This window comes from Micropterus dolomieu, linkage group LG19 (assembly GCF_021292245.1).
Source record: "Micropterus dolomieu isolate WLL.071019.BEF.003 ecotype Adirondacks linkage group LG19, ASM2129224v1, whole genome shotgun sequence".
NCBI lineage: Eukaryota > Metazoa > Chordata > Actinopteri > Centrarchiformes > Centrarchidae > Micropterus > Micropterus dolomieu.
The window spans coordinates 8,215,267-8,287,355 of NC_060168.1; the positions used below are offsets into that span (position 1 = coordinate 8,215,267).

Sequence of the window (72,089 nt, forward strand, 5' to 3'; positions counted from 1 at the left end):
GTTATAACTCACCCTGGTGCGTGTTGGTATACATGTGCCCTCACAGAAGCTGATGTAGGACGTCACAGCCTCTGTAAACTCATCCAGGTTGTTGGTAGCATTCTTGAAAACATCCCAGTCAGTGCAGTCCAAACATGCCTGGAGGTCCTCAACAGCTTCACTAGTCCACTTCTTTGATGTCCTCACTACAGGTTTACAGAGCTGTAGTTTTTGCCTGTAAGCGGGAATCAGATGGACCATCACGTGATCAGAGTGACCCAGTGGAGCGCGTGTGACGGCGTGATAGGCATTGCTAACTGTGGTGTAGCAGTGATCCAAAGTGTTCCCCTCTCTGGTTGGGCACTTTATAAACTTTCTGTATTTGGGGAGTTCTTGGCTGAGATTTCCCCTGTTAAAGTCACCGATAACAATAAAAAGGGAGTCCGGGTTTGTTTGCTCCACACACAGTATCTGGTCAGCCGGCATGCGCTGTGCGTTGTGCACGTTTTTGTGTGGCGACATGTAAACACTGACCAGAGTGAATGAAGGGCAACTCACGGGGGGAGTAAAACGGTTTACAGTTTATGATAAAATATTAGAGATTAGGAGAACAGTGCTGCTGAATCACTGTCACGTCGTTGTGTAGTCTGGTCAACACGAGTCTCATTTTACATTTAGATTCACTCATTTGGCAGACGCTATTATCAAGAACAACATACAATCATTAACAGAGCATAAAATACAGCACGAGATCTACAACAGACAATAGATATTAATAAAAGTAGCATTAAATACTAGTAAGCGCTAATGGCACACATCGCATCTATGTAGTAAATACCTAGGGAAAGGAGTTAGAGTTAACAAAAAGTGCAATCAATACAAGATAATTGTAGGGGATAGAAGAAGAAGATCAGTGGAAGTGCATGTTAGATGTTAGGAGTTAGAGGTGTTATAAAAGGAAGTATCAAGTCCAAGCTGGGCCAGCATGGCTCCTCTCCTGGCTCTCTTTCCCCTCCTCTGAGCAATCACCTCACCCGCCGACACACCTGGTCCAGTTGTTTGGGCCGGGTGCATCGTGGTCTGCTGCTCTTTAATCTAAAAACCCCGTCTTCATCTTCCAATGACTGTATTTATGTCAGAGGTAACACGTGTTTTGGCAATAAAGCCGGGAATAAACAAATAAAAAAAAATGTGTACAGAAGTTTGAAGGAGCTATCGGCTGCTGCTTGTACAAGCGCTGACTTGTTCCCATACACAATCATTTCAAAAGAGATGACTGTAAAACAATGAATTTATTTAAAACAAACACACCCAGTAGCAGAATTTGAAATCTATTCAGTCCAGTGAAATTTGAAAAATCAGGATTTATAATTTATCTCATGTGTTTATCTATTCATGTGTTCGGAGAGCCAACTGGAAGTCAGCTCAGCCAGTCTCAACGAATGGAGCGCCATGTTGAAACGCGTTACCCAGTTATCTTAATACATACAGTACATGGGTGTTGTACATGTTGACTTTTTTTGCACAACTAGTGTTGTTGTTAGCTCCACCTTTGCTTTACTGCTGTGGCAGGATATTTTTCCGTTAGTCTGCTCCTCCATACACATCAATTGACTTGCTCAACATTTTCAGAAGCAGATATGGTGACATTACACTCAAAATATGAATATTTTATTTACATGTGGAATTGAGGTCACCTTAGAAGGAGTGCAGCAGCACCTCGGGGGAAGGTCCTGTAAGTCAAGTGAGGCTTTAGTAAACGAAGGGGGACATAATGGTTAATGTTAGTTCTGCAGGGAGGGCAGCTGTGCGTCAGCTGGTGTAATTTTACCATGTAAGTCTGAGTGTGTGCTGTGGATGAAGCCGATGCAATTGGACAAAGGATTTTTTTAGGATGACCTATCACTTTAAGAGTGTCAGAGCCCCTTGATGGGCTCCTCATCTTTTTTCTCTCACAACATCTTTCTTCTGCCATGCATGGCTTGTTGCCGAGGTAACAGGCCAGAGAATGGTTTAGCATTTCCAGCATCGCCTGGTGAATCGACTCGTGCTGACATGCAGCTGACAACAACATGCTGCATGACTGGCTCAGGTATTTTCTCCCCCAAATGTCAGCAGAGTCAACAGCCACCTGGTGCTACACTGTAATGTCAGGATTATATCAAAGGTGACGTACTTGATATTATGTTTAGTTGCTTCAAGTGATGACACATATAGCCAACTGAGGCATATGTGTCGACATTACTTTGAGTTGTAAAGCAGAAAATCAACCCTGGTGATAAAAATGTCCTTTGTACGGTGATACAGTCACTTCTGGTTCAAAATCTAAGTGGAGTGAGTTACTGTGTTTCTCCAGCAGAGGACACTGTGTTAGTGTGCATGCCTGTGTGTAAATATGTGTGTTTGCATGGTTATGTGTTAGTGTGCATGCGTGTGAGTCATATCACCCCACATGTCTGTTAAGCATTTTATTCTATTGTATTTGATTCTATTCTGCAGTCTCCATCCAGAAAGCAACTATGACTTATTGACTATATTTAGATGCACCTATTCATGTTGTAGGAAAATAATTCAATCAGTTTGTTTAAATGCACAGTAGTAGCAGAAGCACAATTTTCTGGTCAGGTCATTATTGAGCTGCTACAACACTGACTGAAAGCAGTCATATCATGCCTGTCTGAATCTGCATTTGTATTACTCCCCTGGTATTTTGCTGTTTACAGGTAATCTGTCTGTTGGAAGCTAGGGGCTGTAAAAACAAACAAAGTGTTAATCAGCATATCTGTTACCAATAAAAGAACAGATTGGACTCACTCAGCCCTCCATTAATCATACTGATGAATTACTTTGCATATTGGATATATTTGGATTGCACTATTCAGACTTAGACTTTAATGACAGTATGTCAGTATAAATGTGTGATTTAACAGGCTTTCAAGATCTTTAAAATATTTACAATTAGCTTTCAACTTGTAATTATTTGCTCACCTTCCTCTACATGGACCTTGTCAATATGCGTCGTCACTCATTGTGCCCAAGTGGGACGCACTCAGGCCTGTGCAGGAGACTGAGTATGATGCAACATCTTGCAATAAACAATGTGCTGTAAGAGCATGTAACACAGAGGCTAGCAGGCAAGTAAAACCCCACGTTTAGAGAAACACCCAACATTCAGACACATGCAAGCACAGTTTAATACATTTTTGATTTTGTCCTCAGAGACCCTAGTTCCTCAGCTAGCTGTTTCCTACCTGCATGCTTTGTTGGACTTGATGATGGGCCTGAGGGTCACCGATATTAAGATGACCTGCCTCATCGATCACCTGTCACATGTATGGATTAGAAAAGAGATCAATGGGACAACCTTCTAGTCTGAAGTATGGCAAAGGGAGGCAGCTACTGCATGATAATGGCCTGATCCCGAGGTCCAGTGGTCTGTTTTGATTTGTGTGTGTGTGTGTGTGCGTGTGTGTGTGAGTACGGTGAGTACTCCCTTTCTTTGCTGCTGCCTAAATCAGGGTATGTGCTGGGTCATCAGTCACCAGGTCTCCTTAATGTTCTTTTGTCTGACGTTCCGCCACAGTTACCTGATATACACATAGACCGTATGTTGATACAGGACAAACATACACTTTTAATGTCTATGTTATTGACAGGTTGCTTAATCTGGCTTCAAACACAATCTTTAATTTTTTTTTTCATGTTGGGCCCCACTAATCCCTGTGACACAAATCATTTTGAAATATGCACCATCGGAGAACAATGTAAACTGACATTAATGTATGTATGTATTTTCACACAGGTCCCACCTACAAATTACATCAGTAAATTACCCAAACTAAGTGACATGCAGTCAACATGGGATACTGGGAGTTTTCTTGAATCCACGGATAAAAGATATCCCGATGTTGCTTAAACATGACAAACTACTTTATCTGTAAGATTTCATGTGCATGTTTTCAGCCAAATTAAGCTCTGTATCACAGTAATTCAGAGAAACCAAACACCATAGGCTGACATTTGCCAAAGAATATGAATTTCTTGGATGTAGGAATGTATAGATAATAAAGACTACATCTATCAAATGTTTGTGCCATTCTTTCTTTTCTTCACTGGTTTGCTGTGTATTGGTTAAATTGATTGAAAATACAAATAAATATACACATTATTTCAATCCCACTTGTTTTGATCCCTGATTTAATTTAAGTTGCTTCATTAAGAAGAATTATTAAACACAGAAAAAGTAGGACTTACATTTTCCACCACAAAGACACGCCCATTTGTCAACAGTATATGGTGCTAAAAGAACAGCTCCCAAAGGTTGATACAGAAGAAGTGGCGCAATTCAAAAGCATAGCAGTAATATTGAAACCATTGTGAAATATAATGATGTTTCTTATTTTGATTCAATTTATTTGTGAGTTTGTGATGTGAGGGTTACACGCTGTGTACAGCGTAACTACAATAAATTATTGTATATAACTATTTCTACCACAATACACTGTCCGAGCAACAGCAAAGTGTCGAGAGGGCCATCCTTTCTCTCTGTCTCATACACACACACACACACACACACACACACACACACACACAGGTATGCAAAACAAAGAAAAAAACTTTTATCAAATCCAATTTATGTTTAGAGCGATTTTTAGATTTTGTGATACCGTACAGGAGAACAATATTAGCTATTTCTTTACATTTCAGCTACTGGTACAGCAGTGTTGAGAGTGATCATAGATATGTAAAACAAGTTTACCAAGAATAAAGAATTAAAAAATGAATCAGTTAATTAATTCTTCATTTGAAGTCAGTCATGCAATAAGAGAGATCACCTTGCCTTAAGGTGCTGCTAAACTCATTAATTAATCATTAATTAGTATTTCAGTGGAGAGTGTTATTGTCCTGTGGTCCAATAGCTATGTTAAAGGCTCTTCTATTCCAGTTAATATACAGGTCGAGATAAAATACCTGTGTTTTAGTTTATAAACCTGAAAATTAAAAGAAAATCAAGGCTGTGGTGAGTATTTACACACATGTAAAAGCATATGTCTTACCCAGAATGGTTGAACCCACACTCCATTTCCTGCCACTTCCATCACATAAATGCAACTAAGCCTCACTGTAAATTGCCTGTGAGCAGAAAACAACATTCAGTAACGTCCTCACATGCAAAGGTCTGCAGGAAGGCGCCTCAGTGCATACCAAACTATCTTTAGGACCCAGTGTGTCTCCTCCTGAGCCTTTGTAGTTTTTGTGTGGATATGAGGGAGGCTGAGATGTGCTTCTTTCTTATCACGATTCGCATCGAGCTTTTTACCAGCTGTGAGGGGGGGGGTGCTGGACAGGGTAATTTGAAGATAGAACCAGCTCCCATAATTGTTTGTTTGTATTTTTATTTTGTTTTTTAAAATATTCATTTAAATTCTTACCATCTCCTCCTTATCATTTTTTTTCATTTTCATTTTTGGGATACTATGAAAGCCAATGCATTTCGGATGCATTCCTGCTGCTGGCTGGGACTATGATTTATGAGCTTTGTTCCCATGACAGACTTGCACTCATTCAGTCTCATCAAAACAGGAGAGAGCTGTGATTTGTCTTTAACTTTCTTGCATCTTCGACGATTCCAGCTGCAGCAGGTACTTTCTGCACTTGAGGTGAGTCTGTGTTTTTTCTCCCCCCGCCTCAAACACAAAGGAAACGTTTATACTATGATTATTTATTATCTGAGGAGATGCTGGAAAGCGTGGGAGAGGACCTTGATCTCTCTTCCACATTTTCTTTAATATTATTGGTTATTTTCTGATTTTTTTAATCGTCTAAATTGGGGATACAGGTTCAAATGGGTGCACTGACAATATTTTTGGTAACAGTAATGTTCAGTGAGTGGAGGCGTGGGACGTGTCAGTGAATACTAATTGCTATCACTTGCTGTCTCTGCTGCTTCTTCTTCCCCAACATCTTTTTTATTTTTTGCGTGCTAAAGGGAATCCCCAGAAATAGGTGATGGATATAATGATTGTATAGGTCACATTTAAATCCACTGGCATGTCAATCCGGTTAAACCCTCCATTCATTACAGCGGCTGCCCTGCTGCGTGTAGGTGTTGAAGCAGCCATGTGGAGCAGAGAGAGCGCTTCTCCACTTCTCATCTGCCTGCTGGCGCTCACAGCTCTCTGGAAAACCAGGTGAGTCTTTTTGGGAGACGCCTTGAAGCGACGATACGAGCTGCAGGCCGAGGATCACTCACTGTGTCTCTGGGGACGGACCGGAGGTCTCTATTTATCACGTTTTCTTCATGCATGGACTCATTTTCAGCGGGCACACAACACACTCCCTCAGGGGGAGAGGCAGTTTACCGATTTCAGTATTCTCGGTCTGACAGTAAAAGTAATCCCGAGGGCATGTGGGTAATTATCGAGCTAGGAAGTCCTGCCTTGTTAAAAAATGTAGCCAATTGCAGTTGAAAGTATATATTTCTGAAGTTGGCCTAAACAATTCTGGTTTCCAAAGTCATTTAATATCACAAATAGCTTGAATTTTATTATTTCATCTATGAAAGAAGACAAAATGAAAAAGAAACATAGGACTCTGTAACAGACTAATTGTTGTTTTAATAGCCTATTTCTATTTTTTTTTCAAGGACAAAACAAGTATGAATAAATTGTCTTTTTTAAATCTCTATGAGTGTAGTTAGGTTTACACTGATATGTCTGAAAATGTGTCTTTTGCACCTTCATTTTCACTGAAGCCAGGCAGCCACTATAGACGCTGTTTTATCAGAGGACATCTCACATTATCACATGAGGTGTAAAGTTGTCTTTTGATACTGGGAGTGACAGTTTAGGTCATGTGAGTGCTCACCACAGAGGACAGTTGGCAAAAGAAAGAAGCAGCTAATGTCAGAGGCATGGGAGGCAATTTAGCCACTGAATCTCTCGTGAGGCTCCATTATGTCTCCTGCAATGTACAGATTCTAAAAAACCTATCTAGGACTGCCAAATTCTCCATTATCTAGTGGTGTTCGCTAAAGGCCTTTTTCACGGAAGACAGTTTGACATGTCACAGCAGTAAAAGCACAGGTGTAAATAATATGTTATGGCTGAATTGTGCTTAGCTGCTTCATTTTCTGGGTCCTGGTATTTTGGACCTAAATGCTGGCTCACTGTCACAAACTGGAACACTTGAATAGGACAGAGCCATCATTAATGTTATTAGTAACACTTGTGCTTTTTATAATTTGACGAGTCAAAATGTCTGCTGTGAAACAAAAGGAAGAACAGGAAAACCTCCTGTAAGCCTTGCCAAACCACACGATATGTGTGATATGTTTTTATAAAAACAGATACAAACACAGTATGTTGATATTCTTGAATCAGCTGAATTGGTTGCATTGGTTAAAATTTTTTTTTTTAGATGTAACTGTCAGCAATTGTGGCTTTGCAGCCATTTCGCCACTGTTTTGTCAACTCTTCTGTAGTTTTTTTCACCAAGCGATCATTAAAAATTCCTGATATTTCCATCCAGGAGTTCTGTACGCACAACATAATTAAAACATACAATGCATACAATTGATGTCAGAGTCTATAATGTTTATGTATGAGCTAAAATGTATTCAGAAATGTACAGTGTCAACAGCTATTTATTTTTTTACGTTAGTTACTAATTAACTACCAAGCTAGCCTTGAAAACTAGCAGGCTAATGTCAACACGAAACAATACACTTTAGTGATAAGATGTGGATTATGGTTAAGTTATATGTAGGTTTAATGATAAATGTGAATTTATCAATCCCTCCACGCAAGGTTTCCTACATATGCTCACGCAGGTTATGTGATGTTTTAATCGAACAGCTGTGCTCTTATTGATGCAATGCTATAACTGAGCTTAAAAATATGTTAGCTGTTCTGTACTGCAGCTATACTTGACAACATACTTAAAAATAAGAAATATAGTATTATTCTATTCTGTTCTTCTATTAGCTTATAACTCCAGTAAGTAGGCTACATTAATCCAACACATTTCATCCATTCATCCATTCATCCATTCATCCATCATCAACTTATCCTGCGTACAGCGTCGCGGGGATCCAACACATTTACTGATGGTAATTAAAGGAATGTGGTCCAAACAGATAATACCCAGATGTGAAAATTGATTAATATTGTATACATTCCCTTCCCCTTTTTAAAGTAATATGTAACCTGAGGCTGTTACACCAGAGCTGTCCACAGTGGTGATTATGTCGAACTTTAATGAGGGAACCTTATCTGAATTGATTTACCATGAATCTCTAGCTCTGATTACATTTGCATATTTAGTTGTGTTTTGGCTCCATGATCAGATGGCTCACAAATGTTCTGCCTTGAACTGGGTCATCCATGTGGAGGAGAAACAGTGTGTATGTGTATGTGTGTGTGTGCATATATGAAGTCACCCAGATAAGAGACTTCATACTTCAAGTCAAGTCATATGAGTCTAAGCACATTTTTAAAATGTAATTAGATTCCCGTTAGTTGAAGGGTCCCTCAGCTGGTCATTTTCTTATTGTGTGTCCGTCGACTAGGCCAGTGAATGCCGATGCCACATCTGATGCCTTTAAAACCAATATCACCCTGTTCACACGGATCCTGGACAGCCTGCTGGATGGATATGACAACCGTCTACGACCTGGTCTTGGGGGTAAGGATATGATCTACTATCATTGGATGTTCAGAACTTTATCATTTAATATCTGTGCATTTGAGTGTTTTGTGCCCCCATTTATTATGGTTGATGGCTCATTTGGAATGAGGACACTTCCTTTAACATCAGCTTTTGTAGTACGGAAAACCTTTGGCAGCAGTCCCCTCAAGAATAAACTGACAGACACACTCTGTGCACAAAACATTTAGGTTATATAACACTCACTCCTCTTCCTGGAAAGTAACAGCAGCCAAACTGGCCACACTTAACCCCACAGAGGTCTATATTCTTGCTTAAGTTTTTCCAGAAAATGCGTGCTGAATCTGTCGGATATTGTAGGGAATAAACTGTGGGTGCAGAACTACACTGCAGTTTATGACTTATGTTGTTTCAGTGTCCGTAAGGTTGTGCGGCATGGTTGTAATGTTACTTTAACTGTAGGGATATGGTTGAAGTGATGTAGTAACATGAAATAAACATGAAGTAAAATGTGACAGAATTTTTATATTGTATTTTTATCTTTATTTCATCCATCGGCCCAGTCTTTCTTGGATTACTATAGAGTAAAATGTGCCAGGATGGTTAGTGTTCTACCACTACACTACAGAAAAATCTTCCTGTTGGAAAATTTCCACCAAAAAATAGAATTACAAAATATAATAATACCGTGTAAAATATAAAATATATATAATTTAGCTATTAAAAAGTGATTTTCCCGAGGTTCTGAACAGTCAGATCAATTTTAAGCTACATAAGCATATGCATGATAGGCTTCAATATCTTTCATTTGTATGTCCTTGATGAGAATCACATCTCCTCCTGTGGCCTCATTGCGCTACAGTGCTTCCCTTTCCATCCTCACCTCTCCCATCATCCTCCATGTTTGGCATCTCATTTCCAGCTGGCCCCTTACCCCAAAGCTGAGCTCCTCCCACAGGATTTGGTGCCATTTGAAATTCAAATTCCTGGGGCCATCAGTCCAGGCCAGGAGCTGCCATATGGGGAACAGATCTCCTTTGGCAGTGCTCAGCCTGTACAACTGGACCTACTAGTGCTGCTAGCTTATTTCCTGTGTAGGAAAAGCATAAATGTTTGGCCTATTACTACACTGTAGCGTAATGTACATATATTATTTACATATAGTATAGTATTTATAGGATTGAATCAATAAAGCTATATTGATTTTGAATGACAAGTTACATTAACTACATTACAAAACATCAACAACATAAATTAGACACTTTCATCTAAAGTGCCTTATGGCACTATGAGCACATTCACTCACCGGGCACTTTATTAGGTACACCTGTTCAATTGCTTGTCAACACAAATCGCTAGTCATCATTTAGGCATGTAGACGTGGTCAAGACAACTTTGAAGTTTAAACCGAGCATCAGAATGAGGAAGAAAGGGGATTTAAGTGATTTTGAACGTGGCATGGTTGTTGGATGGCCTGTTCTGAGTATTTCCAAAACTGCTGATCTGGGGTTTTCACGCACAACCATCTCTAGGGTTTTAAGAGATTGGTCCGAAAAAGAGAAAATATCCAGTGAGCGGCAGTTGTGTGGACAAAAATGCCTTGTTGATGTCAGAGGTCAGACTGGTTTTAGATGACAGAAAGACAACAGTAACTCAAATAACCGTTCGTTACGTCCAAGGTTTGCAGAATACCATCTCTGAATGCACAACACGTCGAACCTTAAATCAGATGGGCTACAGCAGCAGAAGCCAACCTGAGTATTGTTGCTGACCATGTCCATCCCTTTCTGACACAGTGTACCCATCTTCTGATGGCTACTTCCAGCAGGATAATGCACCATGTCACAAAGCTTAAATCATCTCACACTGGTTTCTTGAACATGACAATGAGTTCACTGTCCTCCAATAACCTCCACAGTCACCAGACCTCAGTCCAACAGAGCACCTTTGGGATGAGGTGGAACGGGAGATTTGCATCATGAATGCGCAGCCAACAAATGTGCAGCAACTGTGTGATGCTATCATGTCAATATGGACTAAAGTCTCTGAGGAATGTTTCCAACATCTTGTTAAAAGTATGCCACAAAGAATTAAGGCGGTTCTGAAGGCTCCAACCCGGCACTAGCAAGGTGTACCTAATAAAGTGGCCGGTGAGTGTATATTTCATCAGATTTGACCCCAGTAGGAAAACAACACCCCAGATAAAACCCATTAATGTGCCAATCAGATGGAATTTCCCATGCTGTAGACACATTAGATCTGGATGTCACATCTGTGGGAAAAACCTGTTAACGCTTCACTGGACCTTGGTTTTTAACGCATTCATTATAGCGGCTGAAAAAGCCTCATCACAGATGAGATTAGATGTTTTTTCCTGTGCGACATTTAAATCTATCCCAATGAGCACTCTGGTGTGTGTTATTGCAGTGAACAAGCGATGGGAGCTGAAACATCTTACAGCTTCCACTGATTATCAAGCGATAAAGATGGAAAAGATGAATGTAGGGCAGAGGTTTTCAAGATGAACCCACTTGTTCCCTTGGGGCTTCTAGAAGGTTTCAGGGAGAGAATAAAACAAAACAACTGTAATCATTTCACTAATGAATGAATAACTGTGTGGGTTTAGGCTGCACATTTCTCTTAGATTTATTTATAGAAAATACAATATAACCCCCACTATTTGATGGTTAAACAGGCCTATACAGTTTATAATGTAACTACTGTGGACTAAACTGTAACCTTAACTAGCTTAATCCAGCATTTATTTTTCATACTTGTGGACTGTTTCAAGTGTTGAAGCAATACCAAGCTATTTTAAAATGCAGCAATTGGTTTCTGTCACTTTCACTGAAATCAAGCCAGGCTACAGAGAGTGAATGCAGAAAGCACAGTAGCTCCCGCATCATCATCATTAGTGTGACTGCGAGGCAGCTCACTTCTGTTCATATTCACACTTCTGCTACTAATTTGTTTTCCAACCAAAAAACAAAGTCATCTAACTGTGACTTCACGCATAGAGTTATACATTACAGTATGTTTCAGCTTTAAAGCTGCACCAAGCAAGATTTTTAGGTGAAAAACCCAACTGAAGCTGTAAATTTGTCATAAGCACCAGAAAGAAATGTTGTTGATGGTTAAGGTTACCTCTTCAAGAGGAGGTGACAAATCAAATGTTCAGAGTAATATATAAACTCTCAAACACAAGTAAGCTTCTCACATGTCTTTGGATAAAGCATCCCCGATTATCTTGGTTCGTAAACATCCATTCATGCATCTGTTTAAAGAAGAGGTAAAAGTTGGATTCAGCTGTCACATGGAATCTTTAAAGCTGCACTTTTTTTATGAGAACATTGAGTCAAATATGACTATGAATATGTGTAATATGAAAGGTGTCGCTTGTAGTAATAAAAGATATTGGGTTCACGAGACAAGTGAACACATATACATGTATCTTGTCTTTCACTCTGTGGCCGTTTATTGTTTCCGCTGGTACCCAAAATGTTGCCACTCAAAGTGGCGGTTGCATCTTCAGTGCAAATTTCACCCTGTCACTCCATCATGCCGATATTGTGAGACAGCTTTTCACCTCAACGAGAAATATTGTTTTAATATCACGAGATCTCGTGCCATGAGATAGTAAACAGGCAATAGTTTGCTAACACCTAACTGCTAACCAATCAATGCAGCTTTAAAACTATATTGTTTTCACAACACACTAGCTTAAAGCTGAAATGCAAACTTTTTCCTTTGTATAAGGTTTGACATTGATTTCACGGAGGACAATTTGACATGTCACACATTTTATTATTGTTTATTACTCATTGTGGTGCTCTGATCTTTTTACTGAGTTCTGGCTAAAAAGACATATTTCCTTTGTTAAATGGATATTGTTGAACATTTGGGTTGTATGTACTGTGGTTGATATTGTGGCGTGTTTTGGTCGGACAGGTTGATCCTGTAAATGATGATTTTGGTGCCAAGGTTACTATTGCTGCTCATGCAACTAGAAGAACCACAATGTCTGCTAAGTCAACTTAAAAGGCTAGCCATACCAATTACACAGACACAACACTTCACCTACAGTACAAGACATCAAATGAAAAGTTGTAATGAATCCATCCCACGTTCCAACGGTGGATTTTGCTGATGCTGTTTATTGGTGTCCAAACTAGCAAGAGTTAAGTTGACATTTGGATAGTTGCACAGCAGGATGCACAGTCCCCTAACACGGGCAGGTTTCGTCCGACCAATTAAACATGGTTCAGCAGGCCCATCTGTACCATTTGTATGATTCAGACTACATGAAAAGCACAAATTTATGACTTTTTTTTTATGTCCTCGTTCCTGTAAATAAGTGTCTTAACATCCTCAGGCATTGAATGCACTCTGGATATTTTTAAATAGTAAACTTGTATTTTCCCAGAGGGCTGTGCTTTTGTAGCTTTGCTACTGTGAGGATGCATCATTTGTACAAATATGTTTAGTTTTGCTTGTGAATTTGCTCCACTCACACAATGCAAAAGGACCAGAGCTGTCATACATGCTTCTGTTTATTGTTTATTCTTGGGGGGGGTTCTGATACAAGGTTGTGAATTTTTTTATGAAAGAATTTCCACACTATCAAAACATGATATATGTGTTGGCCAGTCAACCTTCATCAGACATTTCATATAACAAATGAAAATAAGCCTGCTATACCGTACATGTACATGCTTACAAAGAACAGCAACCAATCCCTCGGACCAAGCAAGGGGCGAGGGAAGAAAAAAACTTTTTTAAGGGCTATTCAGGTGAATTTCCTATAACACACCCAATAAACATGTAAAGATAATTATCTGGGTAATGTCACCAAACCCCATACAAGAGCAAAATATGATCAACAACATAAACAATAAATTAAAAACAATAAAAAAATAAAGCAAAAGAAGCTTCATAAAGGTCAAAGAGATCACTTCTCATTTGACTATATAGAATAAATAGAAAAGCATATATAAACAAGAATTATGTCAACAATGCCAAACAATAAAGCACTGCTCTGAAACCTACAAAATATATAAAAAACTCTTCATAATGATGTAGTCAATCATTTTGTAAACATCCACAATACAATAAGAAAACACTTGATGACTTCTATTTCTATTTTTGATAAGAAAAGAATTGACAATGTTCTGGGAAGGACAAAGCAAACCACAAGACTTTTAGAAAAGACTTTGTATTTATTTAATTGCCCTGGTTGTTTGTTATTGTGTGTTATTACTGTTTTTTCTGCTGCACAATCAATTGCCCCTCTGGGGACAAATGAAATTCTACTTGATTTGATTTGAAAAACTTTTATACAAAACTCTTGATAGCCAGACTCTTGTTAAATACTAACACAGGATAAATAGAGACAGGCTTCTTATTCTCCTATACAGCAAAGATCACTTTTTCTGTATGTTGTGCTTTTATAGGACATCTGCGAATAGAGTAATTTCAAAAAACAATAACTGACCTTTTTATTCACAGTTGTGGCATTAAGTGTTGGTTGTGCCTAAGTCAGTGCTCACTATACGGTACACAGAATTCTACTGTATATAGAGGACTAAATAATGTGTAATTTTTTCTATTTTGGCAATGCATGATGGTATTTTATCTCTTGGGTAGTGACTGTAGATTTTATACCACTTTTAACATTGCACTGTGAGTCCAGTATAAAATGTATGACAAACAATATAATGGACTATAATAGTAAACAATCTCAGACACAGCCATTGAGAAGTTCACTGTAATAAGTTGCAGCACCTCCCTAACGATAAAATGCACCAGATTGTATATTTTTTTACAAGAAAAGCAGTGCAGTACATCTGCACATATTTAAGTGAGATGGTTTTTTACTTGTGCCTCCACAATGAACATTTCACCTTAAATAAATCAAAGTGGAGACCTGTGTGAACCGCAGTAAAAACCTGATCATTTTAAATCCACCTGATTCATATACAAATGCCTTGTTTACATTAATAAATGCACCCCGCTGTTATGTTTTGCTAAATGTATTGCACCTATTACCCGGCAACATGTCACTTCCTTTTGATTTACATTACTTTATAAATAAGAAAGCATTTCCATAATATGCCTTGTTAGAGGGACGTATGGCAGCTTGCCTTGCCACGCATAAGGGCACTTTACTGAGGAGTAATGATGTCTTTAGATTGTATGTGAGATGCTGTTTGCTGTGTAGTACAGAGTGCAGAGTAAAACGTGAAAGCTTTTTGAATTGACCGAGCATGAGGGATCGAGCTTCAGTAATTATTGAAGGAGACAGAGTGTAGTGAAAGCAAATGGACCTGATGCAGCAGCACTGATGCAATAGTGCATTATCACTTGAATAGGAAGCATGAGGTTTTGCTCTTCCTATCTGTCATGTCAGGTTGAACATTTAGGATAAATTTGGCTCGTACAGGTCACGTTAGGTGAAGCAAGTCTGTACACAATATAGCTTCATCAACAGTTCAATCTGATATTCATGTATAGTTGGAAGGTGAAAAATAGCATCTTTTAATTGTATTGTGCTGAACTGTTGGTGCATGGTCAGAAGATGGTGTATTTACTCACATTTAGACATTCTATTGAAGTTACAGACAAAAAACGTTTTGCACAGTATAATGCTAAAGCAAACACTCGTTGAGCAGTTACTTTGTCAGAAGTACACCAGAAAATCAACTGTATCTGTTTACAGTGCAGCCAGACAAACAAAAATAGTTTTCGACACAACAGCATGTCACAGTGAAGTTGGAGGAGTTGGAGGTGTGCAGCCTGTAGCCTGCAGCTCTTCATTTTCCTTTTTCTTCCATTATTCCCTGCAGAGTTTAAAACTGATCCTTAAGCACATACCAGATAACCACAAAGTCCCGAGTTTGATTCCATGGGACCTTTGTTGCTTGACGTACCTCTCTCTCTCGTCTTGTTTCCTGTCTTCTTTCATACTGTTACTGTGCGGAAAAAAAGAAAAGGCCTCCCCATGTTTCACACATTGAATGTTTTTAATGTGAAGCAGCAGCAGTAAGAAACGTTTTCATTAACAGTCACTTAAAACAGCTCTAATACAGTTGAGGACAAAGTCCATCATTCGTGCGTAGGAAGGTAATGTGATTGCTGCGCAGGAACTAATATAAGACATTATATACAATACATTGAATGGCTGTTAAGTAAAAAAAATGGCAACCATTAATCATTGGGTTTTTTTTCATAAACATTAAGGAGCATTATTACTTTAAACTCATTACATTTTAAGTGCAATAAAACCCATAGAAAGACATCTCCTTACAACAATTAAAATAAAGCTTTTAACATTCAGTTAGATTTCCTTGCCTGTGCTAAAAATCGGTAAAACTAAATGTTCTGAGAGGTCAGAGAAAACAGTTTGTAGAAAACTATGTACAAAACAGAAAATCCCACATTCCCCACTTCAATGCCTTTTTAACTCTTCTTCTTCTGTTTTTATCCCTTTGGGTGTTTTGATGCCTCTAATTGTTGTCTCTTATCCAGACAGGATAACTGAGGTGAAGACAAACATCTACGTCACCAGCTTTGGACCAGTTTCAGACACAGACATGGTGAGAGCAGATCCTGGACATTTATTTTTTTATGTTTAATTATTCACCCACATCTTTCCTGTTGTATAAACACTTAGAGAACAAGGCCGCTCCAGAGGACAGCCTTGTACTTCCTGTTCATAACACACTTTAAAGATTTTATTTTTAGTTTAATTATGACTTTCCCTCCTTTCATAATTGCATCATATCTCTCTCTCTCCACACACAACCACAATGCTGAAGTGGGATGAGTTTTCCACACTGCAGCACGACGTCTATTCATCTGACAATTTTCATCTTATAAATTATTGAAAGTCCTCTTGTTATTCAAGTCACTCCTTTGTTTATCCTGGGCTTTCCTGTTTATCATTCTGAAACATGTGCCCGCCTTCACATCATATCACCAGTGTCCCTTCTATTGTTTCCTAGTGATTGATCTATTGATTTAACAATTATGATGTTGGAGTTCAATGCAGTGGCCTCTGAAAGATATGTAAACTAGAAGGCACTCAGTTTAATATAAACCACCACTCAAGCGGGACAGGTCTCAGACACAATACTGTGTTGTTAAGGCTAAAAAATAAAAATCACCTCATGGCGGAAATCCCAGATCCAGATCACCCACATCTGATCTGTCTGCCAAATTTTAGCCACATCATTCCTGATGTCTCTTTTTTTCTATCTTTTAAATCTTGCAATCAAACAGATGGGCAGAGAGACAAACAGATGACAGGGCTGAAAACAGCATCTCCTTTCACTGACAAAGGTCATCACTGAGTACTGTAGCTACAGCCATTAGAGTTTATAACCTGAGGAGTAATCTACCAATATGTCAGATTCAAAAAATCCATGGGGTAACATCTTCTTAATGTATAATCAAGTTTGAAAAATTAGTATATTATTTATTCATTTTATTATTCATACACATTATGGAATAGCAAAATAGGACACAAGGCTGAAAAGATATGATCTATTTTAGGTTCTAGTCTTGCACAACGTGAAATATTCTCCTGTGACCTGACAGATACTGTAGAGCAATCCAGCTGATTGCTGAGGTGGCTGCTTTAGAGGATTAATAGCAGGTCTGGCAACAGCCAAAGCTGGAAAATGAAAGAAAAGTAATTAGTAGAAGAAGAAAAAGCAGGAAAAATACTGTGTTTAGCTTCAAAAGAGCATTAGCCAAACAAAGAGGGCAAAGGTATCTTTGATTACAGGTAAAAAAGCTTTATTGTCTTTGGCTACAGTTTTATCCATTGGAAAATATTAGGTGTGGTCTATGTAATAACACCATGCCTTAATTAAAGGGGACTTCAATTTATTGTAACAAGTCCTCCAACCTAAATGACAACATAGGTCATTTACCCATGCCTCCCAAAATGATACTTATGAGCCTTTCCTAAATTAGCGTCACTACCCATGGTGTTTGTCCATGCCTATCAAAACGACACATATGGTCGTTAAATACGTTACATAAGTCACATGATATTAATCATGTGGTTAACATTGTGAAACTGTCGCAGTTTGGTTAGGTTTAGAAAAACATCATGATTTGGGTTAAAGTAAGTAAATTATGTAAGTCATGTGACGGAAGTCAGTAATGCTATTTAAGTTAAAGCTCAAAATAACTCAGCATTTATTTGGTTTCTTTCTTTCTACCTATTTATAATACGTCACCCGACTTTTGACTGTTGCTGCAACAATAAAAAAAACAAAACCATCCGTGGAAAAACACTGAGCTGCAGCACACCTCTCCTCTCCCTTCCAAACACTAGCTACCCTCCAAGCAGTCCATAGCTAAAATGAAGCCTTCAACACAGGGAGAAAAGAGGAGCTGCAGCAATGTGCAGTATGGAAATAAATATGGTGTTTTTAGAAAATTTAATCATGTAAACTTGTTCAGGTACAACCCCTAAATAAGATTTTGAACCTGAAAATGAGCATAATACCACCTCTTTAAAACAACTGGGCATTGTGTTGTTTTGCAAATGTTACTTAAACAGGAGTAAATACCTTTGTTGGGGGACTATTTTCAGTCATGGATTAATACACGTTTGGTTCTCTAGTGAGTGTGTATGGCAGCAGGATATTACATGTGGTATTGACTCAAAATAAACAACAGTGCCCATGTTCTCCATAATGAAGGAACATGTTACCCAGTGCAACAGTGTGGCTAATTACTGTGTTTTTAACCATGTCTTTGGCGCAGATTAATAAGCATTATAAGGCTGTATCTTAGCTAGAAACTATTTGTTGGTTTTGGACTTTTCTTGGGATTTGTTGACATTAAGAAATATACACCAAATGTATCCTTAAACGGGCGGCGCGGTGGTGCAGTGGTTAGCACTGTCGCCTCACAGCAAGAAGGTCGCCCCAGTGACCCCGGCCTTTCTGTGTGTGTGCATGTTCTTCCCGTGTCCGCGTGGGTTCTCTCCGGGTGCTCCGGCTTCCTCCCACTATCCAAAGACATGCAGGCTAGGTTAATTGGTGTCTCTGAAATTGTCCTTAGGTGTGAATGTGAGTGTGAGTGGTTGTCTGTCTATGTGTGGCCCTACGATGGACTGGCGACTTGTCCAGGGTGTACCCTGCCTCTCGCCCAATGTAAGCTGGGATTGGCTCCAGCCCCCCGCAACCCTGTACGCAGGATAAGCGGTTGACGATGGATGGATGGATGGATGTATCCTTAAACTAACCCTTAGGTGAGCCAGAATTAAACAAAGGCAATTTGTCTGATCATCTGACTGCTTATATGTCCTAGATTGTTAGATTTGTTTCCATATTCTCAGATCTCATAAATTACTTTAGTGGGTTAAATGCTGTCATAACCAATAGCCAAAACTACAAAAACAAAACCCCAATTGTAATTAACCAGAATTATTATTTTGTTGTAAGAGATGCTATTCTCTAAGAAAAAGTTTTGATTTCAGTGGACATTTCAGTGTCCCAATCTAAATGTCAGAGGCCTTTCAAATGTGACAAGAAACTCTGGAGGAATTTATCTTGCGCTCCCTCTCACTTGCGTGTGAATCACACAAACATGCACACCCACTCTCACACGTACACACTTTTCACAGAGCAGTGGTTTCTGCTCTAAAACCTTCCTTGTGTTTGGTTTCTTTTGACAACAGAGGATTGTAGGTCAAGGGGTTGTCTTGGCCTGAGAGCCAGCTTAGGAAAACACAGCAGCTCAGAGAGCTGAGAGGAACATGGAGAGTGCCGTCCTCACCTTGATGGAGCTTTGACAAATAGAGAAAGTGGCCATACAGTGGCCAGTTTTAAAGTGGCAGATGAAGTCAGTCGTGAAGAAAATGCTGCTTGTAAGCTTCAATAAAACAGGGCAGTGGAAAGTGCCCTGTTTTATTGTACACAAGACTCACTTTCATATAGTGGAGAGTTGAAACAAAAATAGAATAAAAATACACTTTCATTAATTCACTTATTTATTCCCTCTACCCACAGGAGTATACCATAGATGTTTTCTTCCGGCAAAGCTGGAAGGATGAGAGGTTGAAATTTCATGGACCAATGAATATTTTGCCCCTCAACAACCTGATGGCAAGTAAAATCTGGACTCCGGACACCTTCTTCCACAATGGGAAAAAGTCTGTGGCTCATAACATGACCATGCCTAATAAACTGTTGAGGATCAAAGACGATGGGACACTGCTGTACACCATGAGGTAATTCCAGTCCCAGAAGCATGTCTGAAGAAAAGTCTCCACTTTGTATTTATGTGTAATGTGCTGAGATGGTTTTAAAGGAATAGTTCAACACGGTAATACACTTTTGGTTACTTGCTGAGAGTTAGATGAGAAGACTGGCAGTATCCTACTGTTGGCACGCTAAATATAAAGCTACTGCTAGCTTAATAGCCCCTCTGAAACCGGCATCTTGTATTGTTACAATTTGATTTTTGCATGGATTAAACAAACAAGATACAGAATCCTAATTAGTGAGCTTTAAAGGTGCTAGCAGGCAGATATTGTTACTTTTGGACAGAACCAGGCTAGCTGTCTCACCCTGTTTGTGTGCTAATGTACATATTAAGTGTACAGACATGAGAGTGGCACCAGTGGTTTCAATTAACTCTCTGCAAGAAAACAAACAAGTTATATCCCAAATTGTTCAACTATCCCTTGTAGAGGAAGGACTTACTTTGATAAAGCATGTGATAGACTTATAGAAGTACGTCCATTAGCAATACAGAATCTCATTTGCTCAAATGTTTTTTCTTCATGCATCCTATTTTTTTGCAATTTAGCATCCTTTTTTCAACATGCATTTCAAGAAAATCAATTTGAATGAAAAACTATTGTTATTTTCACAGTGGTTGAATGTTGTTTCAGTCTGTATTACTACAGTTGCATAAAATGCAGTTTCTAATCAATGAGCTATCCTATAATCTTACCATAGACACACACTGATTTCTGCTGGTCTCTGCAGTAGCCTTCCTTGTTTGCTCTGTTGATTACAGTTAAGATGAAATGTATTTTTCAAGGCATTACAGATGGGAAGCGTCTTGAATCATGCATGAAGCTTGTGAGGGTTTTTGTGGGGTATTTTTGTTTCTTTTTTGCGACCGTGCCTAATCTGTGCTGTTTACTTTTCATGCATTTGCAAAGTCTCCTTAATTTTCTGTGAATTGGATGCAGGTTAACTGTGCATGCAGAGTGCCCAATGCATCTGGAGGATTTCCCCATGGACTTTCATTCCTGTCCACTAAAATTTGGCAGCTGTGAGTAACTCTGATGATAGCGTCTTAGGGACCTTTAAAGCTGGGGTAGGCAATGTTGGAGAAACTAGCAAGAAAGCCACTCCCCTAAAACACATTTCCATATGCAGTGAGTGCAGGGGCAGAGTGCTGAGTGCAGGTAGGCAGGTACAGCCAGCCAGTAATTTTATTTGGACCAAATGAAATGACTGGCTTTGCTTATTACATTTTTGCGACAGCCACAGATACCAGATTGTTTTCATTTTGTGTCAGAGCATTTGATTTATTCAATGGAGTCGGGATGTAAAGACAATTTCAAAAATACAAAAAAATATATATGTATTATGAAATAAATTGCCTACCCCAGCTTTAAGTAAAATGCTATTTTGTTTTTTATTTTTTCTCCTCATTGGTTCTTTGGCAAGTGAACAGCCTAAGAACCAAGTGAAGCTGGAAGGCAGTAGCCCTACAAATTTTAAAGTGGTCATGTTATGCTAATTTTCAGGTTCATCATTTTATTTAGAAAGTGGTGAGTTATTAATTTGTAACAAAAGTATCTTTCATCCATAAAGTTATAACTGAGCTCTGTCTCTACATCACAGTAACAACTTTCTGTCCATTGACTGCCTGGAGGGTGACTAGTGTTTGGAAGGGAGAGGGGAGGCAGCAGGGAGACGTCTTGTCACTACGTGCTGCAGCTCAGAGTGTTTTTCCACCACTGTTTTTGAGGGCGTGCCTGACTAGCCGCTAGGCGAGCACGTATTTCGCTTTGACGTCACAGACAACAAAAGGAAAAGGCTGGACTACAAACAAGCTCTTTTCAAGCAGTTCAGAGAGGTGTTTTCTGTGGGAGATGGGAACTCCCTTTGGGGTGGACTTAGGGCTTTTTGACTTTGCAAACCTATTATATGCACAAAGGTGTACATAACTCAAAAAAAGCCAAAAAGCATAATATGACCTCTTTAACAAAATATGCAGCAATAAAATAGATATAGAATAACTGACAGATAAAGGACTGAGTGGAAATGACACTAGGAAATATGGGGAAAAGGACTCTAAACTCATCCAAATATTTTATTTTATGAATCCGTTTTAATCAGTATTTTATTTCCATGGCTTCTTTACATTTGGATGACATTTTTTTGCTTTAAGCTGCCTTTAAGATATTGGTTTAAAACAAGGGATTATTAGTTTTCAGAGCATCAGTACATGGTGTGCCGTGTCTGAAATGCACTGACTTCTCACATTAAACAAATGCCCCATTTACTTTCCATGCGTTTATGTGGTGAGCTACAGTATTTCCATTAATCTCTTTGCTTTGATGCTGATTTGTTACCCTGTTGTAAAAATACAACAATCTGTAGCGATCATGATTGGCATGGAAAAATCTGTTTTTCTGTTTCATCAGACATTCTTAGGTTAGCAGAAATGCTTTCAAACTTCATATTCAATGTATGCTGTGACTGATTGAAAAGGTCACATCATCAGTTTCTTGTTGGCGCTTTACAAATTTCATATTCACCCAGAGAGAGATTTTTCTCTCTCTACAGTATTCTTTTTTCTAGAAACTCAGCATCAAACACATTGTAGTGGGAGGCTTTTCATTTGGGTCACTGAAATAATTTCTCGAAAAATCATCAATGACTGCCCCAGATTTATACCCAATGGGTTTATCCTTTTCTCTTTTTTTTAAGATGCCTACACAATCTCAGAAGTGACTTATGCTTGGACTCGAAATGCCTCTGACTCTGTGGTGGTGGAAGGAGAAAGCTCCCGCCTGAACCAGTATGACTTGCTTGGACAAACGGTCGGACAAGAAACTATCAAGTCGAGTACAGGTAAGCTTTTGTGAAGGTCTAGTAGAAGTCTAGAGGGAATTAAATCCATCTCATGAGTCCTCCACCTCCTACTGACCTCTGTCCTCTGCTGTAGGTATTCCTCCAGCTTAGAAAATGTATTGGATTTGGTATTTTCAAATACTAAAGAAATCATGAAGTCACACTGCCTAAAATAAGTCCGGGTTTTGCTAGATAGTTGCTAGCTGGCATGCAGCAAAATGTGAATAGTTGCTGTTTAAAATACACTTTGTTTGCACAAAAGTTGCGCAAACAAAGTACGAACCAGCAATTGTGATGACATCTATAGCTTCAACCCGCTTAATTTTGGGGAATAAGGAACCTAAATATCTTCATTATCTCTGTTGCAAACTATTTCAGTGTGAAAATCAAACTGTGAAGAGTTTGTGCTTGTTTGGGTGGATGTTGAACTTGTCCACCTCCTACATGCTGCAGGAGGCGGCGGAGCATGCTGCGAAATGCTTGCTAAGTTTTGTCTTTTTGTTAGTCACTTTATTTGGCTTGAAAAATGCAGAGAAACATTTGTTCTTGCTTCCTCTGCATGACAAAGATTCAACAAAACAGGGATTTGGCAGTCATGCATCTTGAATTCCATACTTTGTTCTGTATTTTGTTAATCTGCATTTAGCATGGCCTGGAGACCCAAAAGCAGCATGGCAGGTGAGCTGCTGCTGCGACAAGCTTTTCTCCTTTATAAACCTTTCCTTTGGAGAACAAAGATGGGCAAACATTCAAATTCAGTGCAGTTTTCTTGGATGGATTTTATGATGCTGAACTAGACATAAGGGAGCACATCTGGCTGTCAGTGACACTAACAGAGGAGCGGCAGGAGGAAAGAAGAACTGCTGTGTTCTGATTTAAGTGTCTTACGTTGAAGCCCAAAGACACAGGAATGTCTCAACAAAAGTGCAGCGATGCGTGAAATGACAAATAAAATCTATGTTATATCTTGGCCCAGAAAGCGAATACCTCGTGTGCGTTGAAAATGTGGCATTTCACTCAAATGGACCTGCAGGAGTTATTAGCAAGTGAATTCAACAGTGATAAGCTCATTAGTGGGCATGATAATTAACTCTGGTTAAGTGTAGAGTTTTTCAAACATGGACTTGAAGCTAAAAGCAGGTTCTAAAAAGTTTTGAATGTGTGTGTGGAAAGTGAAGCATAGTGAAAAATGTTTCCAATGTGTGGAAGCTGGCCCTGGAAGCCACTGTGTCAGAGTTTAGGCTGACGTCAGCAGCTCTGTCCTGCTTTATTAGAATTGGGTTTACGCTCCAGCAAACCCAGCCAAACTTGTTATCTGAGATAGCATTACATTCACTAAACAAACTGCTACAAACCTTTTCCCTTGTTACGTTTAAAGTAAAACATACTAACAGTAAAGCAAAAACATCTAACATCTCTTTTCAAGTTTGTAGCTAAGAAGCTAAACAGAAAAAAATAGCCTGATCATATGTTTTTCCATATGATGGTACGAAAAAGTTACATAGATGAGCATCATCAGCTGGTGAGAATGCTGACTTGTAGCTTCAGCTTTAGTCTTAAAGCATTATATAATGTATGGAGCCACCAAGAGCAGACTATAGACCTTTCGACAGGGTCCTGGTTAAACAATTCAGCTGGAGATGTAAATGATGTTTAAGCTACTCTTTAATGTACTGAAAAATGCTGTTGTAACCAAATCCACAAGCATGTTGTCCTGAAGCCTTGCTGGCTCTGTCAGGGGCCTGTACAGAAATAAAAATATGCTCTATCCAAGACAATCAGTTGTCACGTTTAATTTATTTATAAAACACTTGCAACAAGCACAAAGTGTTGTTTACAGAAGATAGAAAACAAAGAGCATACATACATAGCAAATCAGGCTATAGTATGAACAAAGAAGTAATGATGACTAGAAAGAGAACGCATTTCATGTAAACACACAGAGGCCAAGAAACGGGGCCAGAACTTGTGTGTGTTGTGTTTCTGTGTGTGAAGATGAGAGAGACACCATTGCTGTCCAGGAAGTACACTGTAAGGAGACATAGCTTGAAAGCCAAGATCAAAAATGTGTGGCACATAAATGGGGCTTAATTGAAATACTGAAGCACTGTGAGGCTAGCAGGCTTCTTCTTCTTGAGAGATGGGAAAAGGTTGGCAGCTGTTTTCCTTTGCATGCTGGGAGTGAAGAGGAATCTGACACCCAGTGACTGGAGATTAGATGATAGCAGCAAGCAAACCACTGGCTATGAATAACATTGTTAGAAATAAGAGTTTGTAATAAATGCTTTTACAGGGAGCCTAACTGCAGAGAGAATAAGTGATGTGTTCCTTTTTTCTGGTTTAGTTTTCTGGATATAAGGAAAGAAATGGGAATGCTTGAACCCTGGGATAATCATGACAGGGTTCTTTGAGGTGACTCTACAGCATTTGAAATAAGACAGCTGCTGAGGAGAAGAAATGTGTCATCTACCTTGTGTTGATTACTGTTAATTTGCCGTGTTGTCAGTTGAATTCTGTTGGGAACTATTCTGTCACGTAGCAAATATGGTTCTCCTCTCCATAAGGCTCCCTGCTGTGGCAATATATCGTAGCAGAATTAAACACTTAGCTCAGTGATAAATAACATGCAGGGACCATTGCAAATAATTCCCCAATGGTTATTAACTTAGAAATAAATGCCCTCCAGGGCGCACACAAGCAGAGCAGAACCAAAGCAGGTGGAGGCTGGGTGGAGTGGAGCAGCAGTAACAGCAGCAAGCACACGTCACCATACAGAGTGAATGTGAATGTCTTTAAATAGGCCGCCAGATCAGTGCAGTGAGATGTGATGTCTGTGGTTGTGGTTGGTTAACCGTCAGTTGATGCAGCAGAGGATGATGCCTGACAATGTCATGTTATAAGCAGCTAATCTGCTACATAACTGTTTATCACTGAAGATGTTATCCCATTGTTATGAATAATAACAATAGCAATAAAAATAACAACAATAATGATAATAATAATGTGAGTGCACGGAGTTAGAATAACTGATGGAACTTGTCACTGGACCCTGAAGGACCTCAAAATACACCTGACAGATGAGCCAAATTCAACAGACACACAACTGATCACAGTTGTCATGGTAATGGTGCATGTTGCCATGGTAACATAAGCATAAACTAATCATAAAGCGCTTGTACAGCATATTTCAAAACAGAAGTCACCCAGCAAGCCTTAAAAAGAAACATGCAAGATACAGGGGCTTCAGAAGTGACAGCAGAGGAGGAGACAAGATGAAGTGGTTTATTTAAAGGGAGGGGAGAGAAGAAAAAAACATTGCTCTGTTCCACATATTATACTCACATATGCCATGGCAATGGCGGCACATGCAGAAGCAGAGCTTGAGATGATCACTGCTCACGGCATCTCCCGTTCAGATTACTAGACCAGCCGGACCAAATTTAACCACAAGTGGTGTGAAGAGAGGAAAGTTAGCTGGCATAGTTGAAAAAAAAATCTACTCAATCATATCAAACTGACTTCAGTACTGTTTTACTTCCACCAGCATTTCCACATTCCCAGGGGAAGCAATACCCTGGACCACGTTTACATTTCTGACAGCTACAAAGCCCTCCCGCCTTTTCCAGTTTGGTCTATTAGATTGTATTTCCCTGCTTCTCCTGGCTACCTACACCCAGCTGATTAAAAGGGTCAAACCATTAATAAACATGTGTAAAGATGAGGCTACAGCAGCCCTACAGGACATTTTTGAGATCACAGACTGGCACAGAGGTCACCAACCAGGAGAACCACATCAGCCTTGAGGAGTATACATCATCATGTAAAGCATACAACTCCGCCAGAGCGAGACTGAAAGCTGGCATCAAGAAGGCGAAGTGGAGAGACTAGAGAGAGACCTCAACAACACCAAAGATATGTGGCAGGCAATCAAAAACCTCACAGGCTACAAAAGCAGAAGCTTTTTTGTTTTGTGAGGCCACATTAACAGATGAACACATTTTATTCTCGCTTTGATCTCCTCAACAAGGAGTCAGCTGTAAAGTCTACTCCATCAGGACCGGCCACTGTCAGTATCCACAGCAGTGAGGAGAGAGTGAATATGAGTAAAGCTGCTGGGCCTGATAACATCCCTGGCCGTGTACTAAAAACCTGCACCAATCAGCTAGTTGATGTCATTACTGACATTTTCTAATTCTCAGTGTCTCAGGAGAGGGTTCCCACCTGCTTCAAGACAGCCACCATCGTTCCTGTACCTAAAAAGTCTGCAGTGTCTAGTCTGAGCGACTACCGCCCCATGGCACCCCATTCTGATGAAGTGCTTTGAGAAACTGGTTCTTCAGCACATGAAGAACATCCCAGCCAGCCTGGACCCTCACCAGTTTGCTTTCAGAACCAACAGGTCCACAGAGGATGCCATCTCCACTGCCCTCCACTCAGCCCTCACACACCTTGAGAAAAACAACACCTACATCAGAATGCTGTTTATGGATTTCAGCTCAGCATTCAACACAATCTCCCCCATGAAACTGATCAGCAAACTCAGCACTCTGGGTTTAAATACAACACTCTGCAACTGGATATTTTCTCACAAACAGACCCCAGTCAGTTTGGATTGGTGGACTCACCTCCTCCACTCTAGTGCTCAACACCGGAGCCCCCAAGGCTGTGTGCTCAGCCCCCTGTTCATGCTGTGCACCCACGACTGCATCCCCCGACATGGAGAGAACTCAATGATGAAACGTTATATTGAAGTTCAATGGTACCCATCTCCTGAGCATCAGTGATATTGGTACCTACACAGAGCCCATAGGATACTAAAGGACAGTACCCACTCAGCCACAGCCTGTTCACCCTGCTGCCTTCTGGGAAGAGATATAGAAGTTTCAGCTGTCAGGCCACCAGACTGCAGAGCAGTTTTATTCCCCAGGCTGAGAATCCTATAGTCATCACTGCACCATGTAAAATAGTTTTATGTTCTTGTGATGTGATCTTTTTTCTTGAGAAACAGTGGATAGTTGTACCTCTTCAGACCTCTGCTCACAGCTCTTACTGTATGCAACCAGTGACAAAGGCTTACTAGACACTGTTTGGGAACCACCGTTTAAATAAGTATACTAGTCTTCCAGTCTAACCTGGCAGGTCCTCATAAGGGGAATGGCAGAAAAAATCTGGGCAGCCACTCGTCTGTAGAGTTCTGTTTGACACAACCTTGGTGACAATGGATAAAAAGGTCTGGGTCGTAAAAAGGAGCATGGCCTTGATGAGCTTTAAACCAGTTGAATCAAGAAATGATTTCTATAACTGTAAGCCAGGCTAAGAATGACTAGGTAATACCCCAAAATAATAACAGTAATGTTAAAATACAACCTGAAATAATGCCACCATTTAAGTCAAATTTTTAAACAGGTGTTACAGTAAGTGTTACAGAAGATCTGAAAGTAGCAATTCATTGAGTGACAGCACTGGTCTAATTTTAGCAATGCTCCTTGGTAGTTGAGGAAGAGGAAGAGGAAGCTTTTGAAATCATAATAATGGTGAGGAATTTATTTTGTCTAAATGACATATACATAACATCCCTGCAAACCATCTTCCAAATATAACTTTACTTTTTTAGATCAGTGAATGTGTTTTTTCTAATTTAAATACACAACAATACACAACAAAAACCTGAACTTTGATTTGGAAAATGGTCATCATTAATCCAAAGAATATAATATAATTAATTAATTTTATAATTTTTAGTACATAGGCTACAACCTACAACATGCAAGACCATAGGTATGGACCAGAGTGGAGGGTCTCCGTTTTCATGGTGGAAATATGAATTATGAGCATGGTGGCTTACATTTGATGATCGTGAAAGAGAGAAGTTCGTTCCTGGTGGAGGATATTGACCTTGGGGTTATCGCCTCCAGACTTTAGCTGTAAAGTCGAGGGAGAAGTGGGTGGTTTGCAAAGTATTGCCGTGGAGTTAGATGTCTTCTTTATATGCCTGAGCATGTACAGTGAGTCTTTTTTTCTCAAAAGCTGCTCCAATTTTCATACTTGGAACTTTTGTATGCTGAAGTTTCTAGGTATTTGAGGGTACTGTGGGTGAAAGCATAAAAAAAATGGCAACTCTAGACCTGCTTTCTAATCTCACAGTCAAAAACTGTGAAAATTTATTGAAATGACGTGTGATCTCCCTGTATAGCGTTAATAGCTCTATATCCTGATAATAGAGTAATTAAAGTGGTTTACCGAATCATCAGATCTAAAATTATCTCTGAATTCAAATGCAGGCAAAGTGAACGGGCTACAATTTTGTTCCAGTTTTAGATTGCATGCAGAAAAGGCATCTACCACAGAAAAACAGCCTTTATAACTACGTCCCTGTGCCAAGTGCCCCACCACTGCTCCCTATAGGCATCAATTACCTGTGTGGAGCATTTCTCCAGTGACTGTATTGCACTGTCAAGGGAATCCCCTCTTCAATTTCATTGAGTAAGAAAATCCTTTCATGCACTAAATGCTCCTATCTAGGTTAAGTGGTTTATGATGCCTTGGTAGAAGGAAGAATGCCTGCCAGTGATGGTTTCCCTTGTTTAACTAGTCACTCCACATTATCTGATTGGCTGACTTTAAATTAATCATTCATTACTAGCGTGTCAGTGTTTGGTGTAGCGTACTTGCAAACTAGGTCATTTGGCACGAATGAATGTGCTCTCAGGTTTTACAGGAATGGACATCTTGCACAAGCCTCTGAACATACCACACACACTGCTACAAAAATCCCACTATTCAGCCATTCGTTTATTTGTCACACAGTCATGTTCGACTTGGCACTTTAAAAGCACGTACATTACACATAAAAACACATGACTGAACAGAACTAAATGTAGTAATGTTTTACTTCACACAAGGTGTATATTATATGGTGTTCCAGTAGTAACATCATTGTAGCTACATTAACGTAGTATTTATATACTGAGTGGACATTATGAAGGCTAAATCTGAATAGCTAATTTTGTGGCCATGTGGAGGCAGTGGAAACAAGCTGTAAACACACTGACATATTAGCATAATTTAAGTTGATATGACAAACCTTTTTAGCAATTGCCAATTTACTCACCCAGCAGACACAGAGCAACATTAAAACTGATTTGGATTTGTGTTTCTGGCGACTCAGCAAATGTAAGTCCAGCATTCACTATCCTTTTAACTCTGTTGTTGCTCTCCACCAACACATGAGAGAAATATCTGGCTCTTTAGAGGCTAAATGCTATGTTCACCAGCTATTGCTAACTTTGTCTGCTGGTAAATTTTGTGATTTTCACTTACTGTACATTTTGCCTGCCACAGTCAAAAACAATGTTGATGTAAGTAGTGAGAGTGCACCAAAACTGTAAGGTTGCGGGCAGGAAACCCAAGCACTAAGCTGAAAGATGCTAAAACGACCTCTAGAGCTAAGGGAAATTGTGAAGTTGGTAGATAATTCTCTGACTTTGTCACTACGAGCGACCTCTTCCACATACAAGTGGCCATGATCCATTGTTGATGTAAAATATTGGTTATAGCCGCTGTAAAGAAATAGTTTTTGGGTGATTGTCCCATTAAGGTCTACATTATCAATTAAACCAGCCTGTGTTAACCAATACATTAACTTCGTAAAATAATTAGCTGACCTTGCAGCTGTACTGACTGGTGGATGATAATGTTTCTCTGTGTCTGTTGGATGTGTCTGACATAACAACTTCATAATCCTGCTATATAGTTGTGCCTGTGAGTTTGTCAGTTTGGTTTGGGTATGGTTTTGCTCTCTAGTGGCCAAAACATTGATCAATGTAACTATTTCTCTGTAAAATGGGTAAAATGTTATACTGTTAATTTTCTATTTTTTTTATTTTTTACAATTTTACACATTATGATCAGTTTACATGTCATGGAGAGTCTATGAAACAGATGTATAATGTCTTCTGTGGTTCTGGAAGAGAGAATGATGCTGATGGTGTCATCAAGGTAATCTTGACATGGCTTTGGAGAATACACTTTATTTTAAAAGATATTTTTGGGTCAGTGCCCTCTGTCGAACAGACACTGTGCAGCGTTTCCTGAAGGATTGAGGTATTCCCATGGTGTCAGCAAGAGCCTTATTTTCTACATCTGTAGGAAACATGACATGATTACGATCTTCATGCTATAATTACTATCTTCCCTCTCAGAGAAGCCATCACACGCATCTCTATAGAAAATGTAGCCACATCCAGTGAGTTCCAGTTCCTTGCTTGTACACCCTCCTCCACCATCCACAACACAGACATCGGGGGTTGGCATGCAAATTAAATTACAGAACATATAGAGCTCCATAGGGTATTGAGAGTGTGTGTGATGTGCGTATCTGTGCATGTGTGTTTTTAAGTGTATGGTGAAAGAGAAAGATCACATAACCGCTAGAAATGCAGGCAATACAACTACAGTGCTATAGAAAAAGAGGGAATAAAAAACCTTTTGGGATTAGTCCCCTCTCCTCCCTTCCCAATGCTGAAAAGGACTTTCCTCTTGCCAAGTGGCAGTGTGTATCAAGGCCTTCGTTTCAGAGTCGCAGTAAATGAGCTATGTTTCTCTGTTCTGTTGCCATGGGTAACACATATTTTTCTTCTCATGTCTAATCTTTGCTTCTCTTTGCGATATCTTCCATTTGGAAGGCCCGCCTGCTACTGCAGCACTGGCACTGGTTCACGGCCTTGTCAGCTATTAGGCTTTGCTCGATGGCTAGGAAATCACACTGCCTACTTTTCTATGTAGGGGTGGATTATTTGATCAAATATGTAGCTACTGTTAACAGTAGGCTGCCCTATCTATGGTTAAGACTGCTTTGGCATCTTAAAGCTGCATTCTCTACAGCCTTCACATAAAAATATAATGTTCTACATTATAAAAATTACATAGTGGGGTTGCAGTTGCATAGTAAATTTGACTGGAAGAGATAAATCATCTCTGATAGTTTTGATGCGTAAAACACCACTTGCTGTGCAGTGGGAGTGGACAATAGGACCTCACTGACACCCGGCTTCTTTTTTCTAACCTGACTAGAAAGTTTTTTTTTCTGTATTATTTCATGTTTGATCATTTTAAAATGCTCTGAATCATGAATTGTGTGTACATTGTGAAGTCGAAAAAAAAAAGTGTTTGGTATGAAAAGTGAAGTCTTCTTCTGCCTTTAATTTTAACAGATCACTGTGTTTCAGGTAAATACGTGTGTGTTTGTAGCTTGATATTGTGTCCAAGCAAAAGTATTGTCTGCACAATCTATTTAATTTAGTGGTATAGTTAGCAGTGGAAAGGACCATAATACAGGGGAATTGGTCTTCCAAAAGTGGGGGGAAATAAAATGGAGCAGATTAGGAAATTATATATTTAGCAGTATTGTCAAAATAATTGTAAATCTTTAATCAAATTAAACCCTAATCATAGACATGCAACTTGGAGTAACAAGGTTTGAAAATGTCCTCTTAACTGGTTATAAACCAGATTTCAAGTTTGATAAAAACAAATACAACCTCCTCTACATGATGTTATGCAGATGTTTTACTTTCTTGAAAGTCTCAGTGTATCTGTAAGGTTCATGCACGGGGGAAGAATGCAAGCATGCAAACAAATTTAGGTTATTGGTGTGTTATATTTACAAAGCAGAGATTACGGCAATGTCAAAAAAAAAAATGGTAGTACAAGTGACCCTGATTCTTGTCTCCGCAGGTGAATACACAGTGATGACGGCTCATTTCCATCTGAAGAGGAAGATCGGCTACTTTGTCATCCAGACATACCTCCCGTGCATCATGACAGTCATTCTTTCCCAAGTGTCTTTCTGGTTGAATAGAGAATCAGTGCCAGCTAGGACTGTGTTTGGTAAGTGTCTGCCACCCTCTTTCACTTCTTCTGCTTTCATGCAAAGGTACATTTCAAATAACCCAGATCTTGATGGAATACCCCAATTCTCAATGACATTAATGAGATATAGGTCTAGTGTTATGAATAGTTTTTTATTTCAGCACGATGTGTGTTATGTATGTGTATAATATAAAACAATCATTTCCTAATGAACTTCATAATACCTGACTATCCAAGGAATTATTATTTTCCCTGTGTTTATTTCCAGGTGTAACCACCGTTCTCACGATGACAACACTGAGTATAAGCGCCAGGAACTCCCTTCCCAAGGTTGCCTACGCCACTGCCATGGACTGGTTCATCGCTGTCTGCTACGCCTTCGTCTTCTCCGCTTTGATTGAGTTTGCCACCGTCAATTACTTCACAAAGCGCGGCTGGGCTTGGGATGGCAAGAGTGTTGTGACTGACAAGGTAATGAGGAGAAAAACATATGTTTGTGACAGGCTCCATTTTCAAAAGGAATTCATTAGGATTGTAACTGTATGGTGAAGAAGGCAATGCTTAAAAAAAATTTGTTGGAGGCAGAGGGAAGCAGTGATAATGGCTGCTTTAACCTTACGAAGCTATAACTATTTATTTATTTCTTAACACTAATTAGCCAATAAGTAAATCTAAATGACTAACTCTAGGCAAAATATCAATGATGAGTATAGATGTAATGACATTGATGGAAAAGTTGATAAGTCAGCAGAAATTGTTTCTAGTTTACCAAGATAGCATAAGTTTATATGACTAGTGTGAGTGGTCTGACAAGCTTTCTCTGTTTCTATAGAAGAACAACTACTCCCACAAGAAAGGTTCATACCTTCAAGTCTAATCTGTCTATCACTGTTTCTGTATTATAAGCCATGAGAACATAGGTACATGTATAACATGTAATCCCAATAGAGGAGACCGTAAATTTGAACAAGACCACTATTTAGCATTCCAGTATTCCCATTAGTTAAGTGCCATCAATGCACTCTTTTAACTGTGATGAGCCCCTAGGCATTTCACCCTTGAACTGCTGTAGGGGAGTAAATCAATGTCTAGCTATGTAACTGTGATAGTAAACGTGTCACACATAACTTACAATTGACAGGACAGACATGGATACAAAATTGTAACCAAGCAGAAAGCAAAGATAAGCTCTAAACAATTCTGCATGTAGAAAATATCACATCAAACAGATGCAGACAGATGTATTAATATAGAGCAAAAAGGGGGGCTTGGATTGAAGCAACGTAATTAAAATGTGAAAGAAATCACGGACCGTTCAGTGCTCACATTGAAGGTGCAATATTATTGCCATAATGTGATGGAGGTTTTAACTCTATACTGTAGTAAATTAACAGTATTATAATCAGTGTTGGACAAGTTACTCAGAATTTGTAATATATTACTAGTTACTTATTACTCCTTAAAAAAGTAATAATATCACCAAAAGTAACTTGTTATTTTACTCATTACGTTACTATATTACTTTTGGCGGGTGGGGTGGGGGGGGTTAAGCAGTGTTCAGGAGAGAGAGAGAGAGTGAGAGGAGATGCTGCATGAATATGTGCTCCATAATACAGCTCCTCAATGAAGTAGCCTACGAATTGAAATACGCCTAGTAAAAAAAACAACAGAAAATCAATATATTGCGGTCAACATTGATAATTATCCGATCATGTATGGGAAACACTTCACTACCACCCCTTCACCCCCAAACAAAGCAGTCTCTCCCGACTTTATCATCTTCATAACAGCAGCAAGGAGTATGATTTTTAGAAAACAGATAATGTTTCTTGACGCCACCGGCTGAAATAAAAAAATAAAGCAAGTAAATCCCAACTTTTGAACAGCTGTTTTTCTGCACATGCAGCCTGTTTTTAAGAGCAGTATTCAGTAGTTTTACAAAACCTTACGTAGCTCCACTCTCTCCCGACGAGTCCAAGCATCAGTGACAGTAGTTGCTGGAGTTTCTTTCTGTAAGTTTTACATTGCTGTGCTGCTTCAGCAGATGCTTCAATAAATGAAGTGCAGAATTGTTCACGGTTAAACGCTTTTTGCTGGTCGCATAGAGTTTACAACGGACAACAGTGTTCTTTGCATCTTAGACTGTGACACATGATTTGGCAGTAGCTACTTACAGCTGGGGAAAGAACGCCTCTCTCCCTTGTTCTCCTTTCTTCCTTCTGGACATGAACAACTGGAGGTCCGTTGCTGCTGAGCTGCTGCACAGTCACGCGTTCAAGATGGTGCGTTCAGTAATGACTAACGCAGCGTTACTTGGATTAGTAACTGTAATAATATTATTGTTTTAGAAAAGTACTTAATTACACTACTAGTTACTGGGAAAAGTAATAATATTGCACTAACACGTTACTGCCCAACACCCATTTCTTTGAATCACTGAACTCTATGAAAGGCCTGCAACTGTGGCCCATATCTTACTGTGTGTCTCCCCTCCAAGGGAATTGTTATATTTTACCTAAGAGAACCAATACGGTGTCTTATAAAATGTTCTAACACATTTTACATTCTGTGTGACCTACTATATTCCCTACTTCTGCTTACTGTATGTATATGACTATCAGTCCACCTATAAGTTCTAAACATCCCTGAAAGTGTTGGAAGGCTGAAAAAATACACAAAACTATCAAAAAAAGTTACAGTGCACCCTTGTCAAATTGTTGATATATGTGGCCCTTGCTGGCCTTCATTCTGACATGGAAAAATGCGCTGATCCATTCATTACCAGACCCTATCCATTGCCACCTCACTCCTTCATTTACATGCATTTTAAACTCACGGAAATAAGGTGACAAGTGATGGGTTTCAGGGTTGTCCTGTCTTTTTAAGCTTTTACATCTAATCCTTGGGATCTCTCAACAGAAAAAAGAGAGGGCATCTGTCGTCAAGAAGAATAATGCCTACGCTGTAGCAGTGGCCAACTACGCGCCAAATATCACCAAGGACTCCAGCACACTTCCAACTATTGCCAAAGGTGGAGCTTCGGATCCCAACAAGGCCAAAGCAGACGGCAAAGCTCAAGAAAGCAAGAAGACGTTCAACAGCGTCAGCAAAATTGACAGGATGTCAAGGATTTTGTTTCCGGTTCTCTTCGGCTCCTTCAACCTGGTCTACTGGGCCACCTACTTAAACAGAGAACCCGTTATAAAGGATATGGTCCCCTCTAATTAGAGGCCAGTTTTAGTGGGTTCTGGTCTGGGGACTAAGAGACGAACCAAATACCTCCAGCAACTGTGTACACATACCTTTGCAGAGTGAAGTCCTGGATTGCAGTGTGATCCTCTATCTCCGCCTGTTTTCTACACTGTCTGCAGCACTTTTGAAAAGCCTGGCTTTTGTAAATGTGTATGTATATTTATATTCATGGTTTCATGGTGACATATTGTGTGATTACTTCGATTAGAGTGCATTTTTCCTTGAAAGTATGTTTCCGGTTACAGTATGTGGTCACTGTATATACAAGTCAAATGAAGAGTAGAGATTAACACTTTAACACATACGTTTTATTTAAGATTACTTCTGTGTTGAATTTAGCTGGTAATGCCCACTCTCTTGATATTATAGTATGTATTTTTCTTTTGAGTGAAAGGGACTAATTATGTCATATTTGTTACTTTCTTTGCCATCTACTGTAAGAGTGACCTAACTTTTTTCTTTGTCTAAGCCAATGCAAAAACACACTTGTATAATATTGTTATTAACTGTAACTACAGGTATGGGGCTGCAAACTGATCTCCAGAATTACTGAAACACTTCAAGCCAAAAAATACAGAGGAAGCTACACTGGTGACTTTGTGTTCTTGTACGTTTAATACTGTGTAGTGCTGCCAACGTCAGGTTTCTATAATCTATAACTTAATAATTTAATACTATTGGAAGCATCTGACTTAATGATAGAATGAAAGTCTATAAAGTTCATCCATTATGAATCAGCACTTTGATAGTCAATAGAAACATAATTAACTGAAATAACCTGCAACTTAACGTGCTTGTAAATTAATTGATCATGTTTTTTACCTTAAGGGGGCAAAAGAAAACCAAACAAAGACATAGAGCAACATAATGATCATATTTGTTGTGTTATTGCCACCTTACAAATGTAAGTCTAGCATTCACTCTCCTTTTAGCTCTGTTTTGGTCTCCACCAGCTCACAAGGAAACTATCTGGGACTTTAGCCTTTTAGATGTTGTTTCTTCACTAGCCTGCTAAGTTGCTAACTTCGTCTGTCTGACATTTGGTGCTGGGCAGGTAGAGTCGGTTTGTCAGACAGTAAATCCAAAACCAAAACAACAAGATAAAATAGACTAAAAAGCAGCAAGTTGAGGGATCAAAAACATTGCATGCATCAGTGCAGTGTCAATAATAAACATACAGTAACATAAATGGAATCTGTTGCTAAAAGTACATAAGAATTATTATGAGATGACAAATTAGAATAAGAAAAGCAAGAAAAATATCAGTTTTTTTTTTCAAATCATTTTGTAAATCTTTATTTTATTTATTTATTTTAGCAAAGTTATGATCTAAATAATGTTACACACTAATTACTACTGTATGATTTAAATGCACTCAAAGTCTTCAGATCATCATCATGGGTAAACTTGTTTAAATGTGTTTAAAATGTGTTTAATACAGCTTTTGATTGGCTTGTCTATGGTGGTAGTAACTCTGGAGGACGGTGTGGATTTGTTGGTGTAGACTAGAGCATTGTGGCGGTACTAATCAGCATGTCTGCCATTACAATTTTAGGTGATTATTCATATCAAGTGGCTATTTACAACACATTTCATGCCACATCTTGAAATAATTACAGATATGAAAGGGACAGGACTGCAAACACAGGGCTGTTTTGTGCCAATGTGAACTTCATTGAATCGTGTGTGGATGATAGTCACATCCCTCTGCCAGCAAATCTTTTGTGTAATAGACCTAAAGGAAGAGATACAGCCAGGATGTGGGACTAAATTAATATTTTTGATCATGAATTAGATTTGTAGTTTTATCTCATAGTCTTGGTTGATTGTTGTATACATTTGTACTTTGAACTAACTCAAAAGCCATATCCAGTCCAGTTCTGTAAAACAAACAAATTAACAGGGACAAACAATGATTGTACTTCATGGGCATACTGTAGAAGGCATAAACTTATTTTGACACAATCTCTGCCATAGATGCTGTGTATCAAGAAAACAACTCACGATCAGCCCCATATCAGTAGCCGTAAATCGTACTCTACTGTTTTGAGTGTAATGATTTTGCTTCACATCAATATTTTTACTTAATTTGATTGTTGAATCAAACTTTGCATGAAGATGAAATCTAGCATTTTGTTTTTATTTTTCACCAATCATGCCATCAGATATAAATGATTTTTAATTCATAGTTTCTCCAACATTCTGATAGAATCTTAAACATTCCAGATAAAATGATTGTTCACGAGGTGGATGCTTGATTCAGTGCACAGTTTCTAATAAAACGTATATCATTTCAATTCTTTATATCTAGTTTGTGCCGTGTTTTTTGAATTAGAGCCTGGATGATATCGGATTTTTAAAGCTGATACCGATATTGATGTTGAGTTTTAAAATCATTATATTAGACTGGCCAATATTTGTTTCTATATTCACATACTTTTTACAACTTTTAGCTGATAAATATGCAGACATCAATATATTTGTTAATATCAGCCATGGTATTAGTTCCAGCTTCTTCCTTGAAATACAAATAACCCCATGCATTTATACATGACAGCCCAGGCAGATCATGGGACTATGAGTGAGGCAGCTCTGCCCTTCTTCAGCACGAGAGGATACTGTCAAGCAATGCTTCGATGCTGCCATGGACTATCATCACCAGTGTGTTGGTAAAACCCTCAAAAAAGCCCTGTGGCACTGAGCTGTAATGCAAAGCTCGCTGAAGTTTAATTTTCTGGCCTGATCTTTCCACCACTCAAGCGTGTGAGGTCTCCTCTGAGCTTTATCTCCTCAATCCACGGCCGACCCTGTTCACCCACTCAGAGGCCGTGGCCTGACAGAAATCAATACTGATGGATGTGATGTGTCCACAGCATAGCAGAGCTGTGTACATGCATGTTTACAAATCTTCATAATTAAGGATCGCTTACCATTTATTCAAAGTGTCAGACTGGAGCAATCCAAAGGAGTGATAGACTGCTTTTCTCTACACAGCGGTGAAGTCAGTTTTAAGTTGGCCATTCGACAGACATTCACTCCAGAGCCAGGAGAATCTTCTTACTCACTTTCACCCAGTGTTGGCAGTAGGAGGACAGTTAGCTCACCTCCCAGACCTCTTTCTGACCGCAGGGGGTTGACTTAGGGTCAATTAATAACTGTTTAAATGACACAATATTGATGTTTCCTCTAGTACCTTTGTGCTGACTTGTCCATATTAGTGAAAATTTTTGTTGTTACTAAATTGGTTGCTTTATTTTACATAAATATTTTTTATAGAAAAAATTGGCAGTTTTTTCAATATCTTCCATGTAATTTAACCCGGTGACTCCAAATCAATACCAAACATTATTACTTCACAGGCCACATAGGACACTCTACATACTGGATCTTGTTCTACTGTAATGTGACCCAGTGTGCTACATGAGTGTTTAGTCATACTTTTCACTAATATGGCCAAGTCAACAGGAAGTTATTAAAAAAACATCATGGCAAAACATGGCAGGGAGGTGAGCTAACTGTCCTGTCTCCTACTGCCAAAACTGGGGTGAAACTGAGTAAGAAGACGCAGCTGGATTAAAACTAACTTCAACACGGTCGTTTCTCTACAGATTTCTATAAAGTTCAGTTCAACTCTTGAATGAAAATGAAATCTAATCTGTCTTGGACAGTGATGGAAAGATCAGACATCTAAATTAGATTTATTTGATCTCTTACTTACACGACATAGGAAATGTAAGTGGTATTTTTTGGTAAATGTTAGTTCACTGTGCAAAGCATATGAACTTACGAAAAAATTAAGTACACTACCATATCCATTGTCTTCAGAGCATTGAGCATGGCATGGGCATGGCATAATGTGGTGAAAACAGGACATGAGCCAGAATAGCTTTAACATCCTCTCCATGTTCAATGAAATGAAAAGTTTGATGTGTGTATGTACTTCAGCCATCAAAAAGAAGACAGACATGTGAATTCAGCAATTCAAAAATCACAGCAAAGTAGAATATGTGCCGTGTTGTAGTTTTTTGATTAGTACAACATGAACCTATGCTATCCATTCATTATTTTGGCAGACGCATTTAAAACAAGTCACAGAATTTTTATGAAGAAAAAATCTACCAAATAATAATAATACACACCAAGTCACCAAAACGGAAACTTTTATGATCATGTTCATTTATCTAATATGTATTTTATGTTTTCACATAAAATATGTGCTAGTATTCGCTAGTAGGCTATAGGTGTTATAACACATTCATATTTTCTTGCATCAAAAAACAAGCAGATTTCTGGTGGCCATATTTGTTTGTTTTAAGGAGTGAATTAGAAATGATGTTGATTGTGCAGAAGAAGCATAAGTGTTATTGAGGAATATGTAAAGGCTGGCAGACTCTGTAGGTAGTGCTGTGGAATGACCTGTGTTTTTTTAAAGGCAGTCTTTAAGAAAAATTGATGCCTAGCTCTATGACTCAAATACAACCTGCAGTGCAAAAGTCTCTAAGAAAAAATATGACTACATGACAGGAAGAAACTGGGGCTAATAGAGGCTTATTATCTCTGGGTGCACAAAGAGGAGAAGCAGTAATCTATTCTTGTGCAAGAGGCAGTTTCGTTGTCATAGCAACTGATATCCATTTTTATCCTCCATCTGACAGGTCGAGTAGGCGGGACTTCCGACTATCCAAGCACTTTCAAAGACAATAGTATGTCAAGATAGTGCTCTTCCTGTGATGCTTTCAAATGCTGTTTCAAACGTTCATGTCTGTATATTACGCTATTATGTAGTCCCTAAGGCTAGTGACTCCCGTCTGAATAAATAGCCTGCAGCAATGTCTAGCCGTAGTAGCATTTAAAAAATACATTGAAAGAAATGTTTGACAGCTGTGCAGTTAGCTTTGCACGGCTAGTTAGCATTACAATAAACTTTCAACAGTGTAACTGTTTATCAATGATACTTCGAAGAAAATCACTGACAATTTGCTCGTTTCCTCTGACCTGCATAAAACAAAACGGAAGTTATTGTAGGGTATTATCTTGTTTCTTTAAATCATCTCTAGTTCGACAAATCAACAACATTTCCCACAAGTCTTTGCCGGTGAACTGTCACCCAAAATGTCAGCACCCTAGGAACTCATGCACCGGGGTGACTACACTATTTACTTGAAAGATTCGTATATTTTTTTCATATCGTCGTGACTGTTCACCAATGGTCCGCCAAAGTGGCAATGGCCTAGATAGATTTAATGACATTATATATTCCACAGCTAGCTAGCTAACATCAGCTAACATGTATTTATCCTTCAGTCCTGCCAGGTAACGTTATCTCACTTGATAGCTGAAGGAAAACATGTCGTTTTCTCTGGTGAAACGGTGGTGTGAAACACCCCTTTTAGGACGTGTTTTACAGTTCAAAATGTACAAAAGGAAAATACAAAACTATAATACGACTTACACATTGTTAAGACATCGCTGGATGAAAAGTCTGCCCTTGTTCTCTAGCAGCTTCAAGAGGATCAGCACACAAGCAGACAAGGTAATCATTCTTTCATTCATAATTCTGAATTTAGGTGAGAGTAGGCTACACGTAAACTGTCACTGTCATGCCCCCCTAAATATCTTCCCCTAGGAGTAAAGTGGAATCAACACTGGGACACTACTTGTTACATCAACATACAGTCCCCACGCATTACGTCAACGCGCATCTTTTAGACTATTATCTGTGTACATTGCACATATATATCTCGACATTGCAGTAGTTAGTTTTTTATACCTTCATTTATTTATTTTCTCTATGTTTTTTGTTATTCATCAATTTACCAAATCAATTTCCCTGTATGTTCAATAAACCTGATTCTGACTCTATAAAGGGTAGAGAAATGCTGAGAAATGGCATATTTATAATGCTCTTCACTCCATTTATGGTTCTGTACCTGCCCCATTCAGTAGAAGACATCATAAGTGACATGTCATTGATATTTTGCTACTTCTTCAAGGTGAATGACAGTCATAGTAATTAACAGGCTTCTTTGCTTTTGCTTTTAAGGATACCATTGACCTGTCTAAGTTCCCTGTAGACAGAATCAGGAATTTTTGCATCATTGCTCATATTGATCATGGAAAAAGCACTTTGGCTGACAGGCTGTTGGAGATGACTGGTATGTTTGCTCCTCACACTGCACATCAGCTTCTGTTTGTCTTTGTTTTTGTGAAATCACATTTTTTTTTCAGGTTTACGCAAGTGTCACACCACAACGATGGCTTAAAGAGAAAATGTTTAGGTGTGATCACATACTCTGTGATAATGTAATGTATTAGGGTCTACAGTAATTGGATTGCATTCTCCCAGCATTAATCTGGGACGTTTTGATCTGTCTGTGGCTGTTACTATACAAATAGATGTTAATGACATGACTATGAGAGTGTATGCATCTCTTTCTCTCTCTCTCACACACACACTATTATATCAGCTGTTCATAAAATTATTACAATTAACACAAAGTGTTACTAATGGATGCGTTGACAAACAGGTGCCATAGTGAAGACTGAGAAAAACAAACAGGTGTTGGACAAGCTTCAGGTGGAGCGAGAGAGAGGGATAACAGTGAAGGCCCAGACAGCATCTCTGTTTTACAACCACGAGGGACAGCAGTACCTCCTGAACCTTATCGACACACCGGTAAGTGCTCAGTTGAGTGTGATGTCAGGAAGGAGGCGGTTTTAAACAGGAATTAAGAAAGTGCTCCGCTTCTGCCTGGTCTTTCTGATATTCTGGATATTAAAACTTGTCTACAGTTCTTTTGTCATTGTCCTTTGTTTACATGCTGCACCACCATTTCTCTCAATTTTTGTATATCTCCGGTGCTTTCCCTCTCTGCAGGGTCATGTTGACTTCAGCTATGAAGTGTCTCGATCGATTTCTGCATGCCAAGGAGTCCTGTTGATCGTCGATGCCAATCAGGTACAAAACCAGATTTCAGTTTTCTCAGTGAGTTATTGCGGACGTATTCGCTGCGTGTGATGCCATCGTTAATGTTTTGTTGTCATGTGAAGGGGGTTCAAGCGCAAACGGTGGCCAACTTCTACTTGGCTTTTGAGGCTCAGCTGGCAATCATCCCTGTCATCAACAAGGTAAACTGGAGACCTACTTGTTTTCGGGTTTATCACATATTATCTTTCTACTCGACTGCTGATCAGCATGTCTTTCTGATTTAATATTTCTCCCTTAGATTGATTTGAAAAATGCTGATCCAGAGAGAGTGGAGTCACAGATTGAAAAGGTGTTTGATATTCCACGGGAAGAATGCATCAGGGTGAGCTGGAGCATGTAAGCAGCTTTTAGTTTTCACTTATGAGACATTTCTCTTTATTCCTCATCTCATCTCCATTTCAGATCTCAGCTAAACTTGGAACCAATGTTGAAAATGTTCTCCAAGCAATCGTGAACAGAATCCCACCGTAAGAAGGTTCATTTGGTTTCATTTCTCCCATGAAACGTGTTTGACACACAGAAGTGAAGCTTATTTTATCTCATCCTTGTATCCTCAGGCCTGTGGCAAGTACTCATGACCCATTTAAAGCCCTGGTGTTTGACTCCAATTTCGACCACTATAGAGGAGTGGTGGCCAACATCGCTGTGTTTGGAGGTCGGGTCAGAAAAGGGGACAAGATCGTGTCGGCACATCTTGGCAAAACCTACGAGGTCAATGAGCTGGGGCTTCTCAGGCCAGATGAGCACCCAACACAGAAGCTGTATGTGGTTCTTCATCATCTTGTGCCATTTCTACTGCTTGTTATCTCATCCAGTAGATTGATGGAGTAGAGCTGAAATTGTTGATCTACAATTCTATTTTGATAGATGAGCTTTTATGTCATTATTTAAGCAAAACCGCAAATTCTCACTTGTGAAGAATTGTTGTTTGTTAGTCTTATTTGATACAAAAATTTGTATCTTTAGGTTTTGACGTGTTTGAAGTTGAACAAAACAAGTCATTTAATGACTTTTGATTTTGAATATGTATATTTGGGGGGGAAATAATGTTTTGTGACCTCATTACTGGGATGGCCTTTTCTCTTTTTTAAGGTGTTTTATGCAGCGATTGACTCAGTGGTCTTCTGATTAAATAATCTTTTTAGCATCTATGTAGATAAATAAACCAGCAGTAATGGAGTCGGTGTTTTCCTGCTGTGCTTTGACGCTTCTGTCACGCACTACTTTGTGCAAAGGTGTTGTTTTTAAATATGTTACTGATTGAAAAGAAAGAGAGTTTTTGCTGTGCTAGTTTCCCAGTAAAATTGAGTGCAGGTTTTAAATTCTGTCTATTTCAACAGACATATAAAATATCCAAAAGTTTGAAATTTGATAACAGACATTGCCACTGTATCGTCTTTGAATATTAATCCAGCCTACTTTGTAATAAGAACTTGTCCACACAGTTGATTAATACTGGATTGTTTTGTTAACATTTGCCCAACTGTCCACTAAGATGCTTGTTTACATTGCATTAGTGTAAATCTGCTCAACTGTTGTGTAGGTTTGCAGGCCAAGTGGGCTACATAGTAGCAGGGATGAAGGATGTGAAGGAGGCCCAGATTGGTGACACACTCTACCTCCAGGACCAGCCGGTGGAAGCTCTTCCAGGTTTTAAACCCGCCAAAGCCATGGTCTTTGCTGGTGAGAAATGTTCTGCAGTCGCTTCCTGCTGTCAAATAAAAATGTCTGTAAATTTGGCATAAGAACCAGGACTGAAGACGTGCATTATTGTACTTACTCAGTACGTAACAGAACAGTAGCCTTAAATATTCCCCTGGACAGTCAAACATGAAACCCCTTCAGTGCTTGTTGTGTTTCACTAGCTGGCTCAGTAAGTGCAGTCAGTGCTTTGCAAATAAACGAAAAAAAACAACAACACTGCTCTCTTTTGTTTTTCTGTCCCTCAGGCATGTATCCAATGGACCAGTCAGAGTACCCGGGCCTTCGCAGCGCCATTGAGAGACTGACCCTGAATGACTCAAGCGTCACAGTGCAGAGAGACAGCAGTCTGGCCCTGGGAGCAGGCTGGAGGTGAGGACAACTGTTTTGAATTAGAATGAAAAATGGCTTTAAGGCCACATCAGAGGAGTTGCTCGTTACATATACTGTAACAGCGAATAAAAACAAAAGTGTGCACACTGAGCAGTGCAACCACGAAACTTTAAGACCCGCTTCAGGACTCACAGTGCTTGGACGTTTTTTTACAGTAATTTTCTGTTGCAGAAAAGTCACCCACATTAAATGATGTGATTGATAGGGGAATCCACTTTCCTTGGGACATAGTGCATGTTGCCAAAAAAGACAGCCTAGTGGGAGTTTATTTATCACATGTCATCTTAGTCCAGATGGTGTAAATTTGATTCTATTAGTGGCAGGGATTTAGATCATTTGGAAGTATGAAACTGCACTGCAATGAGTCTCTGTTGAACTCTTTCCAAACACGCTCTTTGTAATTAAAAGCATGCATATAAATTATAAAACTTGAGTGAACCGTCCCCCTGCAGACTTGGCTTCCTCGGTCTTCTCCATATGGAGGTGTTCAATCAGAGGCTGGAGCAGGAATACAATGCCTCTGTTATAGTAACAGCGCCCACCGTGCCCTACAAGGCTGTCCTCTCTTCAGCTAAACTCATCAAGGTAAGAGCCATTTTCCTGCTCGTATATATTCTGGTCTTAACGGTAGAGCTGGGCAGGGTTTGGAAGGACTTGGAAATGATTGATAATTGTAGGCTCTCTGGAATTGCTTGCGTGCTTTCTTGTAAAATGGCATATGGGAGATACTTGACAGGACAATCAAAATGTTCTGTTGAAAAGTTAAAATCACAGCCACTTTGAATGCATGATGTTATCAAGTAGACTTTCCTTACACTATTTCTCAGTCATGTGTGCCTAGGAATGGAATAAATGAACTATAATAAAAGGTATTGCACAAACGTAACTTTTTACAGCCATTTTTCGAGCCTGCACGAGGTGAGTGTTTCAATCTCAAAACACTGCTTTTGGTTGGAATACCACTTTAAAATCATCATATCAAGCTTTTGGAAAGACCTTTTTCAGTTTTATTTTGGGGTTCAAATCTCATCTGTTCTCCCTGCAGGAACACGGCAGTGAGGAGATAACCATCGTGAACCCCGCTCAGTTCCCAGACAGATCAGTTGTGTCAGAGTATTTGGAGCCTATGGTTCTGGGGACCATTCTTGCTCCAGACAGTTACACTGGCAAGATTATGACTCTCTGCCTGGTAAGAGGAAAACGGAAAATGCAAATTAAATAAATGAATAGGGGTTTAACCTGAATGTGTTCTTTCTGCACCATATGGGGCTGATTTTCATTTGCTTGTGTGCCGCTAACATAGCTATCTGCCTTGTCAACATCTTATTTAAAGTGTATGGCTAAGTCAGAAAGAGATACGGTCTGAATACCCACAGGCGAGTCAGCCTGATTCTCAAGCCTGTTGGAAAATGTAGTTTGACAGGAGATGCAAGAGTGCATCCTTTACTTTTTACTCTTTCCAAATTGGTCTATAGCCAAAGAAACAATACTTGAAAAAAGTAAGCCAAGAAAATTATCCTTTGTGTTAGATGATGTGTTTATATTTCAAAAGTAATCATTTAATTAGGTTCCTAAGTAATTAAGTAGCACTTCTTGGATTGTTGCGATTGTAAATGCATGCAAAACTGGTAGAGACAAAACTGCCATCACATTGTTGTGTTCTTAAAGAATCGCAGAGCCATCCAGAAGAACATGGTGTACATAGACGACCAGCGTGTCATGATGAAGTATCTCTTCCCTTTAAATGAAATCGTTGTGGATTTCTATGACCTCCTCAAATCGCTGTCCTCTGGATATGCAAGGTAACTGCTGGAAAAGTAGCTCTTTGCAGCTTTGAAATACTAGTGCATTGAATGTAGGTTACATAAACAAGTCTGCTCTTCATAGCTGTAGAGTCGATTCAAAACTTGCTATTAGTTGCCAGAATCAGTCAAATCTTGTATCAAGGGATGAATTAAATTCTTGTCAATGAATCCAGTAAATGAAAATGTTCACTAGCGTGGAATCTTCCCTTCAGTCCCATAGTTTTCTCTCTCCTGTGCACCTTTGCTGGAGTCATTACATTCAACAATGCAGGATAAATTTCATTAATGAAGTTAATATAAGTTAAGTATCACTTTCGACTGACTCTGAAAGCATTCCACGATTTTATCTTCCTCAGCTTTGACTATGAGAGCGCAGGCTACCAGGCTGCTGACTTGATAAAGATGGATTTTCTGCTGAATGGGCGGCCTGTGGAGGAACTCACCACAGTTGTTCACAGGTACTGCGTGTTTCAAATCATACCTTAATTCAGATGCTGTCAAGCCTATGTGTCTTGAGCTTGTTTGCTTTTTCACAGAATAATTTGAGTAAGAAGATCCTCATTTGTCTCAGGAGGTATACCTCTGATCCTGCTTGAGAGGATCTTCTTATTTTCTTTGTCACGGCTTTGTCCCCCGTAGCTTAATTATTATTGGTGCTCTCATGGAAAAGAATTGGCTGATTTTTACGATTTTACGTTTACATAACTTCAAGGTTATATGGTCCTTCATTACTAAAGTAATTCTCCTGAGCTTGTGGAGCATGAAATATATTCAACACCCAGGATAACATTAGAAAATGGCCTCTTGGCAGCCAGTGTTAACACTATCTATTACGGTGACTTTACACACCGGTCAAGGACTTTATTCCATTTGTAACAAGGACAATAGAGAAACTTCACAGGCGAAAAGTGATGACACGCAGCAGACCTGTATTTAATGTACTTACTACCAAAGCCAGTACAGACTTTGGTAATTAAAGGGCGCTATGCTTCACAGACAATGGCTACTCTCTGGCCATTTATACTGTAAGCCTTGGAGTCGAGCCGAGCGTAGCTTCTTTCTGTTATTCTTTAACGCACCAATCACAGAGCAGAAAATCAGAGCGACTGAAATGCACGGCATGCAACCGGACCCAAGTGAGACGAGGATGTCCTGTCGAGCAGTGAAGCCATTTACATGTACACCTGTTTGATATGGAGGCTTTTATCCAAAGTTCCTTATAGTATGACATGGGGGCACACTGTTATATATTCAGGGCCTTGCTTTACCCATTAAAAGAATAGTTTGACATTGTGGGAAGTATGCCTGTACATTTTCTCTCAAAGAAATAGTAACTGCACATAACTTCCCATAAAACCACAAAATGTTTTTATTTTGCAGTTATCTTATTTATATCCAAAACATATGTTCATTTTAACATATTTTTGAACTTGTCAGGGTAACCGTAACTCCTGGCTGTAGCTTCATATGTAATGTTCAAACACAACCGGGATATCAAGCCTCTCATGTGAAGGCCTGGGTATTCTTATGTGTGTCAAGTCAAACTGTTCTTTTAACCCACACAGGACTGCCTCAATGGAGAATATGGCACTTCTATGGCCTTAAGACAAAACATTTTCCGCACACTTTTCACTTGAAGGATTTGTAATCCCTAACATGCTGACATTTGAGGAACCCTGGTCAGATTTTTGACATAGCTTGGGGTGATGATGTGCGTTAGCATTCTGAACATTGATTATTTTGATGATTACTCCAGTGAGATCAGAATTTGAAACTTTAAAAGGCCATCTTGATTAAACCTGGAGAGATGATTCATACTGTTAGTGACTGCCTAAATGGTCACCACATTTATTGGAGATGACACATGCACACTTTATTGTCAGCTACTGTATTCTGAGGTGATTTGGTGAGTACAGAAGATTTTCTGGATTGCAGATTTTCTTTGCTGGCAGGGTCGAGCAGTAGCGTTTTACAGTTGGTTTGGTTCTGATAGGTGTGTTTTCATTACAGAGACCGTGCATACAGCACAGGGAAAGCCATGTGTGAGCGACTCAAAGACTCCATACCAAGGCAGATGTTTGAGATCGCTGTACAGGCAGCCATTGGTAGTAAGGTCATTGCAAGGGAAACGTAAGTACAACATCAGCACTTAGCTAAAGGCTATATATTAAGCACTATGAATTGTATGTGTGTATGAAATGAACTTCCCTAAAAAATGTGACATGACAATATTTGCCTTTTTCAGAATTAAGGCGTACAGAAAGAATGTTCTCGCTAAATGTGTAAGTAAAGGTATTTCTTAACTCTCAAAAGTTGTTGAATCTATCAACAGAAGATAAAAATGTACCACAGTCACTCTGAATTATAAAGTATATATTGTTTGTCTTGGTAGTATGGAGGTGACATAACACGGAAGATGAAACTACTGAAGAAACAGGCAGAGGGTAAAAAGAAGATGCGGCTTATCGGCAACGTGGAAGTTCCCAAAGACGCCTTCATTAATGTTCTGAAGAGAAAAGAAAAATAGACTGCAATACTAACAGTTTATTATTTTATAATAAAATCATTCCTCCATGCAACAGGTCTTTGTTATTGAAAAGCCATGCTAGATTTACTCTGAATAAAGTGGGTTATTGTTGCTGCAAACTGCTGTAATTGTGCGGATTTCCACAATATGTGTCATTTCTTCCGCTCTCTCAGACATTTACCAGATCATCTACCGGGAGAGGAATGTAACGATTACATGTTGTTCAAAATCAATGTACATGATGGAAGTTTTGCTTTCACGTGTTCAAATGCTTCTGTTCTGTGATTACCATGGGTCATACAACGCAATTGGCTTTAAACATGTAGTTCCTAAGAAATGAAATTAATAAGCAGAAGAACGGGGGGCTTAATTTAATGCTCAGAAAAGTAATAATGATAATAAAAATCTTTATTTATAGAGTCAGGAATCAGATAAGGCTTTCTTATAAAAGTATGTTTTAAAAAGGGATTTAAAAGAGTTCACTGACTCAGCCGACCTGATTTCTTCAGGCTGGCTGTTCCAGAGTCTCGGGGCCCTGACTGCAAACACTTTGTCCGTTTAGTTTTCAGTCGAGACTCAGACAAAAGACCTCTGCCTGAGGATCTCAAGGTATGTGCTGGTGCGTATGGGACTAAAAGGTCAGAGATATAATAGGGAGAGAGGCCATGAAGAGCTTTAAAATTAATCAACAAAATTTACTATTCTAAAACACTGGGAGCCAGTGTAATGAAGCTAAAACAGGGGTGATGTGATCATATTTCTTTGTTCTGGTCAAAAGCTTGGCAGCTGTATAAAGTATTATTATAATTGTACTACATCATTAAATGTGTTATCATTTTATCAATACAGACCGCATGTTACTTTATACAGTGCAGTTAGTATGGACACTGTTTTCATTGCATTCTGAGACGTTCATCAATCAGTCAACAAATGTATTAATACATGTTGATTGGTTGTTGACTGTGACATCTGACCTTTGAAAGGAGTGATAGAAATTATAATTCCCATTATATTATTTGCTTTGTTTTTGTGAGAAAAAAAACTAAACAAAATGTCAAAGCCAGTATTCCCAGTAGAGGGCAGCAGCAGCTCAAATAGCTGAAAGGAGGTTAATTCCATCCTGAGCTAATTTCCAATTAGATCTCATCAGCCTCCAGCCCTATAAATGTCAGGTGTAAATCATATAAAACTCTAGACAGTCCACTTACCTCTTACCCCGAAGCTTGGCTCAATGAAACTATCTCATTGTGCCTTTACGCTGCCCTTTGTACTTGGCAAATGAATCTGATTTAAGGGACTAATTGGTATTTAGCGACAGTGAAAGAGTTGAGAGGAGTGCACATTTTGACAAGTTGTACTTCAGCAATGTGCAGTGAATTCAAGTATAAACACTTGAAATGTTTAGACTGAGTTAAGGTTTAGGATGAGACCTTTTTCACTGCAGACATTTTGACATGTTACAGAAGGAAAAGCACACGTGTAATGACTAACATTGATGATCCAGTGTATATAGTGTATTCATTGTCCTCATTTTACAGTGAAAACACCTTTTGCAATGACTAATTAAAGTCTCCAAACTGTAAAAATGAGCAGGCACTCGATTTTCCTACTAGCTTCCTTCCGGCCAGGTGTTTGTGATTCAAATGTAACTAACTTGGTTTCACATGCCAGTATTTAGCTCTGGGTCTGATAAGGTTCTATATGTTTAGCTACACTGTGTCACATTTGATACTGTTAATTATACATTCCTCCTTCCCTTACAGTTTTAGGATGCATTAATTTGGTATATAATAATATATATAATAATAACATATATCAATCTATAAAACTTCTAGCAGCTTCCTCTAAGTTCTTGGCAATATTTAGTTTACAAGTAGATTTTCAGGCCCTACAACTGGCTGTTATTGATCTTAATACCAAATGCAAAGAGAAAAGAGCAAAAGATCAGTGGGTAACTCCTGGTACATGTGCCTTGGGTGGATTTCAAATTGTACAACCTTGAACGTTGGTGATAAGCTTTTTGTCGTACAATATGTTCGGAAACTCATCACTGCTGCAGACGTTATAGGTCTTGATATTTAACAGCTGGCAGCTTTAGGACTTCACTTACACAGGTGTGGAGACTGACCTGCACTCTTTACTATATAATTATAGAACCTTTTTGAGAAAACAGCCTATATATCTTACATGACTTCTGCAGTACAGGAAAGCACACACCTTCACTATATTTCAAGACTGGCACCAGTGTAATACCAACTAAATAAATATTTGCTCCACTCAGATGAAATCAAATGCAGCAAGACAAAAGTAGATCTCCTGATGTTTCTTAACTGGTCGTTTACACCTGTACCTGCAGTGGTTAGGTTTGTTTGTAGAAGTCTAACTAGGCTTTTACACCATATACTTGTATCTAAACTATTTTGATGTCTGAATGTTTTATCCTGTTGGTTATTCTATATATATATATTTTATTGCAAATACAATATAACATATAATAATAAAAAAAATTTTTAGTGCAATATTATATTATGTTCTTATTGTTCTGTGTACACAGTGCACCAACAGAAAACAGCCATTCTCATCACCTGTTAGGTGAGCATAAATTGTCCAAACTGCCTTTAATTAAATTCTAAACTGTTTTTGTGTTTTTTTCCGCATACCAGTTATGGTTCGTTGAAGTTATTAACGAGTCATATTATTTTTTACATTTACCTATGTTATACTGACAATAGCTGAGCCAAAAAGATATTGTGGGAAAAAAGCGTATCTGTCTTGTTTGACTCCCCTTAATACCCGTAGTTCAATGCTATTAATGCGGAAATTACTATGAATGGCTACAGCAATACCGATATTTGCGTGTTTTTGTTGTTTTTTTAAGTGTTTAGATATATAATATAGAAGCAGTGTGTTATATACCAAGACACGTGGCTTTGTAATATGTTGTTTGACAACGCGTCCCTCTGAAATGGGATGTTATGTCGTTATAAACTGTGCAGGAAGCGTCATGTCGGTTGCTAGCTAGCCTTACTAACTTAACGTTAACTTACTCGTCCCTTAAAGTGTCCGTTAACCAGCAAAATGAAAGTACGCTCGTCTGTTTTCGCCTCGTTTATTTTAATACTTGAAGTGATTGGCGTTGCCCTCTTCCTGCGGGGATTTTTCCCTGTGCCTGTCAAGTCGTCTCTGTCATCCAAGAGCAAGCTGTCAGATCTGCCAGCGGAGCCGCTGACAGGTGAGTTCACAGCGCTCAGACTTACCTGCGTTTATATGCGAGTGTCTGTTGACTGTAATCTTTTCAAAACACAAAATATTTTAATTACAGGGAGCTCTCCCAACTCCTCTCGCCTCCCCCAACCCCTTTTTAAAAGGGTGGTTATAATGTTAGTGGACGCCCTGCGGGAGGACTTTGTGTTTGGACCCAATGGTCGCATGTATATGCCCTACACAAGACACCTGGTGGAAAGAGGCTCATCGCACAGCTTTGTGGCCAAGGCAAGACCTCCGACTGTCACCATGCCCAGGATCAAGGTAAGATGTCACTCAGGTATCATGATGTGGATATTCAAAGGAGTATTCACCCACCAAGTCTGTCCACTCTGTATCGTCCTGCTCAGGTCACGAGTCTGTTTGAATTCCTTGTTTTGGATTGGCTGGTAACTTGCAAATAACTTTGCTGTAGGTAGTGTATTATTCAGATTAGTCCAAATTATCAATATTTCACCAGTTCTCTCCAAAAATAAAACTAAAGCACTATGGAACTGTCATTTTTAGATTCATATCTTTAAATCGGACTTTCATGCAAAACTTAATTGATTTAACAAGAGATACACAGAAACAGCCTGAAGACTGTCACTAGAAGCTAAAGATGCAATTATTTAAAGGACGAGGCAGATGTTATTATACTTTTCTTATTGTCAACAAATCCCATAGAAAGACCAAGGCCAGCAATGTGTTTGTTCGTCTCTGAATACTTCCCCACTACCTCCCTGCCCTGTGTGTTTCTTTCAGCCCCAAGACTCTGTGCCTACTGAAGATGGAAAGGTTTAAAAACTGGTCACAAATAAATGGACAGTTTGAGTTTTTATAAGGAAAAGTAATTTTCTAAAACAACATAAATGTTAGTGGTCAGCCAAACTTTGATATGTACTATTTCCAGAATACTAGGTCCCTCCAGCTAAAGGTAATGCAGTCTAACACAACAGCGCTGCAGGAAAAACTAATATTCAGGTGTTGAAACAGTTTTAGAGAGGTGTTGGTTCAACTGAATAATCATTTTGGAGGCTGCAGTTTGTGATGCTGATGAAATGCATTGTGTTATATAACTGTCCATTTATATCAGTGAGGGTGTATTGGACCCCTAAATGAACAATTTGAAGTCAATCTTAGACTACACTGCTAATATTTAGTACTTAACTTCATTCACTCTACAATAGACTCACTGTGCTACTCAGTGCCTGGCTGCGAGACTAATTTCCCCTTAGAGATACTAAAGTGTAGGTAAAGTGATGTATTTTTTTTTTTTTATAAGTTTGATATCCTGAAGATTTATTAAATGCTTTTTTATGAATGATTTGCATCGGAAAGTAGTGCAAAAACATTTAATTAATTGCTTGAAAATTTTAATCAAAAACATTAGGTTGTTTGTGATACATAAGCACCACTCATTCACTGCTTCCATCCTCTCAAATGTAAGGATTTCCTGCATTTCTCTGTTTTTATGTCATTATGAGTTGAATATCTTTGAGTTTTGGACAGTTGGTCAGACAGCAGGAGTCATTTGAAGTTGTCTCCTTGGGCGCCGAGAAAAGTTGAAATTCCTTTATCATCAATATTTCATCCAGTCCATCACAAGAGGCGCAAGTGCTGGAGCCAGAAATACCCGAACAGTATTCCTATGAGCCCAGAATAATTAAAAGAAAAGTGTGAGGAACATTTTGAGATAGGTGCAAAGTTTTAAGCCTACACCTGCTTTTAGTGTTACAAGGCAGACTTTGAGAAGGGTGAAAACATGGGTGTGTTGTCACATTTGGATGAGGTGTCATGCTGATGAGAGTATTTTGGGAGTAGAGCCAGGAAGGGATTACAGTCACGTCATGTGCACCTTGCATGACAGTCGGTTGTGCTAACACAGTAAGATTATGGGAAGACTGGAAAAAAATCTGTGTTGTTGTCAATGCTACTGGAGAGATTTTGCAAAGGGGATGATTTTCTAGCAAAAAGAGCAGCTCGGCCTCCTCCATATGGCTGCTGGGCAGTGCTAAGGTGGTAGGAAGGCATCTAACTGAAGTTGTCAGGTGAAGCAGAATATTCAGCCTCGGTGTCAGAGGGCAGAATAAAAGACAGCATTCATGTTTAAGCAGTGGTGGGAGAAACGGGGATGTGCTGACAGCGTCAAGCTGTTGTCAAGATGGAAGGAGATTGGGACCAAAAACCTGCTGCTGTAGACAGCGAGGATGGTAAAGGGCCATGTGTTGGTTGCCAGTTTCAAAGATAGTGGACAGGGTGAGCTGTGAAGACGAGGAGAAACAGTACTTCAATAACATCGTGGAGCACAGTCTCACTCATAAAAGCCTTTCTGAAGCGCAATAACACGCAGAGTGATGAACGCAGTAGGGCTGCACAATGATTCAAAACATTATGGAAACCGCAATAAGACAAAGTGCAATATCCAAATCACAGAAGCTACAATTTTTTTATGAAGCTAAAATGTAAGGAAATATGTTTGTTTGGTACAGACCCCAACGAATGTCACGTCTTAGTGATTTTAATAGTTTTTTCAGTGAAAATGAAAATTATGATACAAAAATTATAATTTCCACTAATCAAAATAATCACAATATGATTTGTTTCGCATATTGTGTAGCCCTAGCGTTTTATTCATACCGAATGAAATTTGATTTAGTGATTGCTTGATGTAAAGAGAATTTCGACAAAGATAAAAAAAAAATGCTTCTTAAGTAAATTGGCCAGCCCAGCTTTTAGTTGATACTAAAATGAATAAAAGCTAGCAAATATCAAAATTTGTGAGTTTCCAACGAGGGTTTCAACTATTTCTCGATTAATCTGTTAGTTTTCTTTTTTTAATGAGCTAGCCTAATTGTTGGTCTACAAAATGTCAGAAAATCCAAAACCTAAAGATACTTTGTTTACTATGAAATAAGACAAAGAAAGGCAGCAAATGCTCACTTCTGGGAATCACTCCAAACACTCAAAAAACATAAAAAGTTGTCCAGTGTTCTGTTGCACAAGACGTAAAAGCTGAAATTAGGGAATGTTTGGTGTTTTTGCTGATTAAATGCCTGAGTCAATCTGAAACTAACCGTTTCAGCTCTATTTCATAAAATCAAAAACAACCTATTATAATATCCCGGAGCACAAGGAGGACCATTTAAGTGTTTTTTTTATTTAAGGAAGTGTCCAAAACACTTTATTATCAAATATGACAAAGAAAAGAAATAAATTCTCATTACTGAGTGCTGTAACCAGTGAATAGGTGAGAATTTTACTTGACTCAAATGACTAAATCGATAAATCCGCAAAAGTTAGAGTAGTCCTTTCTAATGTTGATTTTTTTGTTAATCAGAATTAAGCTTCTAGTTTTTGATGTAGTCTACATTAGCTCTTATTCTGTGGAGGTTTAAAAATATGTAATATTAACTGTTTTTTTTTTACACATATTGAGTGAAATTCAAAAGAAACAAGTTAACTGTAAGTGGCTGGAGGAACGTAAGCTTCAAGGAGTTGTTGAAGTTGGTTGTCAAGAAACGGAAACAGGTCAGCAATGATGTGGAGGAGGGATGACGGGATAAAGCTGAGTGTGATTGAGGTGGACTTGCGGGGAGACAGATGTTCCACCATAATCCAAGGGTTTAGAGAAGGACGCAGTAATGATGGAAGGAAAGGGCCTTAAGGCAGCTTGGTAAGACAGCTGTGGATGTGAATCTTCTCAAAAGATTTGTTGATGGTAAAAGATGTATGCAGAGGGAAATCGATGAGAGGAAATTCAAAATAAAATCTTTCTGATTTAGAAGCACAGGCATGAAGGGATTATGTTGCAGCAGAGGTGTACAGCACAGAACATGGACAAGGAGGAGTGGAGAAATTAAAAATGCCACGTCCTCAGCTGTCCAGAAACGTGTTAAGTTTGATTTGCAGGCTTGGTGAGAGCGTACAGGTACATCTATAAGCCCTGCGGAAGGGCCAGTTAATCACATTTAACAGGTTGGGCAGTTGTAGTAGAATTGAGGCACAGCACCATACGTTGTGGTTGTTAGCCCAATGTAGTGACTATACTTTCCAAACCTTTCCAAAATAAAATGCCGGGAGATTGGTAATACATTTTTGAAGAAGAGATTTATTTTTATGGGAATACAAATGGGAGCCTTCTGTAATGAAATAAACACAGCATAGGATCAGAACTCTGAAGCTACATGTTACTTTTCTGTACTAAACATACGGCTCGGTGTATCATTGACATGATTTAGACGCTGTTCCCATCTTCAACATTAGATGTAAAGTAAGTAAAGTTAAATAGTTCTTTCACACCATTGAGATTTTGTGAGACACCAGTAGGTGTCAGTGCAAACCAACTGCCTTTTCCTGCCCGCTATCACTGCATTGCACCCAATTAACTGGTATGACACATCCAACTAACCCAAATCATAATCTCTCAGTGGCACAGCCATTAATTTACAAACACATTAGACCTGACACTCCCTCCATTGGATCTAGTAAAGTTACAAGCTTCATGTGCATATACACCACGGGTGATTTTGAAGGATCATTCAGAAACACGGTTATGTTTTAGTATCTAGTTTCTTGTGTATGTATCATTTTTATTAAGGACCCGGCAGGAAACAGTTGTTATACCGGAAAATCTCCCCTTGAGTCTTCCCACTAAATTTAATGGTTCCAATTTACTTGGTCTTTTACAGCCATGACAGGAAAGAGAAGTTGGTTTTCTTCCCTAGCCCTGTATTCACATGTGGCCAGTTGAGCACTCTCAGACTGGCACAGCAGACAATGGACATTAAGTTCAGTTAATCATCATAACAGTAGCAGCAGCAGCAGCAATGCACTGTGGGTCCAATGTTTTACCTCCCCAGATATTATCTGGTAATAGGAGGAGAGGACTTAGGATATGCTCGCGTAAATGGTAGAAAAAAAGTCTTCCTTTCAGTAGTCAGCCGAAAGTAAATGAACAGGAAACTGAAAAATCTTTTGCCAGCCTCGAAGACACAAAGTCATAGCCTCTTCCGTCTGTTTTTTGGCACCTTCACACGTTTTCATCACTGTGCCACAGAGCGTCTGTTATTGTATTTGACATTTAAGCAGTGGCACACGCAAGCCTAGACACATACTGTGGATCAGTAATTAGCGTGTTGATGAGTCAGCGATTCGTTTGGACAGCATCTCAATGTGTTTTTTGGCATCTGGAGAAACTTCGAGATTTAGTCTTTTTAAACTGATCTTTTTCACAGAGCTGTCACATGTCACTATGTCACCGCAGATTTATCTCCATACGCCCCTGTGTTTATTATAACAGAACAGCAAAATGTTCTACCGTTTCAGGAAAAAGGCCTGTTTCCATTCAAACCACTGGTTTCATTTAGGGCTGCATGATATTGGAAAAAAATGACACTGCAATATTTTTATTTTTATTTATATATATATATATATATATATATATATATATTGCAATATGAAAAATACAGGAATTTTAACCAGATGAGACCAAGCTATCCTTTCTTGAGCTTTAATGCAGTAAATATATTTTCAACAAATGATAATAAAAAAAGAGCACCTATACAACAGCCCTGTGGGTGGTTTACAAAAGTTGCTTTTCTTTTTGCAACCAAATCCACTGTTTCAGTGTTTTTTTTCCTGTTCCTCACTTATTTTCAAGTTGTTGTCGACAACTAACGGGGGCAGAGCCTGCTTTAGTTGTTTGATAAACTGATTAAGAACAATATTTTGATTGGCGGTTCGCTGTGCATGCAGAGAGAGTTTGTCACTCACTAGCAACAAACTCTGTGTATTCAAGAACCCTTTAATCGGAGTAAATTATGTTAAAACACACAGACTTGTAGATTAGTCATGTAAAATAAGAATCATGTGAGCTTTCCTTTTCCATCAAGCAGCAAAAAAGTTCAGGTGCTTCAGTTAATTTGACTTGTTTGACATTGCATTGTTCTGCGATGTGACGATTGTGCAAGGGCACATTGCGATGACGATGCTCAAACGATATATTGTGCAGCCCTAGTTTCATCGGTCAGACTATCTCTATTAATAGCCTGGGGACCTCAGTGAAACTGAACAAGCAGGAGGACAAGACAGCTTTTGAAGCGGAACCATCCATCTCTCCCTGAAACGAGCATCTGCATTGTCAGGAGCAAAACAATCGCAAGGAAGGAAGTAGTAAATAATTGAGCTCAGGAGCAAAGCTCACAAGATGAGGCTCAAAATTTCAGCTTCACTTTCCAGCCAGAGCAATACCTGTAGATCAGTTGATGAAACTGAAAGGCTTCTGGTCCTATTCTGGCATCAAGTATGTTTACTCGTTTGTCATCGTTAAGTAGGAGACACAAACCTTTCAAACTGACAGAGGAGAACTTTGCTCCCATATCAAGACACAAAATGATAAAACATTATTGCCCTTGGTATATTGAAAGTGTTATAGGTTTGAAGCCTGCAACAGTATTTAAGGTTGTTTGTGGGGGGGTGAGGTCTTTAGTTTATTGCTGTTTGTCTCTTGCGTCTGTGAAGTAGCCACAGAGTTGGTATAGAACAGCTCTAGTTTGCTTGCAAAACTACAACTCCTACTCCTCTAACACCCGGGCCCTCACATAATGAAGGCTGGTCACCTCTGATTTCAACCTGGGGTTTTTGAGCGTCCCGGAGGATCTCAGGCTGTGCTCCAGGCAGCTGATTGGGAGTTTAAATAACAGCGTTTCCTGCCAGGATCTGCACTCTTATGTCTCCTTCAGTGCATAAAGACAAGGCCTTTGTAGTTTCCCCTCGACAATGCACCAAGCTCTCTCCTGACTGAAAATAGACTGTTTTCCTTGTCAGTCAAATGGAGGCCAGAGTTTTATATGATGAAATCAGCAGAAATTGTTCTTAATGATTATCAACATTCTACCTGATTCAGCTTTCGGTCTCCATTTGTGGCAACAGGATTGGTTTCATTTGGATTAATTTAATTTAGTTTGTTTGCACAAATGATTCATATATAAAAGCTTCTTTTTTACTGAACACTATACTGTAGCACACCTCTTTATTAGCTGGACTAACATGATGGAACTGTAAAGTTGTATAACACCATTAAAGGACAATTATTGTTCAAAGGACAATGACAGAAACGCATCCCTCCACAGGCTCTTACCACTGGCAGTATCCCAGGCTTCATTGATGTGGTAATGAACCTGAATTCTCCTGCACTGCTGGAAGACAACCTCATTTGGCAGGCCAAAACAGCAGGGAAGCGGATAGTCTTCTACGGAGATGACACCTGGGTGCGCCTCTTCCCCAAACACTTCATGGAGTACGATGGCACAACATCCTTCTTTGTGTCTGACTACACTGAGGTACGTGTGAGTCAAACAGCCAGGGTTTGGTATGAGACGTGTGTTATGTATTTTTTTGATAATATCAATTAAAGATGACAGCACCTATTGGCTGATATGATACAGGAATTTTATGATGAAACCTCATTTTCTATGTTAGCCGTGAGGTTGAAGTCTAGGCCTGCACTGTAGTTTTGCAGCATGAAGAGATTCTCTCTCTTGAACCTCAGGTGTTTCATACTGTAAATATGCCAAAGTTGCTTAAGGTACAAATCATTTGAATTGTCCTAGAAGTAATGTTTCTGTGTAAGAAAAAGGAAGGGAGGAAAACCTGTATAATTACATAATAAAAGCTAAAAGCTAAAATAATTTTTTACCTTATACAACAATTTAAGTTTTTCAAGATTGCTGCTGCTATATATTAAAGTACTTTAAACCCAAATACAGCAAAGACTGTACATATTGTAGAAATTATTTATTAAACCTTGGTTTATGTATCTCTTCGGTGCAATATGCTGTACACATATGTCTGGAAATGATCCAGTCACTGCATTATCTGCAAGTGATCTGTATTAAAAAGATGAAGGCAGCTGATCAACCAGGGAGGCTCGGAGATGAAATCACAAACAAAACTGCTCATCAATTAGCGCCATATGCCACAGCTACAAATGTACTGTGGGATTGTGTGCAAGCTGTTCTTGTTTATACTAGAATATGGCGATGCTGAGCCCTTTACCTGAAATGTGGGATGAAGGTAAATATCTGCCAGAACATATTTGCCTGATGATAATCAGACAATCATCAGACTTTGTCACAGCTTTGGGTAAAGCTCTATTTTGCTCTAGGGGGTGTTTTTGAATAATATCAACCTCAGTTGGTTATCAGTTGAGATCCTGTAGATCAGTAAATGTCTATCTTTTATGTGTCACATCTCCATCTAGGTTGACAACAATGTGACCCGTCACTTGGATAGCACCCTTAAGAGAGATGACTGGGACATTTTGATCCTCCACTACCTAGGCCTCGACCACATTGGTCATATCAGCGGACCCCACAGTTCCCTCATTCAGCCCAAACTGCTGGAGATGGATGACATCCTGAAGAAGATTCACAGTGCCCTTATTTCAAAGGTAATTTCTTGTCCTAATCTCTGTTTCTACATCGTGCTGCGTCTAAATGTTCTGTTGTTGTAGACTAGAGCTTCAGAATTCTGAAATTTGTTGCAGACTTTTATAAAAGTGTCAAAGACGTTCTTGCATCTAAGTGTTAAAGTGGGACTAATCAGTACTTTTATTTGAGCAATGGGTTAAATGTGTTTGTGTAACGTGAAAGGGATAGCTCATAGTGATGAATCAGAATCTGCAGTTCCACTCAGCTCTACAGTGCATTTTAGCCTCTTTCAACTCATTGTTTTGGTTTAACCTATCAACAGTTCACTGTTCTCATCTAGTCTCATTGTTCTCATTAACCTTGTTTCAAGAAGCAGGCTGCTGTTTTCAATAAGTGCTCTTATAAACTCACTGTACCCTAGCTGCCCAACACCATACAGACAAAGTTGGGACAACCAGCTGGAGAATATAGCGGAGCATTTAGCACCTAAAGAACCTCCCCTAAGGAGTGAAACCAAAGTAGAGCTAAAAGAAGAGTGAATATTGGCCTTGCATTGTCTGTCATTGACATTGCATGTCTGTTGGTAAGAAACACTTCAAATGAATGCTTACGCTGCTCTGTGTCTGCTTGACGTGTAAAAAGACCTTTGGATATTTTAATAATTGAATGATCATTTCATTCGAATCATTAAGTCCCCATTTCCAGCTTCTCAGTGAGCATTTGCTTGGTTTTGGGTTTTGGAGTGTTGGTCAGACAAAACAAGCAATTTCATGACAAATTATGACGGGCATTTTACACTATTTTCTGAAATTTAACATGTCATGAAAATGATGGCAAATTAATCTTTAATGAAAGGTATTGTTAGATGTAGCCCTATGTATTAACTTATTACGGCCATAATATGTCAAATAAATGGGTAAAGTTCAGATTGTTATGGACTTCTGCCCAAGTAGCCAAAAAGGTGGTTTCACTAACGTCCGGCTGCGGACTTTAGCACCTCTCACTAGTGATGTGCGGATCGATATTAAAGTGTCAATATTTCTGATACCAACGTTTCCTGCTCCAGTGGATCGATACTCATATAAAAGGATGGATATCTAAACTAAGAAATTTGGAGTGAGTGTGTGTTTTATCATAAGTATCTTACTGTCACCAGGTCTGTCTAACTATACTTGGTTGATAGGAACTACTTCTCCTTCCGCCTGTCAAAGTCATGCTTGCACTATGGCTCTGTGACGGAGCTTCTTGTGAAGTGAGCCGCAGCCGCCCTTTATCGCTTTTCCCGCGACTGAATACTGACTATGGCTGACTGTAAAAACAGTCAGGTCTGGCTGTATTTTAGCTGTGAAGGTAATAATGAGGATGTGTGTGCAAAGACAGTGAAATACTTTGGCAAATGAAATACCACAGGAATTAAGTGGTATTGCACATTGCTACCGCTCACGCCGCGCCCCTCGATCAAGCCACGCCCCTCGATCAAGCCACGTCCCCTCTGTAATGATTGGCTGTGGCCGCAGCATCTTTCTGTATGGTCTGTTCTGCACATGCGCATGCTTATTCCAGCCCAATTTGTACCATGCATGTATGTATGTCTGTGATGTGTGGACATTGTAGTTGACAGAAGCCCATGATTTAAAGAAAATTATTTAAAAAATTATTTATTATTTATTATTTACAACACATTAATATACAAATACACGGGCTTATAGCATTAGCTTAAAGACTGAAATTATAATTAAAGTTTCTTGCTCAATTTGTTCTTGTTTCCACAAGCAAAATTTTAAAGTGATTTGGTAAAGTATAATAAGGCAATGCAATATTAATTATTTTTTCATGTCAATAGTACTATTAACAAAAAAACTTCCATTAATACTACATAAACATTTATAAACTTAAACTCCGATCTTGAGATGCCTTTTCCACACCAGTGAAAGCTGGATATTAAAGGCTAGCAGTATCAGCAGTCCCATTGCATGTTGGCATAGTAAGCTGGCACATATAGAAAACCAAAGACAATAACACGACCAGCATGATTCTGTTCATTGAGGATATCCACAAATGTTGCATTTAAAATGAATAAAACAGAATAAAATACCACAATATAATAAAATAACATTTAAAAAAACACAGAACAATAAAAAATGTGGGTAAGGGTCTTAATAGAAACATAAAACTTTGGACTAACATTAATAAAATGCTTATTCTTAAGGATTATATGATTATTTAGATTAACAATGTTAAGATGAAATTTTTATTTAAAAGAAATTGTACTAATTTGTCCAATAACATCATAAGTTCAACTTTTGCTGCACTGAGCTGTGATTACTTACCTGCTGCTTCTGCTGCGCCATTACTTTACTTATCATCTACTTCTTCAAATCCCAACTTCTAGTCTGATGAACTTTGACCTACACGGAGACCTGCGCTCACGACATGCCCCTCGCTCACGCCACACTCCCTGAGCTACAGCCCGCAGCCGGACCCTTCTCAATGGTTTTGCAGAAACAGGGTTTAATTTCTGGAAAATCTTAAGGGCTACATCTGTTATTTACTCACTGTAAGGAGATTCGTGGTTTGGCTTCTAAATTTCAATTCCAGTTAATTAGACTGATTTGCTTTGTGTGGCTGGGCTGCTGCTTATTGAATTGTTGCTTGTCAACGTCTGTTCCTATCTATTAAAATTAATTAAACTCAACGTTACAATTCAATTTTGAATAGCAATTACTTTAGGGTTATAATATAGTGGTCAATGTCATAATTTAATAAATAAATTAAATATGCAAATTTGAAGTAATAATCAATAGTCAATATTTAAATGTGATGCTATCAGCAGATTTTTTTAGCATTATTAGTTTTTGGATGGTCATTTAATTACACAGGTAATTTGTACTGTTTCCAGCAGTTATTATATTATCTGATGGAGCAACCCCAGAGATTTAATAAACTGTTAAGCTTTTCTATTATCTTTAATTTTTTCTTTGATCAGTGTGCAGCTTTTGTGGCCTTGCTTTGTCTGTGCGGTCTTACAGCTGGGCATGCATATTGCTGTGTGTGTGTGTGTGTGTGTAGTTACTGGACATTGTCACTCTGTGATTCAGCTGTGCAGCTTCTATTTGGATTGTAAAGTCATGTCAACATGAGACTATAATCTCCCTCTTCTTTCTTTCTCATCCTTTTGCATCTCTGAAATGGCAGAGAGAGGACAGAAGCCAAGTGTACATATGCTTGTAAACTTTTCCTCATTGCAAAAGATACAGTGAAGGCTAGTTCAATGTTGAAATGAAAATGTTGATGCAACATTTCACCATATCGCCAAAGTTGTTAATTCTGTCTTGTTAAATCCTGTCTCCCCAGGCTCAAGGCGACATCTGTGTGTTGTGGGCAATGGCAGCCTCATACGCGCTCCCAGTGAGCTCTTTGAATGAAATGTGTTTGAAAGTCTCGCTTTAGTCATATTAGTGAAAGCTGTGGCTGTTCTTTTCTACGGCAGCAGTCTGACCTAAATATAGACACAGCCCAGTGGGGTCCCACAGATACCTTAGAAGCTTCTACAAAAACATCTATGTTTTCTCTGATGCGTGTGTGCTTTTAACATGTGGGGGGGTGTATGCGCAACATTTTTGGGTGTTTGACTGCACACGTGAGCTGTATGCAGTTTGCTGCTGTGTCCTTCAGGAATAAAGGGACCAGTGGCTCCTGCTGCAGCATAGTAAAGGAGCAGGGTAGCATGCAAATGACAGCCCTCAAAGTTTCCATTGTAATGTGATGCAAGTAGCCTATTTCAGCAAGCTCAGATTAGGGACAGAGCTCTACCTGCAGAGGGGACAGACCCAAGTCTCTCGTTTTAAAACATTGATTGGAATGCAGGACCTCCTGGTCCTATAGACCTCCAGCATACCTTTGTGTTAATGGAGATCGCATGGCCTCAGTATTCTCTTCTGGATATTTCAGATTTTATGGTTGGGCTGCTGCTTTTGCTGTTTGAAGTGCAAAACCTTTTAAACTTGACTTGCAAAGCAGCGTACAATCTGAACCATGTATTTCAAGAGGGATAAATTAAATTTTGCAAATGTTTAGACTGTTTATTCCCCATTTCATTTTTCTTCTTCTTTCTTATAATATTCTGTCCTGACAGAAGACTTGAATGTTGTCTTATTATTGCATTTTCTAGTCTGACACACTCCCACAGACCTACAATATCAGATGAGCTATTACCCCTTCATTGGCACCACCTCTCGAAATATGTTCTTATGAATGATTATATAATACTGTAACTGCTATTTAACACTGTTGATTATTTACAAGGGTTTATTGTTGTTTTCATACAATTAAAATGTCTTACTTTAAGATAACTATTTTAATAGCGTATAAATTTCTTTTAGTTTATTATTTTAACTTTTTCTTTATTACTTTTAGCAAACATTATCAAGTATTTATCCGTTACTTTTACCAGACTATTTGAACTGTTCATTCATTCATCTACTTCATCTACTACCTGTTACTTTTTGTTTAGTTTTTTAAGTAGTTGTCCATTACTATAACTCATTCAACTGTACTACTTTTAATAACTTTTAGTTATCTATTTGTGCTTCTCTGCTCACTAGTCTTCACACACACTGTCTGCAACACATGTGTTGTAACACTAATGGATCTAAAGATCAGCATCACACCAATTTGTAATCCTATTTTCCTCCTTAGTACGCATATGTGGATACATTGTTTTGGAAACTCATATTACAGATTTTTTTTTAGTTGAATTTAGTTGTGTTAATTATTTAAGCTTTCCAAGTACCCCCTGGAAACTGCAGGAGTGCCCCATAGCGTACAAGTGCCCCTGTTTGCGAATCACTGATTCACCAGATAGAATAGCACGATTGCAGAATAAAAATGAAAGCCATTCAGCTTGTTTTTTTCTGGCTTGCTCATGGAGAACGTGAGCTATCATCTGATTCAGAACAGTACCTTGTGTATTGGTTTAAAAAAAGGTTTCTTATGAAGTGTAAAAAAAAGCCTCCCAAAAGAAGCCCGCCGGTAAACTGACTTATCCTAAACAGAGACGCTCTGTGGTGTTTAGTACCCGTCTTGAGGTGTTTTTTTTGTGTCCCTTGTGTCCATTGCCATTTATAACAAGCATTCAAGAGGTAAAATCTAGGACAGAAGGTAGTCCTTTGCTCCTTCTTTGCTGAGTGCGAAACAAATATAATGAGTCAGCTGAGAGCACAATGGCACATTTTGGCTCCAACCTGCAGTGTTCACTCAATGCATTCATCTCGTTTTTATGTCACGCTCTAACAGTGTCAGAAAAGTATGGTCAATATAAAAACTTATGCCGACATTGGCCTTTTCTATGTGTCTGTTTGGGTGAAGTCATCCGAAATGAAACATTTTGTCCGACTCAGCCGTCAGCAATGAGTGCTTTTCTTGTCTTTCAGGCTGTCTATTAATCTCTGGTTGATAGGATACAATTTTTGGTGTTTAAAAACAAATGAAGTCTCTGATCTTTGGTTTTTTCCCCCACATGTGTGAATTGAAGAGTCTTTTGAGAGTATTGTAATGCGTGGTACGATTTGGCTTTTGTTTTGTTAGTATCTGTAGTCGTGTTTTTTAAGTCAGCCCCCACTGCTGTGACTCATAAGACGTCCTTGTTGAATTCATAGTCAATGGAAGGTTCTCGTGAGTCTACTTGAAAGGGAATCACTTACAGTTAGAAACCAAGCTTGATCAAAGTCTGTCATGCTGAACAAATGATTCATCCTGTGTTTGTTTGCTGCCTTTACTGTATTTTTTGTAGCCTGGAGATGAATCTGTGCCAGGAAGCGTTTGTCATGGCTTCTCAAAAGTAATAATTTAATACCTTCCTTTTCTGCTGCTAGAAAATGTCTCCAACATAATAACCTCAAAAATATCTGGTGAAACAATCTATTACCCCAGCAGCCATCATTTTATGCTATAGCTCTGTTTTCTAAACTGGATGGACTTTTTTCATTTGGTGCCAAGCTTGAATTATTCACATCTCAGAGCTTTGAGGTTTGCCCTGCCAGATCAGCACATAGACTGGGAGTCCATTAACCTTGGTGTTTACTTCTCTCAGGAGGCAGATGGATCCTTGCCCTACCTGCTGGTGCTGTGTGGCGACCACGGCATGTCAGAGACTGGCAGCCACGGAGGCTCCTCGGAGCCAGAAGTTAACACACCCCTGGTGCTCGTAAGTCCAACCTTCAAAAGAAAAGGTAAACTGTCATGTATTGTAGTGTTGCTTAAAGTGGCCGAGGGCAGCGGATTTGTCATTAAATGGAACAGATTCTGTTTGGCAGGGGCTAGTGAGCCCGTTACTGCTGCACCCTGCTAGCATACAGACCCATGACTTACGATAAGTGTACAAGTACACATGATGGGATTTTGGACCGTCTAGTTAAGGCAGTGTCTCTGTCCACTGGTCCATCCTGCTGAAGATCATGTGTTTTGTTCATGACTGAAAATGATGAATTAGTCAAAGTAAACTTGTAAATGGGATTTGTAGGGGATATATTTTCTTTCATGCTCACCCATAACTTAATTATAGTGTGAGGAACGGTGTCATCTCCAAAGAGTGCAAATAGAAACTCCTGAGCCGAACTTTTGATAAATGTGGACGTGTGTGCAAGTGTGATCGTGATAATTGCCTCTTTCTCAGCCAAGTCTATTTTTGAGATCTTTTTTTTTGCATAGACTTTTTTTATTTATAGACCATTCATGTTAATTAATCAGTTCAGTTGAGTTGTTGCTACAGGGTCCATGGTTTGCTAGCACTCTGTGCCTCCTGTGGTGCCAACAGCTTTATTGATTTGCCTACCAGTAGGACTTTTAAAATTGTACTGATCACAGAAGGAAAGAAAATACCAAATTCTGTGTTCTCTTCAGTGAAATACGTGCAGAGCCAGTTGAATTACTTAATTAATAAGGTTGTTTTCTCTGTTCATTAACATAGAAGTTAAAAGAGACTAACACTGTTTCTTTGTAAAGTTTTTCTTTTTTAGTAGCACTTTAGAGCTGTCTTCACTAAGTATATAAATAAAGGTAACAGACATAGATCACAAACACAAAACAGCTCTTGAAAAGGGGGACTGTGTGGTGTGATATGATCACATTGATTGATAGCGACCAAACAACCCACAGTCCATCATCAGATTCTAATTCAAATGGCTAAATCCCAATTGGTGCATGTAAGTACATGACATCACCTTTTGTCGAACTGAGTGCTGCCTACTTTAAACCAATGAGAAGAGAACAAATACAGACATCTCTAATGTGAAAGAACCTAAACTATGTCCGTGGAGGATCCCATGGCTCATAATAGGAAGCTGGTTGAGAAAATAAGTTTTCAGAGCAACACAAGGTGTTATTTTGTCCAGTTTTGTTGTCGTGGGGGTTTATATTCAGCCATCTGTGTGTGGAGACACGCTTGTGTAAACACCTTAACATGAGAACAACAAAACGCATACCAATTGACTTCATCCTTATGCCAAATGTTCTTATAAAGAGGAAATTCTGATTCTAAAGCACTTAATAAACAGGAAGGGAAAAATTAAGAGTTGAATTTATTGTACCTTGAGTCCTTTGCAACCTAAATGCTATTAAGAACGTACTGACTATTAATAACACCTAGACGTACACTATGTTGAAATGGAAATGTTTTCTGTTTAATGCATCAGTTTTCGCAATCAGTGGCCTCGTATGGTTATTTTTAACATAGTGTGAATGGCGGGTCATTAGTAGAAAGCGCAATTGCCTGTTGTTTTTCATTAGAACATGCTGCACTGGATCGAGTTCATTACTGGCTCAGTACCTGAGCTTCACTTTTTAATCTGAATGCATCATTGTGAAAACGGCCCTCTTGGCGGAACATTTAGTCGACATTGCTGGGAGGATGCCACTTTAATAAGACAGTGTAGGTGTAAGAAGCCATACAGTCATTGTTTACCTCAGTATGTATCTGTGCTTTTGATTTCTTGAAGAAGCCACGATACAATGTACTGCAGTCAAAGCCAAGAAAAGCCAATAACAGAGAATGGGTAAGGGCATCACCTGAAAACCCACAGCAACAATGGTGCAACTGCATCAGTAACTGATGCAAGATTGTTTTGATACATTAACAATATTTCAGCCTACTGATATGATAGATGTATTAATGAGCTGAGGTATAGTACCCATGCACACATTTTATACATCAATTTAAACCCACTTATAACAAGCACTGAGGTAACTGTGCTCTGTTGAGAAAACCTTGTTATGGAGCCAGGTTTCGTACAAAGTTATCTCCAAGCTGAGCAAGTGCATGGCTCTGTCTGTGCAGTCATATTTATAATTCTAAGATGGCAATAATGGTGGTCTAATATTAGTAAGCTAGATACTTTGATGCATTTGACTTCATCATCAGCTGCGTTTTCTAATCTGTGAGTCAGTGTTCTGTCTCTGTAACCTTTTACTGAGTTATGACACATCTGTTCAGCCACAGTGTTAGTCGCTGTGTAAGCCAAACAGTACAGTACAAATTTAAAATAAAATAATAATGTATGATTTTACACGCAGTTAATATGGCATTTGTGTTTGTCTCCAACTTTACTCATTAGTGTAATTGCTGCAACTAAAACCTTAACATTTTTAGTCATTCATAGCTAAGTAACAGATTTTAACAAGCCTCATATACTTTGTTGATTTTTGGCATTATCCTGAATAGCTGTGGGCTTAATACAGCAAAGTCCTTGTCTTTTTGCAAATCCGTCTCCTTTAAATATAAAATGGATAATTCCCCGGCTTATTTCATTGTGTTCAATTACCAAATTAGCTCATAGCTCTGGGGTTTGTCCCAGTCTTTGGTCTGCTGCCGTCTCACTTCCCCACACATGTGAGCTGTATTGTTCACTTCAGGATATTATACACCAACATAGTTCATTATTGCAACTTGAAAACTTCACTCAGTAGCAGACAATTTGGGAAACGACTCCCACTCTCTGTTTGTATTCTTGTATGCTCTCTACAGGAAGCCAAGTGTCAACATAAAAATGTCTGTTCACTTTTGACAGGAGATGAGCTTTGGAAACGAAACTCGTATTGATATGATAATGATGTTATTAATTCATTCAGTTTTTTGTTTCTATTTGGGTTCTTTTGCATGTTGCGACAACCCTCCCCGTGGTCATACCCACAGGCATTAATACAAGACAAATGATCAGGGTTGTTTGTGATGCTTTTGGGTTTAGATTCAGGTTTGCTGTGTTTCAAATTAAAATATTGCCCTGATTCTGTTCAACAAACAAGATGTCACTAATACACTTTAATGAATAAAATGAGAGTAAACTGTGAGAAAGGTTGTAAATATTGCACCACACTCTGGCTATTTTCCTGTGATCGCAGTTCGACTGTCCTGAGGGGACAAAGACTGTGAAAAGAGTGATCTGTCCCACTAAAATATAAAATCACTGAGGTCCAAACACAGATGTGAGGGATTGTTTTGCTGTTTGTGTCAGGTTTACGACTTTAGGAGAAGGACCTCCTCTTTCACATTTATCTTGATGACTGTTGTGAAATTCTTTCAGACAAGCTCTTATTGTGTCAGCGGGGGAATCTTCCACAGCAGACAGTATACAAATAGAGCCATTTCCTCATGTCCGTCATGTAAATAGTTTTTCTCTGTGGATTGCTTTAGAGTTTGAAATAATAAAATGTGACCTTTGTCCTTATAAATATATATCCATTTTGCTACCCTCTGTCACTGGTTGATGTAATACAATTGTGATTCAACATTTTGGTTAGTTTTTGGAAGCTCTTCGATTTTCTATGTCTGAAACTGCAGGTTTTCAAGAGAAAAATCCACTTGTGCACAGAAGGAGGTGCATTTTAACTGTGAAGTATTTTTGTTGGAAACAGAAGACGTATCTGATAGTTAGTACATTCAGGTTGAACAGATTCCTTGAAATGTATCAATGGAAAAGATATCTCAGTACTTGACGCACTGATTGACAAGGGAAGGCAAAGTGAAAACAGCAAAACAGAAAAGTTATGAAAAAAGAAAAATGCAAAGAAATGCACTAGTGATCCTCACTGTTATGCTTGTGTGTTTTTGCCCTGTGATGCCAGTGGAAATGGAGAAGCCTGGAGTGGTGGAGCAAGTTGACCTGACTCCGACCCTGGCCCTGGGACTCGGCCTGCCCATTTCTCAAAACAGCGTGGGCCGTGTCATCCCGGGTGTTTTGGAAGCAACCTCGCTCCGAGACCAGCTGCGCTTCCTGCATCTCAATGGCCACCAGCTCAGCTGCCTGCTCAAAGACAGCATGCCCAGCTACGAGAAAGGTGGGTTACAAATTCACTGTGTCCAACCTCTGGACTCGTTAAAAGCCCGGAAAGCCAGGACCTTGTCTGACAGGGAGTTTCATCATTATGCTATATTGTTTCCAGGCTGGTGATAGTGTCAGTGGCTACATTTTTCTATGCACACAGCAGTGTGACTATTCCCAATAGTAAGAAAACAAGTTAAATAGTTCATTGCAAAATGAAAGTGCAGTTTTTTTTGTCATTCAAAACTCTATTGAAGTTGGTAGAACGACCAAACACGCAGTGGGTCAGGTCCCATTACTCCATCATAGCTTTCTCCCAAGCTGTTGAAGCTGATGGGGCAATCTTATTGAAACTCAAAAAAAATAACACACAATGTCCAGCACATGAGGTATCATAATCCAAACTCCAAATTCCAGTAAGTGACACCTAATAATCTAGTTTACGCGCAACATACTTATTCAGCAATATGCGCTGCAACAGAGCAACATGAGCATGTTCAACTACATCACCTGTAAAGCTGCACTAATGAATGTTTTTCTGAATATGTTGGGGTGCTCATAGCGGCAAACCCACAGAGACTTCTCTCCTGTCTCCCTCACAGCTAGTAAAATCAGAATACAGAGAAAACAAGTTATTGAGATGACAACTGGTAACTTGACAATCACTGTTTTGTTGGATTGTTGTTACCTCCACCAACGAGGTCATGTTTTGATTTTTATGAAGGGTGTAGCATGGGCAGAAGAAGAACCCTCTGAATTTTGGAGCGGATCCGAATCACGGGTCAGATACACAAATAATTTT

General features: G+C 39.0%; 3 protein-coding genes across 8 annotated transcripts in view; all 3 read left to right on the plus strand.

Moving 5' to 3' along the window:
- The first annotated feature begins 6,099 nt into the window (after positions 1–6,099).
- LOC123957564 (gamma-aminobutyric acid receptor subunit alpha-2) lies at positions 6,100–36,448 on the plus strand. Its single transcript, XM_046030449.1, has 9 exons — positions 6,100–6,170; positions 8,549–8,664; positions 16,171–16,238; positions 19,674–19,894; positions 20,867–20,949; positions 22,620–22,763; positions 32,499–32,651; positions 32,902–33,104; positions 35,553–36,448. The coding sequence occupies exons 1-9, from the start codon at positions 6,100–6,102 to the stop codon at positions 35,859–35,861; spliced, it is 1,368 nt and encodes a 455-aa protein (XP_045886405.1). The 3' UTR covers positions 35,862–36,448.
- Positions 36,449–40,770: 4,322 nt separating this feature from the next.
- On the plus strand, positions 40,771–49,351 carry guf1 (GTP binding elongation factor GUF1). Of its 3 annotated transcripts, none has more exons than XM_046031674.1 (18): positions 40,771–41,198; positions 41,388–41,418; positions 41,929–42,040; positions 42,413–42,561; positions 42,763–42,843; positions 42,936–43,013; positions 43,112–43,195; positions 43,276–43,340; positions 43,431–43,634; positions 44,417–44,556; positions 44,823–44,946; positions 45,420–45,552; positions 46,013–46,156; positions 46,636–46,769; positions 47,129–47,230; positions 48,783–48,902; positions 49,018–49,054; positions 49,165–49,351. In XM_046031674.1, the coding sequence occupies exons 1-18, from the start codon at positions 41,173–41,175 to the stop codon at positions 49,297–49,299; spliced, it is 1,899 nt and encodes a 632-aa protein (XP_045887630.1). In that variant the 5' UTR covers positions 40,771–41,172; the 3' UTR covers positions 49,300–49,351. The 3 variants fall into 3 exon arrangements, with proteins under 3 accessions (XP_045887630.1, XP_045887629.1, XP_045887628.1); XM_046031673.1 differs by having other exon boundaries at positions 40,777–41,028; positions 41,190–41,418; XM_046031672.1 differs by having other exon boundaries at positions 40,778–41,418.
- Positions 49,352–52,103: 2,752 nt separating this feature from the next.
- The window catches only part of pigg (phosphatidylinositol glycan anchor biosynthesis class G), a 60,274-nt gene continuing 40,288 nt past the window's right edge, over positions 52,104–72,089 (plus strand). For 3 of the 4 annotated variants that reach the window (XM_046030676.1, XM_046030677.1, XM_046030678.1), the window contains exons 1-6: positions 52,104–52,531; positions 52,622–52,827; positions 59,676–59,885; positions 60,806–60,994; positions 67,066–67,204; positions 71,091–71,303. In XM_046030676.1, coding sequence (XP_045886632.1) covers positions 52,378–52,531; positions 52,622–52,827; positions 59,676–59,885; positions 60,806–60,994; positions 67,066–67,204; positions 71,091–71,303 — 1,111 coding nt within the window. In that variant the 5' untranslated portion in view covers positions 52,104–52,377. Of the gene's footprint in view, positions 52,532–52,621; positions 52,828–59,675; positions 59,886–60,805; positions 60,995–67,065; positions 67,205–71,090; positions 71,304–72,089 lie in introns of those variants that run through there. The other variant, XM_046030679.1, reaches the window with a different exon arrangement.

Excerpts from the sequence above, each read along its gene's own strand:
- LOC123957564 (XM_046030449.1), top strand. The coding sequence starts at position 6,100 with ATGTGGAGCAGAGAGAGCGCTTCTCCACTTCTCATCTGCCTGCTGGCG. Across the intron at positions 32,652-32,901 it reads GCCAGCTAGGACTGTGTTTG|GTGTAACCACCGTTCTCACG; the intron begins GTAAGTGTCTGC and ends GTTTATTTCCAG. Across the intron at positions 33,105-35,552 it reads AGAGTGTTGTGACTGACAAG|AAAAAAGAGAGGGCATCTGT; the intron begins GTAATGAGGAGA and ends ATCTCTCAACAG.
- guf1 (XM_046031673.1), top strand. The coding sequence starts at position 41,233 with ATGTCGTTTTCTCTGGTGAAACGGTGGTGTGAAACACCCCTTTTAGGA. Across the intron at positions 43,341-43,430 it reads ATCGTGAACAGAATCCCACC|GCCTGTGGCAAGTACTCATG; the intron begins GTAAGAAGGTTC and ends TTGTATCCTCAG. Across the intron at positions 46,157-46,635 it reads AGATTATGACTCTCTGCCTG|AATCGCAGAGCCATCCAGAA; the intron begins GTAAGAGGAAAA and ends GTGTTCTTAAAG.